At 52.8% G+C, this 65,433-nt stretch overlaps 6 protein-coding genes across 6 annotated transcripts; 4 read left to right on the plus strand and 2 right to left on the minus strand.

Moving 5' to 3' along the window:
• Positions 1 to 370: 370 nt before the first annotated feature.
• Positions 371 to 12,633, plus strand: IUM83_04704 (Cytochrome P450; the record flags this gene model as incomplete). The annotated part of the gene is made up of 6 exons (XM_067928801.1): positions 371 to 514; positions 585 to 771; positions 834 to 1,048; positions 10,276 to 10,509; positions 11,855 to 12,332; positions 12,404 to 12,633. 6 exons carry the CDS (start codon positions 371 to 373, stop codon positions 12,631 to 12,633), a joined length of 1,488 nt encoding a protein of 495 aa, XP_067796062.1.
• A 178-nt stretch (positions 12,634 to 12,811) lies between these two features.
• IUM83_04705 (cation-transporting ATPase) lies at positions 12,812 to 32,026 on the minus strand (the record flags this gene model as incomplete). Its single annotated transcript, XM_067928802.1, has 8 exons — positions 12,812 to 12,931; positions 13,015 to 13,141; positions 13,348 to 13,418; positions 13,520 to 14,790; positions 14,853 to 15,478; positions 15,549 to 16,330; positions 16,401 to 16,623; positions 31,977 to 32,026. The coding sequence occupies 8 exons, from the start codon at positions 32,024 to 32,026 to the stop codon at positions 12,812 to 12,814; spliced, it is 3,270 nt and encodes a 1,089-aa protein (XP_067795997.1).
• A 6,869-nt stretch (positions 32,027 to 38,895) lies between these two features.
• Positions 38,896 to 39,210, plus strand: IUM83_04706 (Farnesyl diphosphate synthase; the record flags this gene model as incomplete). The annotated part of the gene is made up of 1 exon (XM_067928803.1): positions 38,896 to 39,210. The coding sequence occupies one exon, from the start codon at positions 38,896 to 38,898 to the stop codon at positions 39,208 to 39,210; it is 315 nt and encodes a 104-aa protein (XP_067796304.1).
• Positions 39,211 to 43,966: 4,756 nt separating this feature from the next.
• On the minus strand, positions 43,967 to 45,357 carry IUM83_04707 (transposon protein, putative, Mariner sub-class; the record flags this gene model as incomplete). The annotated part of the gene is made up of 3 exons (XM_067928804.1): positions 43,967 to 44,397; positions 44,456 to 44,794; positions 44,910 to 45,357. 3 exons carry the CDS (start codon positions 45,355 to 45,357, stop codon positions 43,967 to 43,969), a joined length of 1,218 nt encoding a protein of 405 aa, XP_067796063.1.
• A 3,694-nt stretch (positions 45,358 to 49,051) lies between these two features.
• Positions 49,052 to 51,190, plus strand: IUM83_04708 (Threonine ammonia-lyase, biosynthetic; the record flags this gene model as incomplete). Its single annotated transcript, XM_067928805.1, has 8 exons — positions 49,052 to 49,237; positions 49,315 to 49,569; positions 49,652 to 49,762; positions 49,850 to 50,192; positions 50,279 to 50,482; positions 50,563 to 50,777; positions 50,846 to 50,922; positions 51,001 to 51,190. The coding sequence occupies 8 exons, from the start codon at positions 49,052 to 49,054 to the stop codon at positions 51,188 to 51,190; spliced, it is 1,581 nt and encodes a 526-aa protein (XP_067795998.1).
• Positions 51,191 to 51,504: 314 nt separating this feature from the next.
• IUM83_04709 (HECT E3 ubiquitin ligase) lies at positions 51,505 to 64,195 on the plus strand (the record flags this gene model as incomplete). The annotated part of the gene is made up of 3 exons (XM_067928806.1): positions 51,505 to 52,609; positions 61,841 to 64,004; positions 64,093 to 64,195. 3 exons carry the CDS (start codon positions 51,505 to 51,507, stop codon positions 64,193 to 64,195), a joined length of 3,372 nt encoding a protein of 1,123 aa, XP_067796305.1.
• Positions 64,196 to 65,433: the final 1,238 nt, after the last annotated feature.

The following is a 65,433-nucleotide window of genomic DNA, read 5'->3' on the forward strand; positions in this document are numbered from 1 at the left end:
ATGCACCACGTCTAATCATCTACTCTACTGTATGCAGGCCATCGCCGCGAGCGAAGATGCCGTTGCGAACGACAGCAGCCTCGCCGACGTGGCGGCTGAGTACAAGGTGACGCCACGCACGCTGTTGCGCTGGCGAAAAGCCGCGTCTGCGATCACGGCTGCTCCGCCCTCGCGGAAATTCGTCCGCAGCGCCGCACGACGAGGGCCGCCGATACTGTATCCTGATATGGAGAGGAGGCAAGTTCGTCACATCCTACTGTACGGCTATGAGTTGACTGACCTTTGATCTGTTTATTGTAGGTTGCTAGAATGGGTGCATCAAATGAGAAAAAATAGAGCAAGATGCGTGACGAGCCAGTGTTTGCTAGTCATGGGCGCGCGGTTTGAGCCGCGGCTGTTAGGTGAGCGCACTCACCGCGCTGCCAACGAGTACTTGCGGCGGTTTCGAGACCGCAACTGGCTGTCCATTCTCCGCATCACCCACCGCGGCGTCAAGCAGCGCGAGGAGCTACAGGTACTGTGCCAGCGTGTGCTCGATTTTATTTACAGTACTGATATTTTATATTGATATTTGTATGAACCAGTTGGTGGCCGACGCGTTCGCGTGCGCCATGCGCTACGCGTTTGAGATAAACAGTGTCGTGTCCATCACGGCTGGTGACGATAAGTACAACTATGTATACAATATGGACCAAACGTCGATTTACATAGACATGAACCCGAGCACCACGATCTCTTTTCGGGGCGAACGTCATGTTGACGTTGTCCAGTGTAAGTCTCTAACCATTTCAATGCGCAGTGTACTACTTTAAATTAATTTTTGTATTGATTAGCTATGTCAGCGAACTCGTTCCGAGCCTCCGTGTTTCTGTGTGCGTCGGCTACGGGGCGTAAGCTGCCCCCGTTAGTCGTGTTCAAGGGCGAGCCTGGCTACCACGTCCAAGCCGAGCTCGAGCGTCATCCTGCCCACCGCTCGGACAAGGTAGTGCTTACGGTTCAGGCGAACGCGTATTGCGACCAGCACGTCATGGAGGAGTGGATCCAAGAGGTTCGTGATTTTATTCAGTGTCGGTGCCTACTGTATTACTTACAATTTGTATGATAGGTGTGGAGGCCATCGGTCTGTGGCCCATCAGTGCTTCTGCTCGACAGCTTGAAGGTCCACAAGATGGCTTCAACGCGAGCATCGCTCGCAGCCTGCTGTACGGAACCTGAGTTCATCCCTCCTGGCATCACAGGCCTTTCCCAGCCGATGGATGTCGCGGTAATGCGTGTGTTCAAGCACTTTACTAGGGAAATGTATGTGAGGTACCATGTAGATAACGATTTTTGCACCAATCCCACGCAGCGACGCAGTCTTATCACAGACATCGTGGTTGCTGCGTGGGAATCTGTGCCAGTCGATGTGATTCGACGTGGTTTCGTCAAGGCTGGGCTCATTCCAGTCGGCCCACGCTCGGACACCGGTGCATTTGTCATTAACAAGACGGAATAAAAATTTGCTTTTTCGTGCAAGTTTTAGCATAAAGTTATAGTTGTACCTTTGAAAATCTATAGTATTCGACATTTTACACGTCGGACAAAAAATGTGGGTCGGACAAATATCTTGTGGTCTCCGGTACAGAGATCAAGGAGTTTTGGTCGGATAAAACATTTCAAGGCCACGCCTGTCACGAGAATATCGAAGCTGCTACGAGTCAAATCGAGACAGCTATGAGGACGAGAACTTCATGTTGAACACGACCATTTCTAGCGGATGAACACGGCAGCTGTGATCCGCTCCTGGCTGTGCGCCGCTCAAGATCAAATTGAAGTTGCAGTTCAAGTCACATGTTAGATGATAAGGAATTGAGTAATGTAGTGCAGTAGTGAGAGCTAGAAAGCGAAGCACGACTAAAACTCACTCAGATCTCAATTTACCCGTTCAAGAACAACCAAGTACTGATTGCTACGGCGACGGCATCTTGCCTGAGTGCTTCAGCTACTACTTCCTCTGCTCAAGTGCTACCATATACCAAAGCGTGACGACGCTATTGCGACATAGTAGAATTTGCAGAAACAACGACCATGGAGACGCGCCGCCAAGCTACGGAACGTCAGTTAGCGCTGGCTAATGGACCAGTAGACCCAGCCGACGAACGTATCAACAATGTTGAGGCCACTATGGCTGAGATGGACGAGCGCATTGGCCAGGTGAACCACCGCCTGGACCGGATTCTAGAAGGCATCGACGCCCTGGTACAAACAGTGGCAACGACACAAGAATCGACCCAGCAGAACACTGCTGCGATGGGGCAATTTCAAGCCGCCGTCTCCCAGACAGTTGCGGCAATTACTGAGCTCCAGACTCACGTTGCGGCTGTCGGCCATGTTCAGGAGCTGGCTCAACAAACGGCAGCCGCCGTCGCGAATCTACAGCAACAACAACAGCAGCAGCAGCAGCAACAACCTTCCCCCGCGCAGGTACCTAGCCGACCACGCCGCCAGCAGGAAGATGTCGAGATGGCAACTTCGTCCATGCGACAGCTGCGGAAGATGGAGACGAAACCCCCTATCTTTGAGGGTGACATTGATGGAGTGAAGCTTAACAGCTTCATCTTCCAATTTGAGTCGTACTTTGTCTTTAAAGGCTACGACCTCACTGTTGATGACGCGGTCGTCGGCCTTGAGCTCGGTCAGTGCGTGCGGAAGAATGCAGCCACCTGGTATGAGACTTACATGACCAACCCGATGACTGCGAATACCTGGAGTGCCATGAAGGGTTCCATGGAGAAGAATTTCAAGGAATCGAATTTTCAACAGAAGTTGAGGAACGAATTGCTGAATTTCAAACAACGTGGTTCCTACCAGGGCTATGTATCCAAGTTCCAAGAAAACCTCCGTTTGGTGCCACTCGATCCTGTTTTTGCGATGGAGATTTTCTTAAAAGGCCTAAGTAGCAGTAATTTGAGGAAACAAATTCTGCGCAAGAAACCTGCGACACTTGAGGAGGATCTCGGAAGGTTTCAGTGAGGTTGAGCTGGAGCGACTCGAGGAGAGCAAGCCAAGCCAGAATAGTGCCAAAAACATATCGGGTGGACACTCCAAGGGCAAGTTTTCTCCTAGAAGTGCTACGCTTCCATCAAAGTCGAACAGCAACACGAGTCGCGCTGGTGGGAAGAAGAAGTGTCATCATTGTGAGAAAGGTCATCACAATCCGGATGAGTGCTGGACCAAGTATCCAGAGAAGCGTCCTGGATCTCAGTCGAGTGCTCGAAAGTCTACACAGGATAAAACTGACTACCGAGCTAATTACTACGCACTCGTCGACAAGCTCGTTGTGGATGATGCCGATGAGGCTCGTGAGCATTTAAACGAGTAAAACCGCTTGATGACGGGCGATCGAGCGGGTTTAGTCCCAAGCCCATTATACGGGACAAGTGTGGGTTGGTGGAGAGGAAGTCAGCACAGGAGGTGGAGACTACAGTGGTGAGGTCGGGTGATGATAATGAAGCCGTATTCATTCACGTCGGTGAGAGTTCGAAACACCCATTTGTGAACTTGGAGTGCGAGGTTCGGCTAAACGAGCACGTAGTAGCTGCTACTGGCTTTGTCGACAGCGGGGCATCAATTAATGCAGTTACTCCTGAATTTATTAAGCAGTTGGGCTTGATGGATAGTGTTGTGGAGCATGATGTGTTACTATCACTGACCATGGCCAATGCAGAAAGTGTTGTGATTCCAAAGAAAACTGCGCAGCTTACACTCTGTTTGGGGGGAATGGAGGCATACACAGCCGAATTTATTTTACTTCCAGTACCAGAGGACAAGCAGATATTGCTTGGCATGCCATGGCTTCGCCAAGTAAACCCTCGTATCGATTGGAGAACTGGCAGCATTCGGCCTTCGATGGAGACGCTGCATGCTCGGCTGGAAGCGCTCATTCAGAAGCACGAGCGCGTTCGGATGAAAGATTACGTAACGTTAGCTGAGCAGCAGTCGTTTTACTCGATGGAAACGGGGGAGACTAAAGTCATCTCGATGAAACAATTCCGTCGACTGATGAAAAAGCCTCAGGAGGTAGAATTTGTCCTGGTGATTAAGCCAGCCGAGGTACCGCTAATTACTCGAGCAAAAGACGTTGAAGATTTCGGAGATCATCCGGTGTACCCATACTTGTGCAAATACCCAAGCTTGTTCAGGCAGAAACTCCCGGCCGAACTGCCACCTGTGGAGCATGGACTGCATAAGATGAATGTTAAATCGGAAGAACCTGTCTTCCGGCAGCAGTGGAGGCAGTCGCCTGCTCAAGAAGCTGAGATTACTCGATGGGTGCGCGAGGTGGAAGCGGTCGGGTACATTCGACGCTCGACCTCTCCTCATGGGGCACCCACCTTTTGCGTTCGCAAACCGGATGGCTGGGGAATTGTGCACGATTTTCGTGCGATGAACCTCAACACTATCCGGCGTACAATGCCAATGCCACGAAAGGACAAGATTCTGGAACACATGCAGGGTGCATACTACTACTCCTGTCTCGACCTGCTAAGTGGATATTACCAGTTTAGGATGCGGGAGTCGGACATCCCATACACCGCGTTTCAGGCTCCTGATGGCCTCTACGAGTATTTGGTTGTGCCGATGGGCTTGTCTAATGCCCCCGCGACCTTCAACGATGGTATTCGAAGAATCTTGAGTGATCTGGTAGATATATGTCAGAGCTACTTCGACGATATCTATGTATTCACGCGGAGTACTAACCTGCAAGAGCATTTGGACGCACTGGATCGAGTCTTTGCACGACTGGATAAACACAAATTCTTTGTAAACCTCAGTAAGTGTGTGTTCTGTGCGGATTCCATTCCATGTCTGGGTGATATTGTCGGCCACGATGGAGTCAGGATCAGCCCGGACAAAGTGAAGGTCATTCAGAATTGGCCACGACCAGCTACGAGGCATGACTTACAGTCGTTTCTTGGTACGGCCGCGTACGTTCAGCGGTTCTGTCGACGGTTTGCTGACGATGCTGGACCTCTGTTTAACTTGCTGAAGTCTAAGAACAAGCAATTAGAATGGACCCCTGCCCTACTGGAACATTTTGAGCGTTTGAAGGTGAAGGTTGGACAAACACCGGTACTTGCAATTCCTGATTTTGGAAAGGACTTCTTCATGAGAATGGATGCGTCTGACTTTGCAGTTGGGGGCGTCCTTTACCAGAAAGAAGTACAGGATGGTGTCGAGATCGAAAGACCTGTTGCATTTGGAGGCCGGAAGTACAAAGCTGCAGAATTGAACTACTCTATTCGTGAAAAAGAGCTTCTAGCCATTTTATTAGGGCTTCGTAGCTGGAGAGTGTATCTCTTGGATAGACCCTTTGTAGTGGAGACTGATCACAAAAGTCTGGAGACCGTGTTTAAGCAAAAATCGATTTCGCGACGTATCGCCAGGTGGTACGACGAACTTGCGGAGTACCAATTTCAAATTCGGTATATCAAAGGAGTAACAAACAGCGTCGCCGATGGCATTTCGCGAAGGCCTGATTTTATGGACAAAATTGAGCCGGTGACACTAGCTGCAATTTCAACTCGTCGACATGTACGTCAACGAGTTGATTCCTCTTTGTCAGCTACAGTGAAGGAAGCAGTCAGACGATATGGGGAAGATGACACGACCAAAGCTCTACTGCGTCTACTTGACCCGGCCTACTTACTGAAAAAAGAGGAATCGAGTCCGCTAGCTGCTCCACGGCTATTGGAACGATACTCGCTGATCGACGGACGGTTGTACTACCAGGCAGGACATCAGGCTTCACCCCGATTCGTTTTGCCGCGAGTGCGTGAACTGTTGGAGCATGTCTGCGAGGAATTTCACGACAGCCCTGTGTATGGCCACCCGGGCATTGATCGTACGTGCCGTCTGATTGAAGAACACTACTATTGGCCACGGATGCTCCGTGATATTACGAAGTACGTCAAAGGATGTGAAATTTGCGCTCGAACCAAGGCTCGTAATGAGAGACCCCCAGGACTATTGAACAGTCATGACATTCCAACTCAGCGATGGAGCCACATTGCCATGGACTTTATTACTGGACTACCAACGACGCCTCGTGCCCATGATAGTGTGATGGTCGTGGTTGATCATTTGACCAAGAGGGCTCACTTTGTAGCCGGGAAGGGTTCGGACACGGCAAATGATGTTGCAGTGCGATTTCACAAAGATATATTTCGACTACATGGCCTGCCGAATGTGGTAGTTTCCGATCGTGATGCTAAGTTCACTTCAAGCTTCTGGAAAAATCTGTGCGAGCTGTTAGGAGTGAAACAAAAGATGACAACAGCATTCAGACCACAGGGGGATGGGGTAAGTGAGCGATTGAACCAGACATTGGAGAACTACTTAAGAGCCTTTTCGAATGCAGATTCTGATGACTGGGATCACCACCTGTGTCTAGCTGAATTTGCTTACAACGCACGGTTTCAGTCGTCAATAAGTATGTCGCCTTTTGAAGCCGACATTGGATATATTCCTCGGACACCAGCAACACTGCTCCTCCCGCCTAGAGTAGGCAACACTCGTCAGATGAAGCATTCTGAATTCGTAGCAAGACAAGCGGACACCTTGGCGAAAGCACGGCGTAGCATTGCAGAGGCCCAGGACCGCATGGCGGAATGCTACAACAAGAATCGAAAACCGCAGACGTTCAACATCGGCGATGAAGTATTCCTGTCTGGACAACACATAGCCGCACGACACCTCGGAACAACGAAGAAGAAGCTCGGAGCACGATGGATAGGCCCTTTTTATATTACAGAAAATATTGGGCGGGGCTACTACAAACTGAGGCTGCCCCCAAAATTGCGAATGTACCCGGTCTTCCACACGAGTCTACTGAAGCCATACATTGCCAAGCCATATCGCCGACCTAACCAACGACTTTTCAAAGTACGACTGGCAGATGGCACCGAAGGCGAGTTAGTCGAAGCTATCATCGACTACAAACGCAGCAAAGGGAACGAGCTTTACAAGGTCAAGTGGCTGGGGCAAACCAAAACAAGTTGGGAGCCCGCAGTTAACCTAACTTCAATTGCCGGGCTCATTGATCGCTACCACGAACGACAGCGGGGGGGGGCTCGCTAAGGGGAGGGAATGTCACGAGAATATCGAAGCTGCTACGAGTCAAATCGAGACAGCTATGAGGACGAGAACTTCATGTTGAACACGACCATTTCTAGCGGATGAACACGGCAGCTGTGATCCGCTCCTGGCTGTGCGCCGCTCAAGATCAAATTGAAGTTGCAGTTCAAGTCACATGTTAGATGATAAGGAATTGAGTAATGTAGTGCAGTAGTGAGAGCTAGAAAGCGAAGCACGACTAAAACTCACTCAGATCTCAATTTACCCGTTCAAGAACAACCAAGTACTGATTGCTACGGCGACGGCATCTTGCCTGAGTGCTTCAGCTACTACTTCCTCTGCTCAAGTGCTACCATATACCAAAGCGTGACGACGCTATTGCGACAACGCCGATCTCAAAGCGACAATGAGTAGGACCCGCTTTCAAGTAATTCGGGGCTCCTTTCAGCTACACATTCCGTACGGTATCTACGAAGATATTGCGGACACAGCGGATGGCTCAGACACTGAGGAGGCAGCTGCCGCAGCAGCTAAAGCTAGTGCAGCAAGGGAGGCAGTATTGAAGGCGGCCGAGGCGGCTGCAGCAGCGGAGACAGCATCGGCGGCGGCAACGGCAGCGGTGGAAGCAGTGAAAGCAGTGAGAGCAGTGAAAGCAGCAGAGGCAGCAGCGACAGGAGCGGCAGGTGCTGCCAATGCTGCAGCAGCTATGGCGGGTCACGCACCAGGAAACGACAACGATAGAGCAAGAACTGTGGTCGTCGAAACCGAGATGGAGGAGGACTTCTCCCACTGCACAAAAGACACAGAGTCCAGAACGAATGGCTAGGCAAGACCCACTCGGTCACAGCCGACTTCTTCTCGAGCATTTTCAGCGAAAGTTTGCATCTATTGCTCTTCCGTTTGGGATCAGCAGTATCGACGAAATTGGGGTGCGAGCTAAGGCGCGAACGCTGGCGAGGTCCTTTATGCCGTTGAAGCCCGACAAATTTGTCATTCGATTCTACGCCGTGGTGGGATGGCAATCACTGTACGTACACTCGATTTGGGACAATGGATCCGGCAATACGATGCCAACGACAGCGGTTCAAAGATACACTCAGCTTTTTCCAAGTCTACATCATCCTCTACATGTTACCCTCAACCGGCCTGAAGTACCCATCGATCCCAACGCTGCCGCTGCCCTGTGGGTAGCAATGATCTCTCACCAAACCAAGCTACATCAATCCAAGTCAGGTAGACGCCTCGTGGTTAGCGACAATTCTACACTCGTCACGCTCTCGCTAGAGCTGTTTTCGAAATGGCGGATGGAGAAGTGCGCATGCTTGGGACCGTTCCACAAGATTGGGTTGGGAGATTGAATTACGGTGCAGTCGCAGATTCGGTGAAGCGTGTTGCAAAAATGCGTAAAAGTCTTGGGAGTTGATAGCAGCTGTGGACAGTGAATTGGACTCGAAACAAGCGCGCGCCGCTCATGCGAGAAAGCAAAAGAAGCTTCCCAAACACCTTCAGACGGCGTATGCGCCTCCGATCAAGTTCGCGGACCGTGGAGGATTCGTGGCTTTCCACGACAAACAGCCTGTTAACTTTTATACAAACGATTTAGCAAGAACGCCAAGCGCACGTGTCCTAGGTGGGGACAACAGCGAAGCTATTGAATGCTGTAACGGATTGTTCCCAATACGGCGTTGGACTGGAAACGAGGTAATGCATCGGATAACCTTTATGGCCCCTACTCTCGTTGCCGCCTATAACATTGGCATGAACGGCGTTGATCGCGTGGATCAGCTCCGCCCAACCAATTCTACGAGGAGAAAAGAAACGCGTCTCTCGATGAGCATTTTTACATGGCTTCTGGATGTATCCATCATCATGATGAGGCATATCGAGAAAAACGCGAAGGCTCCGAAAACACTACGAGAGTTCAAACGACGGGTTTGTGAGTCTCTTACTACAGGTCAACGCTGAACAACGGCTCAAAGGGAAGAACAGGCGAAGAATCGAGGCCAAGGGGATATTTCTCCTGACCGCACGGTTGAAGCGATTCATATCCTCACACCGAACAGCAAGGAGCAATCGAGCGGAAAGGTGGTCTGCCATTTGTGCAGCCTGCAAGGGCTAAAACCACCAAAATCTCCCCTTGGATGTACCCAATGTCGCGTCGGGTACCATGCTGCCTGTTTTGCCGTAGCGCATTACAAGGAAGCATTTAAGAATCCAACCCCAAGCGTTGCTAAAGCTCTAGAAGCCATACGGAACGCTGAAGATGGCAACGCTCCGTCCACAACGCGTCGCAGTTTGGACAATTCTACGACATCGTTAGATAAACTAACGCTATCAAACTAACTTTTCTCTGTTCACCCTGAAATTTCGTTTCATTTGAGAACATCGTTGCTAAATAGCTGGTCCTTATTTTTCATGTTATGGTAATGTTATAGCTACTGCATCGCCCAGTCAACGCCTCCTTCGCCCTGAACGAGTTGCCACAGCTCCGAGTGTCGTGTCAAATCAAAGGAATTTCCAGAGAAAATGACCCACGGGACCGACAAGGAGCCATCATTTAATATAATTAACTTCGGTGTGCCAGCAACGGAGATGTACGACCGCTTCCAGATTTATTTTGAAAGAGGACGCAGCGACATTAATTTTGCTAGAATTGATAGTATGCTTTCGAGTGACGTCCCGTGGTGGTGGCACGAGCATGAGCAAGAAAAGCACAGATTTCAGCAACGAGGTCAGCTCCAGCGCGCCGGGCATGTTTCAACGTAGACGTTAGACGCGCAATGCAACTACGCCTCGTTGCTGATAAGTGAATCGCGCCGCCACGGTCCGACGATGCGGGCGATCACGATCGTAGTCTCGACGAACACAATGTTCTGCACCACAGATACGCGGACCAGCACTGAAAGCGCAGCCGGTCATGGGATGATCTCGCCAAACCCGATGCCGATGAAGCCCTCGGGATTGTACGCGAGGGCGTCCTTGCCATAGCCTCTCGTAAAGGAAAAATAGGGCGATGCTGAAGTCAGCGTTCGCCGGCACAAACGCGTCGTCTGGGAGCTCAAACTCACGGGCTACCGCTCACCTGTATCCCTCTTAAATCCTATCGGTAACCCGGTGGAGATTCGTCTGTACGAGGGTGTGCTTGTTGCAAGATTTTAGATGATCTATGTACGCGACCAGCGCGCGCAGCAGGAAAGACTCGCCGGAGCCGCATTCCCAAAGACCACGCCGGTGGGGGCGCTGCTGGCGAAACTGGCGAAGCAGCTCGTGGCGGCCGCGCCGGTAGTGGCGTTGCAGGTGAATGTAACGACGAAGTTCGTGTTGGCGGTGGTGACCGCGGGCGTTGGGGTTGGAGCCGCAGCCGCCGATGTTCTCGTCGTCACAGCGTTCCTCGTACGTGCCGTGGATCTCGCCCTCGCGACGCTCGTCGTCGGGGCAGGAGTCAGAACCAAGATCTCAGTTCCCGTGGAAAGCAGCCCGTCCCACTGAAGAAGGCAACCGTTTATCGCAGGACCAAGCACTAATGTGTCTAGCTCGGAACCGATGGGCGAAGCCCAGTTCCTGGTCTGCAAGCGCTTCAAGCAGACCGTGTGGTACTGGAAACTGGGCGACGAGAGGAAGCTCAGAGAATCTTTGCTGGGTCAACGGACCCCTGGTGGACATCATCGCGGACGCCATTAAACGTTGTCGCGACCACGTGGAGGAAATCAAGACCGGTCGACTCGCTGCAATGGATCGTGCTGGACGCCACGGACTATATGAATGAGATCAGCGATCGACTTGATCAGGGTAATCTAAGAACGAGGTGCCACTACGAGGGGGGGGGTCGTTTTATGTCACTATTTGGAATAAGTGTATCCATATCATAGCGGTTTTGAAGTGGTTGCAAATGAAGCTAAGGCCGGTTCTCAACCGAAGCGTTTTTCTCGACGCGTGCGTTACATGCGTGCCCTACCCCGTATGCTCGGTTGAGAATGAAACTGACCAAATTTGATTGGCCCAGTGTTTGATCAATATTATCCAATCATTGTACTGTTACTCTGTGTCATCTGCGTGTGGTTCACGACTCAACAATATCTGAAGCGCTGACCAAGACTCCCCCGTCCGGCAATGGAGCTGGTCCAACCTACCAAGCCCCCTGTAGTATCTCTTGAAAGCTGAATCTCTAAGTAGCGTAGAAGCATGCACTCGCCACGAAATCCGCTCTCGAACTGTTGATTTTTTTTTTCGTGCTGCTTGGTGTCGCTTGATGGCTACCAAACAAACCAGAAGGCCGCACAGCTCATCTTCAGCTTTCCAACGACGCCGTTACCTTGCGGTGGGGCGGACCGACGCCATGTCAGAGGAGGAGTGCTGTGGGGAATGCAATGCAGTGCACTGATTGGCCAAAAGTAGTTAACGCTTCCCAACGCATGAGTTGTGCAGTATCATTTTTGTAACGTCCTGTTAACCAATCAGATCACAAAGTGTCCGAAAACGCATGCGTCCGCCTCGGTTGAGAACCGGCCTAAGGGACATACTGCGCAGCGGCTACTAGCCCCCCCCCCCCATCACAATAATAACCACAATGCCGCTGGCAAGAGAAGTTTTCTCGCGGAGGGAATTTCAAGACTTTTGCAGGGCTGTCGTGCATCATATTACCCACCCGAGTCGGAACGTAACTATTAACTCTAAAGCAATTCAGTACATGTACAAGGTTTTAGATGTTGCTGACGCTGACGCAGGAGCGATACTACAGACCATCCTGGAGAAGAACACCGATATCACTGACGTCAAAGAAGACCACACCCGGATGTTTCAGCACGCTGCACGCGAAGCTGCCAGGTCGGGGACGCCAGTCAACGCCGACGACCACAAGTTGGTAACAGACACAACCGCGACCATCGCAAAGACATCGGAAGACTCCGGCGGCCCCCAGGAAGAACAAGCCGTCATCATCGGGTCCAAGCTGGTCGATGCACTGGGCGCCGTGGCGATGCAGACCGCCAAAGACGAGCAGCATCAGCGGCGCGCGTGGACGGATCTTGCCGAAGCCTTGTACAAGGAGGGTGGCACGCTGCAGACGCCTGCCGACGCTGGAAAGGGCCTTGGCGAGGCTTTGGCACGAGCTACCATGGATGGAACCGAAGCTGCCCAGGCTGCACTTGGCGTCTGTCAAGCGGCCTTGATCTTCGCCGCTTCGGTGATCCGCAGTCGTGGACCGATGATGCTGCCAGGTCCGTGAAGACGACGCTCGACAAAGATCTGACCTGGCAAATAAGATGCATACTGGGGAAAATGAGAGCAGAAGACGGAACTACACTATACCTGGTGGACTGGGAGCCCACGTGGGAGCCGCCTAAGCACTTGAACCCCGAGCTGATTGTCCGCTTCGAGGGGCGTCGATTCGTGTGCAAGTTCGTCGATCTCGAGGCGAAAGAAGTTCCAGCTCGAAAACCTAAGCCATCGTATAACGGCAAACAGGCACGCATAGAGGTGGAACAGAAACAGGCTCGACAGAAGCGTAGGCGTCGGTAAGAAGAAGACGGTTTATTAATCTGCATCATACACCACACAGTACATGTTAGCAACTGCTCGAGATAATCAGTCAACTTCAAAGAGAACCGTACCTTATCAATTTGTAGACGGGATGCCGGTTCATAATGCGCACTACTCATGTAGTAGCTTCAACTCCAGCTCTGACTGAGGCATACGCTCACCGCGAGACTGCATCTGCTGCTGCTCGGAGTTCTCCTACTCCTGCCGCTAGTGCTTTGAATCTGATGCAGCAGCCGGTATCAACAGAGGCGACCACTTGCAGGAGGAGGCCCGTCACCTGGAGTATCAATGAACGTGCCCTTCAACTGAGTTCCAAACTTCTTGCCCAGCTTTAGCGACAATCCACCAATGCGCTCTCGCCTCATTGCGCTGCTGCCTCTGGAAGCAGCGCTCGCGGTCCTCCGAGTCGCTGCGCTCTTCCCTGTCGATGTCGCCGAACAAGTCTACACCTCTCTTGCGCTTGGTGTTGGCCTTGATGGTCTTGCGGCTGCAGATCGCAGAATGAGCTGTGCTACGCAGTGTGTAGGGAGGAGGGCGCACGGAGCTTGCTGCTGGGGGAGCGTGCGCAGATGTCTGCGGCAGTGTTGCAGGATGGCGCGTGCCGAGGGCCGTGTAAGTGACCGCCAATCCTCAGAAATAGAGGACGGACAGTTGTCGAGGAGCTATACACGGTTGCAGCTAGCGTTGCGGCACCTGGAGCCACTGCGAATATCTACCAGCCATATGAACACCTTCTTGCCGAGCGCCTCGAACATGAGCGGCAGCTGCTTTCAGATCGTGTCTACAGCACACCGCCGGAGGGAATTGACGCAGGATCGCGATGTCTGCAGCCTAGGTTAGAAGCCACGTCGCAGCGCTCGCGTACCAGGCCATGGCACCATCGGTGTGCCCCCATGGCTCCTTGTAGCAGTGTTCGTGAAATGATGAACCACAGCGCCGAGTCCAGGTGGCCGTCCTGCAGCAGCCACCACTGCACCAGGTTGACGTCGCTCGGCTGGAACGGGCAATACCAGGGCTGTGTGGTCAGGTCGTGGATGGCGCCGTACAGGAACAGCCAGTGGATCACGGAGGCACCGACGAGTGAGCATACGGTCGTGGGACCCACGAGACTCGACGTCGGACGCTGCGAACCCATGGTCTTGAGCGGCCGAGCGCGCGTGAGGCCGTATGAGATGCCGACCAGGATGGCGCCGTCCAGGTACATGAAGCCGAACTGCGAGATGAAGACGCCGTTGCAGTACATGACGGTACGGCAGCCGATACGGATGAGGCCGGTCGAGGCCGTGGTGGATCCGGTGCTAGAGGGACGTGGAGCGCAGGTCACGTCGTTCGAGAGTGTTAAGCACCTCATCATGTACGATCGGGCCTTGCTCGTGAACGGAGACACCACTGAAGCTTCAGCGTCACTGAGCGCCACGCCGACGTGCGCAATACGCAGATCGCCGCAGCCGTTGCCGCTGCCACCGCACATTCCGGTCACGGAACCCGTTCCCATGTGAAGCATGACGCAGTCCACCTTACCTTGAGGCGTCATGCGACTGAAGATGCAGGTTTTGAGCAGGATCTTCTGGATGTCGCCCATCTTGACCAGGAAGTCGAAGGCCTTGCCGGTCACAGCCAGCTCCACGTTGGTGTCCACAGACTCAACCATGTCGCGGATGTCATCGAACGAGAACACCTGCTGCGAGTCCACGTCCTTCCACACGAACATGCTGCCAACCTTCTCGTCGGCCACCATGTCGCCCAGCACCATTTTCGAGTCCTCCACCATTCCACTGGCCCGGGCAATGAAGCAACCGGTCATGGCGTTGTCGCCCGTGATCATCACCGGGCGGATATCGCCTTGCTTGAGACTGCGAATCGCGTCGCGCGAGTCCTCCTTGATCTCGTTGCGGAACATGATCTGGCCCAGCAGGGCCAGAGACTCCTCGACAGCGTCACTGTCGACCAGGAAGGCGGCGAGGGCGGCTTCGCTCATGGCCGGCATCTCCTTGAACGCGATACCGAGCACGTAGAAGCCGTTTTTGGCCAGTTTCTCGGCCGTCTCAAAGTAGTTGGCCGGGATCGAGTCGCTGCTGGACACGGACGCCAGTCTTCTCGTACGAGCCCTTGCGGAAGACGATGAACTTGACGGTGCTGCGCTGCTTCATCACAACGCTCTAGGACATGTGGTGGTGGTCGAACGCAAAGCGCTTGACGAACTCGCTCCTCGAATCCGTCGGCCGACTGCACAACGGGCAGCTGGCCTTCCAGCTCGATGAGCTTCCACTGCGTCCTCTTGAACATCTTTACCTCGACCTTGTTGCCCACCAGCTCGCCGTTGAGCGAGCCCACAGCGTGGCACGGCGCTAGCGAAAACGTCATCATCTGGTTCAGGGAAGCGTCCGTCATGTCGTTGAACTCCGGCAGGAACCCACTCGACTCGCCAATGGGAACGCAGCCACGGTAGTCTAGGTCCTCCTTGGTGATCGTGCCGGTCTTGTCGAAGCTGAAGACGCGGACCTTACCGCAGAACGTGAGACGCTGTGGGTTCAGAAAGAAGACGTCCTGCTTTTGGAGGCGCTTCGCAGCGTTCATATGGTCAATGGTCATCACAACGGGTAGCAGCGGGTTCACGACGGCGCTGAACATGAACATGTCGTACACGAAGGCGAACAGCGTGTTGATCAGACCGGCGTTCTCGATCAGGAACTTCATGGCGAAGTAGGCGGCGATGAGGCCGATGACGAACAGCACGAAGAAGACAGCCTTGAGGTGCTCGTCGTACTTGAATCGGATCGGGGCCGGGTACGAGCTGGTCGCGGCTGGTGTGAGCGCCGGTGGCCTGCACGATGGTTAGGATCTCCTCGTCGCGACCCGACGCCAGTGTCTTGGTGCCGGAGAAGACCATGTACTTCTTGCCCTGGCCCTCGGCGTCGTAGTCGTCGCTGCTGCCGTTGGGCAGCGGAAACTTCTGCACGGGCATGGACTCGCCCGTGATCATGGACTCATCGCACACCGTCGAACCCTTGACGATGACCATGTCGCACGGCAGCTCCCAGTTCTCGGCCACGTGCACGAGGTCACCGGGGGCCAAGTCCAACGACTTGATGGTGGACCACTCGCCGTCGCGCTTGACCGTCACGTCGGCCACGTATTGCGACATCTGCACGACGGACACCAGCATGCTGCGCTTGGCGTAGATGTTGAAGGCCGCGGCCAGCGCGATGACCACCGTGTTGAGCACGGACACCCAGACGTAGTCGGTGAAGTACCAGACGTAGTAGCACATGAGTTGGTATATGTAGAAGAAGGAGAAGAACTCGTTCACGATGGACGTGACCCACGAAGGCATCTCCACTTCAATAGCGATGCGACCCACGATGTCCTGGCGACGCGCTTGCTCGTCGTTGGTCAGGCCCTGCGAGTCCGAGAGGATTTTGTCGTCCGTGTCCTGCAGAACTACGGAGCTTGGGATGAACTTGCCCTCCACGTCGTCGTACGTGTAGCGCAGGCGCTGGAACTCCAAGTAGCGCGCGCCCTCCGCGGTCGTGTGCCCCCTCACGGTCTCTTCGACGCCCTGGCGCGAGTGCGGGAAGAGGAAGCTCTCGACCTTGAGCACCATCTGCGCCACGCTCGAGCGGTCCGAGAGCATGGTCTCCGTCACCTTAGACTTGTACATGAGCACGCGCGTGCACTTGTCCAGCGCCGCCGGGTAGCGTAAGAAGTTAAGGATCTTGAAGCGGTACACTACAACGGTCACGAACCAAACGGTGACGATGACCCAGAGCGAGATGAAGAGTTCGGTTCCAGCGAGCAGCAAGAAAGGCCTGCTTGCTCAGGCGGTGGATCAGCAGGTGGCGCATCACCACGAGGTAGACGGCCACCTGCTCCCAGCGCTCGTAGCCGTAGAGCAGCAGCGTCTGCAACTCCTGCTGTGGCAGCTCGCGGCGAGTCTCTTCCTCGGCGGTGCTGGATGCGTGGTCGAGGCTGAAGATTTTGTATGACACACATCAGGTTATGGGGGGATGGCATAACGGTACGCAAATACTACGTGTTAGTCGGTACAGCACATCGCTTTAGACAGAAACGGATTGGACACATCATTCCACTGTTTGGTTGAAAACTCCTTCAAATGTAATTCGATTGGTAATTCTAACAGGTAGATGAAGACCTGTAACGGATTAGCAGTACTGAAAGAGTTAACTTTAGGCATTCTCAAATATTAGATTGGGCACCTACTAAAATGCAAATCACCATGCAAAGTGAGAATTCGCGCGCGCGGGAAAAGGTTGGTCACCGTGCTCCACACGCAGCGCACGCCCTTCGTTCTCTCTCCTTATTCCTCTTGCGCGCTTCAGCGCAATGCCTGAGGTGACCCAGGATCCGTCCCCGCAGTCGTCATAGGCAAAGTAAAGACCTTAGCACGTATGTGTCGGGCAAAGTACCACGACAGGACCGGTGGACTCTGGCGCTGGAAGCTCTCTCTCTCTCTCTCTCTCTCTCTCTCTCTCTCTCTCTCTCTCTCTCTCTCTCTCTCTCTCTCTCTCTCTCTCTCTCTCTCTCTCTCTCTCTCTCTCTCTCTCTCTCTCTCGTGCAGAGCTCGCTGAGCTGCAGAAGCTGAAGTGTGAGAGAGCTGCTCACGTTCAGAGCACACTGTTCCGCAAGGTTGTTATTTGCAGTAGACTTACCATGCATACAATTCGCAGTATGGGCGGCAGTCTGGAGATTCGGTAGCCGCGTGGCTACGACACTATGCGGCAGCGCCGTGAAGATGATCGTCAGTGAGATCTGCCGCAATTGAAGCACCTTGTGTAGCACCGAAACGCTCTCACAATCCCATGTGATCCCAGCGCCGAGGGCCAAGGCGTTGTGATCACTTCCGCATGCGATTGTTCCCACGCAGTATGTCTCACCTCACCGCAGCCCCATCGCCATGATCCATACGGATGCGCAGCACCACACGCAGCCGTTTGAAAGGTATGGCACGTGTAGTGGCGCAGCCACACAAGTCTAGCGCAGCTAGCTTGGCCCGCAGGGCAGACGTCCGCATCACGCACTCGTTGTTGTCGTGTAGACACGGTGTGAAGCCGTGGTAGTTGAGGCTTGTGCCTCGTCCGCCGCCTGTGATGGTCCATCCTCGCTGTCCCCGCTCACAATAGGAAGCACCTTCGTTTCCTTTCGGAAGCGCGTGAACTTCGCCACTCCAAGTGCCTTCGTCATGATGTCTACCACCATCTCCACAGTGCTAATGTACTGGGTAGTCAGGAGCTCCAGTTCCACTTTGCGACGCACCATGTGCCTCTTGTTGTCGATGTGTTTCGACTTGGAGTGCTAGCCGGGTTCGCAGACAGAGCAATGGCACCCTGATTGTCCCCCAAGTAACAAAGGCACATTGTACTTCCATGACAGTTCTTCCCAGAGGCCAGCAAGCCACAGTAGAAGAAAAGCTGTCTTCATAGCGTGTTGAAGCACCTCCCAGCCTCGTTGCACTGCAAAGTAGATCGCGCACGGATAGTCTCAAACCGGATAACCGGAGCGTAGGTCTCAGAGTAGTTGATTCCCAGCTCTTGCTTGAAGCCATGGATTGCCAGTCTGGCCTTGAACCGTTTGATGTGACCTCGCTCGTCACGCTTGACAGCATGAATCCACCTGCAAGTGATCACCTTCAGGTTCTTGGCCATCTTGCGGGGTACCAGTTTCCATGTCTTGTGATCTGAGAGCGACACTAACTCCGCCAGCATGACAGGTCGCCAATGGAACCAATGCTTGCTCGCGCGAGCTTACTTTACGTCGTCGGGATCGTCACATCCGCGGTAGACATCACGTTGCCCACCACGTAGTCCGACAACCAAACATTGACCTCCGCATCCGTCTCGGTCGCTTGAGGCAGGGATCCATCGGCGAAGGTTATATCACGAAACCGCTTGTCTCCTTTTCCGCCTTTGCTTTCTTACACGCACGGCGCTTCCGGCGCTTCTTCGCCGCCTTAGACACCGCGGGTGGCATCTCTGTTGGCAATCCAGCAGGCGTAGCAACTCCAAGCTGATCCGCAGCACCCTCTGTAGGTGAGTGCGAGTTAGGTTCCGGAAGGCTGGCACAGTCACAGTAGATTCGTCTGCACTTGGGGCTTCTTCGATGATTTGACCCCAGCTAGCTGACCCCGTGTTACTCTGTACCGTCAAGAATGACTCCATGACCGTCTTGGTGCGAGCAACTGGTACTGTTTCGGGAAGCTCATGGTCTCCATCGAGAAGAGCATTTTCTAGTAGGTGCTGTACGTAAGCACCATGTGCAGCGAATTCTTCATGGAAGCGCGCGTTGAAACCTTGAGCAGTCGCTATCTGAGCTGTCTTCAGATCGAGAAATTTGTAGCCGGGCGTAGTTAGACTGTAACCCAGCAACAATGACCATCTAGCCCTTGGATCCAATTTGTCTTTGCGCTGTCTTGACTCTGGGGGAATACGCACATGTGTAATACACCCCCAAACTCGCAGGTCGTCAAGCATGGGCTCATCTCGAAACAGACGTCGACGCGGCGACGTCAAGCCCAGCGGCTTGGTCGGCATGCTGTTCAACGTTTGACAATGGGCAGCAATGCCTCGCCCCACAGGATGTTTGGCCATCCCGTCACTCCCAGCATGGCGCGAATGCGGAGTAGAACAACTCCGTTCGGACGTTCTACAATGCCATTCTCCTGTGGTGAGTACGAGTTCGTGGTCTTCAGCTCGATACCGTAGGTATTGCAGTAGTCCTCAAGCTCAGTATTCATGAATCCACCACCTTGATCGCTCCATAGTCGTACAACTTTGTACTTAGGAAACTTCGTACGCAGTTGATTGATCAGGACGTTGATGTGAAATGTAGCTTGTCCTTTGCTCTCTATGAGAAGCGCTCATTTATAGCGTGTAGCTTCGTCTACAACATAGAGACATATGCCAGTACCTTCAACAGTGGCAGGCTTGATGGAGAAGATACCCATCATTAGGCCTTCAAGCGGTTTGGACTTGCGCACAGGAATTCGGGCGTGAGTCATTCGCTCGGCTTTGCCTTCTGCACATGCAACGCATTCGTAGGAAGTCAGCCCGTTTGCATTTAGCTTAACCCCAACATTTAACTTGTGCGCAAGGCGCCTCACGGTGTCCACTGCGACATGGCCGAAGCGTTGATGCGGCAGCTCCATCTGCTTCTTATTATCCATGTCTTGCTGAGTGCCGCCATCTCTGTAGTGGGTCTAACTTGACTCACTACTTTAGCTTACACGTTGCGCAACGTGTATGAGGAAGCGTAAGTACATAGTAATTACTTGAGTTAATTATATTTGAATACACAAATATAATTCAAATCAGATAAGACTCCAAGTGACTTAGATTAGGTGAAATGAGAACTGTGTTGTTTGTAAATTGATCTTCCTCTAAAATCTGCTAAAAACTGTTTATCATCTATGAAAGGGGTTGGCAGCGGCTGGCTGTCAGAGCCCCGCTAATATGCATGTCTCTGATTGGTAGAAAGATGCTGCTTTCTACCAATAGGATCTTTGCGTATGTGTGGACCACTCACTGTGGTGGTCCACTTCAATGTATCCATCGGTGTGTCTTACACCAATGTGAGGAAGTATCCAAAACTTTTAACAGATAACCTATCTGTTAAATTCACAAGTGGCTTGCAGCCACTTGTACGTGTAACCCCGTTACACCATCCCCCCCTTAAGGTTAGACGCGCGGGGTCTCCGCACGTCAATCTTCGGAATTGACCATACGTCAATTCTCCGCGTTTGGAGAAGAAATCCGCGCTCATTCAACAATGAGCGCGCCTCAGAAGAAGTCTTCTAAGTCGGTGGGGAGTCATCTCTCCATCGACGACTACTTCGAACGCCAGAAGGCGAAGTACGGCGACGTCGTCGACTTCGACGACGACGATGAAGATATGGAGGGCGAGGAGAACTCGCCCTCAAAGCGCAAAGACTCAGTGTCGAGCGAATCGCTCGACCCTCATGCCAAGAACATTCGCCCGCGCGAAGGGGACGAATCGGACGCTTCGAGTTCGGAGCGTTCGCGTACTGAGAGCGATACCCCACTCGCTTCCGCTGGGGCTCTCAGTACTCCGCGCGCTGCGCCTGCAGCGCGCGATCCATGGATGCCGTCCGCGTCCGAAATCGCGGACCGGTATGGGAACTCGGTACCTCCGAATGAGGTACCGCTGTACGTATGCAGCGCCATCAAAGATGACGCTGTGGCTGCCGAGCTGCGCTTTGATGCGGAGACGCATCAAAGGCGCGATTACTACATCGGACTCTTTCATGAGCTCCGATGGTTTCAAAGCAAGAAGACATCTTCTCGCAGCAAGGTGCCCGAATGGCAGGCACTTTGTCAAAGTTGGAACGCCTTTGTTGATAACTTCAACAAGAGGCCGAGTGCTTACCGTGATCGGATTAAGCAAGCGCGTGATCGCTTCGAGACGTACTCGAAGAGTGGAAAGCTGGAGCAACTTCATGTTGCTGCTGAGGAGGCAAATGTGCCGTGCGCTGTACCCGAGGACTTTCAGTGCACGAAGTGCTTCCCTGGCGCGGTCCGGTTGAGCGACCGCGACCTAAACGGGTACACGTCGTTCCGTGTGCCCGAGAGTCTCAAAGAGCTCCGTGCTAAGTTCTTAGCACGTGAGGGTTCGGGCGCTAGCGATGATCGCAGCGCTCGCTCTAATTCCGCTGCACCAGCGCGTACTGCTCCTCGTACGCCCTCACCATTGCCGGAACGTCCTCCAGCAAGACGTTCCGCGGCTCCCATGTATCTCGATGGGGAGGAAATCCTCTCCAACGAATACGAAAACGAGCCCCTTGAGGGTTCGTTTTCGGGATACTATGGTCAACAATCCGCTCAACAATCCAGCGGGTTGAGCCGCGGGCGTCACGGATCGGCGGTGGCGGGGGTGGGAACACGCCCCGGGTATGATCAGCCCCGGGCGGATCAGTATGCGCCTCTCCACGACCGGTTGACCGCCGTGGAGCGTCTGCAGGGCGCTGAGTTCGCCGCCCTGAAACAGGAGCTGGCGAACCAGAAGGCCCAAGTCGCGGCGGTCTCGCAGACCGCCTCGAACATCCAGGTCGAGCTGGGGACCCAGATGAAGGGGTTGCTCCAGCGCGTCCGCGCGCTGGAGGAGAGGCTGCTCGTCGCCGAGGCCAAGTCCTCCGCTTCTGCCTCGGCTCCTGCCAAGGCTTCGGGTCAGCCGAGCTAGACGGCTCGTGCTGCAGGTATGGCTTCAGCCGTCCGACGTAAAAGGTCGGATGGAGGCGCATGCTAGACGGTATGTCTAGCGTGTATGCGTTGCCGTGCCGTGCCAACACAGTGAACGGCCCGATGAAGCGCGGAGCAAGCTTGCTTGCTCCGAAATCCGAAACTGCATGTCTAGGCAGGTTTTGTGTAGCTAACAAAACTAATGAACCAACTTTAAATTCATTTGTGTTGCCTCTGCCATCATTGTCTGCGTTCAGCTTCTGTTGATCAACAGAAGCTGCTATTGTGTCTTGGACAAACCGAATTGCGGCTTGTCTTTTGGTGATGAAACTGATTGCATCCGAGCTGAAGTCATTCAGCTCGCTCTCCGCTAGAGGCCCGGCCTCTGCGTGGTTCTTTGCGGTGTCTGCGCCCTGCGCAGACCCGTGGTCGTTAACCTTGTTGTTGGGGAGTCTGCGCCCTGCGCAGACTCATGTGGTTTGTCCATTGTTGCAGCTGACACTGTGCAAGTGTCAGCGGTTTTCTGCGGCTGCAGTATTGCAGTCGTAGATCCTCCCCCACTTAAAGTGGGAGCCATCACTCCGAGTAAACTCGGTAGACGTGGATGCCGCATGGCATTCACGTAGAACGGTGTATGCCCTGTCGTGGCATGCACTGAGTTGTTGATGGCAAACTCTGCCATCGATAAACACTCGCTCCAGTATTGGAACGAGTGAGCGTAGCTCTTCAACATATCGACGAGCACGTGATTCACGCGCTCGGTTTGACCGTCCGTCTGCGGATGATCCGCAGTCGACATGGAAAGCTGGCTCCCAAGAAGTGTAAACACTTCTTGCCACAGGTGCGCTGTGAAGCGCGGGTCTCTGTCCGACACGATGTCGGACGGCATGCCATGGTGTTTGAACACCATGTCAACGAACAGACGGGCCGTCTGCTTCGCGGTCACCTCTGCCGGCACCGCAGCAAGATGTACCATCTTGCTGAAGCGGTCTACGAAGACCACAACACCGGTGTTCCCTCCGCTATCCGGGGGAAGACCAAAGATGAAGTCCAAAGACATGGACTTCCAACACTCCGACGGAGTCGGTAGTGATTGCAGTGGAGCCTGCGCGAATGGCCCAGGCTTTGCGCGTTGGCATACCTCGCAAGCACGGATGTACTTGCGCACCCACTTATACTGGTGGTGCCAGTAGAAGTCGCGCGTGAGAATGACGTAAGTCTTCTCACGTCCGAGATGTCCCGCAGTCGGGGCATCATGATACTCGTACATGATCCTGAGTCGCAGGTCATGGCCATTTGGTACGACAACGCGATCCGCGTTGTCGTCGACTGCATTGTAAAGAAGCAGTCCGTCGTGCACCCGATATCGGTGTGCACGCGCTCGAAGGTGCTTGGGCAGCTTCTGACGGGACTTGTCAGAAGGCGCTGTGCCATAGGCCAGCAAGAGCTTCGCGTCCCGCGTCGTGCGCGTACGCGGCCTTCACATCGTCCAACAGGGATGATGTGGGTTTGCTCGATCGCATGGCGTCAATGGCATTGACGTCAGCAGCTTCTGCGTAGTCCGGCCGACGTGATAACGCGTCGGCCACTACATTCAATCTTCCGGGTTTGTATTCGACCCGGAAGTTATACTCTGCAAAGAATGAGAGCCATCTCGCCATTCTTTGTGAAATGTGTGGTGACTTCACTGCGGTACGCAGTGAAGCATGGTCGGTGTAGACCACAAATGGTCTACTTCCAAGCAAATACACTCGGAACTTTGCGAGTGCGTACTTCATGGCAAGGAGTTCCTTGTCATGCACCGGATAGTTGCGCTCAGCTGGCTTCAGCTGACGCGATTGGTAGTAGACGACACGATCACGGCCCTCGTGATCGTGCTGTATCAACGCGCATCCGATTGCAAAGTCGGATGCGTCACATACGACGTGAAATGGACGATCTTGGTCAGCTACTGCCAAGATCGGTGCCTCAGTCAAGCCCCGCTTGACTGCATCGAATGACTTTTGGCAATCGGTTGTCCAATTCCACACAGCTTCCTTCTTGAGAAGCTGTGACAGCGGGCGGATCTTGCCCGCATAGTCCTCCACGTACTTGCACAAGTACGTGGCCAAGCCAAGGAACTGCCTCAGTTCCTTGACACTTGAAGGCGTTGGCCATTCATTGATCACTCTGACCTTTTCCGGGTCAGGGCGAACACCATTCTTCCCTACGAGACACCCGAGGACGGGTATCTCGCTCGCCCCGAAGATACACTTCTTCAGGTTCGCGTAGAGCTTATGCTTTCGCATAAGCTCAAGTAGCTTCCGGAGATGCACCCTGTGCATCTCTACGTCGGTCTTCCCATCCACAGCCCGGCTGTGGATGAACACATCGTCGAAGTAGCTCGGTGCGAAGTCGCGCACCGAGCGCAACAAGTGCGTCACGCACCTGTTGAAAGTCGCAGGGGCATTCTTAAGCCCCTGTGGCATTACTAGCCACTCCCAGAGCATGCCGCTTGGCGTGCTCACTGCCGTGAGAGGGATATCGCTCTCACGCATTAGGATTTGATAAAATCCATCTCGCAAGTCGAGAGCACTGTAAACGGTGCTCCCGGCCATTGAATCGATGATAACATCTTTTCGCGGTATCGGCGTCTGCGCCGGTACCGTCGCATCGTTCAGCTTGTTGTAGGCATGAACGATGCGCCATCCGCCCTGTGGCTTTTTGACACAGAACGTCGGAGCACTGTGCGGGGACTTTGATTCCCGCACTTGTCCTGCTTTGCGACGACTTTCAAAGAAGTCGTCGATTGCTTTTACTTGTTCTCGCGACAGTGGCCACTGCCGCGTGACACAGTACTTCGTGCCCGGCACGAGATCAATCTCGTGCTGAATGCCCTTATTCTGCGGAAGCTCCGCAGGAATCTCTTCCGGGAGTACGTCTTTGTACTCCCTCAACAATTCGTAATAGGGACTCGACTTCAGCGAGTCCCAACCTTGTTCCTCGAAGCGCTCTCGCTTCGTCTTCGCACTGAGAGTGTCTTCACTCTCAGTGGTACTTCCCATGAAGAGCTGCCTCAGCTCTTCGCTCTCGCTCTCCGTTCTTTCGCTGTCCGAAAGAACGCAGACTTGCTCGATGCGTCCATCGTCCACGTCGCGTGTGAAGCGCTTCCTGCTCATGGCTGGAAGCGAAGTCAGCTCCGACGCCATTGTCGGAGGACTAGCGAGTCCCATCTCATGATACTGGAATCCAATATCGGTGCGCGTCAAGACGCTTAGCGTCTTGACATTCGGCGTCACCGCCGCAGTCTGCCCAGCAGACTGCTCTTGTTGCGTCTCGGTCCCGGACCAAGACTTGCGCAGCGTTTTCCGCTTGCGCCGTCTTGTTGTTGTGCGGAGCCCGGCTCCGCACAGTTGTTCTTCTGGTCCAGGCCCGGCCGTGGACAGTCGTTCGCCGGCGGGCCCTGTCTGCGGGCGTGCGATATCAAGCCCGGCTTGATCGCATGGCGCTTCGTCGTGCAGCCCGGCTGCACGACAGCATGCAAATTGCGTCAGTGCGGTACGTTTGCAACCGTCCGCACTGTTTGCAGCGTCAACTCCCGGAGTTGACACGCCTTCGTCACCTCGACGCCATTCATTGGCGGAGTCCCTCATGACCGAGGGTGCGTCGGCTCTCGGAGCCGACGCGTCGTTGTCGACCTGACCGCTTCGGGTCAGGGACTGTCCCTTACACGCTTGAACGTGGGTGTTGGTTCCCGGAACCAACACATCTTTTTCTTCCGACGTCGGCAGCATTGCCGACGTGGGTCTCACTTGTGCGCGCCCTCGCGCACTTCCTGGGCACTCCGGGACAGCAGCATGAAGCGCTGTCTCGACTGGTGAGCCGCGCGCACCTGCTGGTGCGCGCGCTGCGGTAACAGGGCCATCGCTCTCTGTTCCGCTGTCGCGTCCGAAGCGCACGAGCGTGCGCTTCTTCCAGTCTATCACCGGATCATGCCGTGCAAGCCACGGCATGCCCATTACTACGTCGAACTTATCGTCCAGGTCCAGGACGATAAAGTGTTCGACAAACACTCGTTGTTTGTACGAGAAGCGCACGTTCACGACGCGCTTCTCGGTCTTTACGATGGCACCTGTTGCCAGTCGTACCTCCAGAAGACTTCGAGGTACATTTACCTCCTCGAAGTCAAGTCTCGACAGGCTTCGTAGTCGAACAAAGTTGTTCGACGCGCCTGAATCTACCAAAGCTCGAAGAGAGTCACTCGCTCTCTTCGAGTAAACCTTCAAGATGACTAGGTTTGGCCTGTCATCTTGTTTCTTGCAGTGAGAGCTGGTCTCACTGGGGGCTGCAGTCCTCAGTGTCGCGTGCCCGATATCGGCACGCGCGACTGCACCACCAGTAGGGCGCCCCGCGCCTACTGGATGTTCGCGTTTTTTGTTGGTCCGCGGCGATGCCTAGCATCGCCACGACGGCCACCTCCAGGGGGCATGGGAGCTGTGCACCCCCGTGCAAAGTGACCGATCCTTCCACAACGGAAGCATCGCACGTTACCTCCCTGCTGCTGGTAACCAGCAGTTGTTGCGTTCGAGAGGTCCATTGGCTCCGGACCTCCCGTCCTCGCTACCGGGCGCGGTTGCGGCCTCGGTACGTTTACATGGCGTTTAGCTTGCCGCAGGCTAAACTCTTCTTGCATGACAAGGGTGATTGCAGCTTCGAGAGTATTCGGGTACTCTCGGAAGAGATAGGTCTTCACAGGCCCATCTCTAAGCCCCTTCATGAACGTGACGACCTTGGTCGCCTCGTCAATCGGGTTAGTCACGATATTTGATACCAAATATCGTGCGCGCTGCGCGTAAGCATGGACGTCATGCTTACCCTGCTGCAGGTCGAGGAATTCCGCCCTCGACCGGAACTCATTTTGCGGGGGCTCAAACGCTTGTCTGAGCTCCTCTTTGAATACTTCGTACGTGCTGAAGCACGTAGGATCGGAGAGTCGGCGTCCATACGCCCAACTCCTTGCGCGTCCGCCAAGGCAGGACATGGCGAACGTGATCTTCGACAGCGGGTCGACGATGCGTCGAGCCGCTATGGCTGTGTCGAGCTCGACAAGCCATCGGAGGAGAGGCTCGCCCTCTCTTCCCACGTAATTGCTTACGCTCAACTTTAATGGTTGAGCACGCGGTGTTGTCCCTGACGACGCCGTAACTGAGGAAGCAGCATCGCGCTGCTCCTTCATGATGAACCCCAGAGCAACACCATGTTGCTCTGTCGGCGATAGCGTACGCAGCATCGTAGCTATCGCCGCCTCCCCCATGACTGTTGACAGTGGCTGGAGGACCTCTCACTCTGGATCTGACAGGTGGGGGCAGTCCGCGCGTGCAACATGCGTTGCAGGCGTATTGGAGCTCTCCATGGGCACCTCCGTGCTCATGTGGTTCTCGGCTCCGCGTTCGTACTCCGCGTACGAACGTCACGTAGTCGGTCGTTGGACGGACTACTAAGTGCTACCAGGTGTAGTGGGCCTACTTTGGCTCACTACTTTAGCTTACACGTCGCGCTACGTGTATGAGGAAGCGTAGGAGTTTATTAATAATTTGAATTAATTATACTTGAGTCCACAAGTATAATATAAATCAAATAAAACACCAAGTAGCTAGTTTAAGGTAAAATGAGAACTGTATTGTTTTGTGAATTGATCTTCCTTCTAAATCTGCTAAAACTGTTTATCATCTATGAAAGGGGTTGACAGCGGCTGGCTGTCAGAGCCCCGCTAATATGCATGTCTCTGATTGGTAGAAAGATGCTGCTTTCTACCAATAGGATCTTTTGCGTATGTGTGGACCACTCACTGTGGTGGTCCACTTCAATGTATCCATCGGTGTGTCTTACACCAATGTGAGGAAGTATCCAAAACTTTTAACAGATAACCTATCTGTTAAATTCACAAGTGGCTTGCAGCCACTTGTACGTGTAACCCCGTTACAATCTCCATCGCGTCCGCTACCCGCTCGGTGCGAAGACGATAGACGTTTCATGCATGTCACATATCAAGACCGTATCTGGCTTGGACAACCAGGCTGTGCGCCGGTCAGGTGAGCATGACAACTGGTAGCGACCAGTCATCTGCGTGCAGCCGAGACTAATGATGTTGATCTTGGTGTTCGGGGTGTAGACCACGTCGTCCAGCAGCCGATCCTCTAGCATTCCAGTTGGCTGCGTTGATGTTTTCAATTATATTTACCTGCCAGAATCCATTGCCCTGTCGATTATCAAACCGACGCGATGAGTACCCGTGGCCGTACGAACCATCACGTGGCCCACGGTACCCATCGTGGCGAAGTGGCTGATACCAGTTGCAATCATCTCGGTGTGGCTGCAAGCCACGTTCATGCTGCGGGTTACCGTGCCTCTGCTGTGGTGGCGGTGGCGGTCCATAGTGACTTTGTGGTCCTTCACGCCAGTGCAGTGGCGGAGGTCCAGGGCGATCCATCGGTAGGCCACGAGTCGGCGAGTCACACCGACGTCCGAGACCCGGAGGTGACTGACTTCGCCTCGGTGGACCACGCGGTGGTGAATTGAAGTGGCCATGTAGTTGCGATCTGCTGCACCCACTTGACACTTCATCACGTATTTGGTCACGTGGGTGTGAGCTGTTTCGCTCGCACCCCCGTGCATCACTCTGACCACCTCCACGATCACGCTGACCGTGAGGCACATCCACTTGGCGGCCGTGGTGAGTCTCCCCTGATGCAGGTGACCCCCCCCCCCCCCGTGGTTCACCTTCATTGCACATTGGCTAGAGCACTGGCCCACTAATCGAGACACCCTTTGTTCCTTGCCCCAAATGATACAGTATTTGCTTCCAAGTAGGTGGCGGTTCGCGCTGCTGAATACCCTCCCACCGGCTCTTTATAGCCGTCGCCATCAACATCTGCAACGCATGCTGCGCCTGTGTCTATGTTGACGCAAGTGCCGGTGCGGCTGGAGCAACATGTGCTGCAGAATGAGATTCATGCTCTTTTGTTTCTTCATCACTCGAAGTTGTAGTCGCTACATTAGCCTGAGATGTCGTCGCTGCCTGCGACTCACCTCCTGTGAGATCCACAAGCTCAGCAAATCTTAGAGGTGTAAACCAAGTTAGCTCGGCGACAGGTCCTAGCCGTTCGCCAGCATCTGGGGCATCTTGCACATTTCACGAAGGAAGTGGGCGGCTGTCCGCCCTGTAGCTTCTCCTTCTTCTTCTTCTCCAATTCGGGCTACAGCGGCTTGCCAGTGGTCTCCGTGCGTTCGAGCCACCAGTGACCGTCGCCATCGCAGTTGCTACAGTTCGTGTGTGCCTTCTTGTCGCTTCCACCCTTGCCGCGTTTGCGGCTCTTGCTGTCCGCTGTGACAAGCGCCACCTGGGCGGCAGAACGCACCACAGGCTGCGACTGCGACTCCAACTGCTGGCGCAGGTGCTAGGCCGCTCGCAAACGTCGAAGTTCGCGTACCCGCGCGTCAAGTCGGAGAAGACAAGCATAGCGTTGGCCACCAGCAGGCTGACTTGCTGCCGCTCCGTGACCTCGCGCTAGGCTTGGCGCAACTTGGTTACCTTCATTCGATGTCCTCGGCGTAGGTGTCCACCTACTCGTTCGGCTGCAGCATCCTCATCATGAGGTCACGCAGCAAGTAGTCCGGGTTGATGCCGTCTCCGGCCTCGAAGTGCTTCGTGATGAACGTCCAGAGCAGCGAAGCGGCCTCCATGTCGTCCCGCAAATCGCCAATCTTGAACGTAGACCGCATGTCAACCGACAGCGACAAAGCGAGCGCCGAAAAGGTCTTGCTCTTGCGCGCAGTGTACCACTCCGCGTACTTCACTCGGCGCAGGACGAACTCAGCGTCGTAGCGCTCGCTTCCGTAGGTGATGTCTCCGAGCGTGCGCGGCTCGAAGCGCAGCGGCACCTCGCTCTTCCAGATCTTGTAGTCAGTCAGCCTTGGTGTAGAGTCTCGGCAGCTGGATCGGTGCCGTGTTCCGCAGTGCCTTGGTGCACTCGACGAGTTCTCGATCGTCGAAGCGGCCACCAGGGAAGTTGTTGTCCAGTAGCGTGCCTCTGTGCTCTGGTTCACTGGGGTTCGATCACCGCGTTCGCCGTGGAAGTTGCTGTCGCTTCCTGGGTTGCTTGGCGGACGCGGCGGATGATATAATTCTGCCGCAGCTGGCTGCGAGCGCCGCAATTCCTTGAGTAACACGCGCACAAGCGGGCGGTCACCGGGGATTCCAACCATGAGCGAAACGGATGTTCCGCTTCACCGTGGGACAGCACTCCATTAGCTAGATCGGTAGCTTGACTGCTTTCAGCAAAACCTCACGCAAACTGGACATTTTCGGACAACCTCTGAGTCTCTTGTTCGAGATCAGCAGCAGCATCGTCTTGTCCAGTGGAGTCACCAGTATCGGTCGGTGGCGGCGCTCTCGTTGGGCTCATAACCTACGGATGCGTCCCCGCACTCGTCATAGGCAACGAAAAGACCTTAGCACGTATGTGTCGGGCAAAGTACCACGACAGGACCGGTGGACTCTGGCGCTGGAAGCTCTCTCTCTCTCTCTCTCTCTCTCTCTCTCTCTCTCTCTCTCTCTCTCTCTCTCTCTCTCTCGTGCAGAGCTCGCTGAGCTGCAGAAGCTGAAGTGTGAGAGAGCTGCTCACGTTCAGAGCACACTGTTCCGCAAGGTTGTTATTTGCAGTAGACTTACCATGCATACAATTCGCAGTATGGGCGGCAGTCTGGAGATTCGGTAGCCGCGTGGCTACGACACTATGCGGCAGCGCCGTGAAGATGATCGTCAGTGAGATCTGCCGCAATTGAAGCACCTTGTGTAGCACCGAAACGCTCTCACAATACCCAGTTCGCTCCCAAGAAGCACGTGTCCGCGGGGCGACAGTGCGTCCTCGCCGTCTTCCATCCCAGCACAGCGACTGGCTTACTGTAGCTGCACACAACGGTGTGCCACGCCCTACTGCGTGCCGCAGGACCAATGAGAATCGCGATCAGGAGGTGACGCGATGAGGCGCCCAGGCAGCGTCAACCAAGGTGACACCTGAGATCAAGGCCGCGCTGGAGCAGTACTTCAACGAGAACTGCCAGTACACTCTCAGCTACATGAAGAGCATGATCTTTGCGGACTTCCACGTAACGCTGTATTAGACATATCACATGGAGCTACTGGAGAGTGTCGCGCGTGACTGCATGGGCTGCATTGCACCGCAACTAGTGGTAACTATGGAACTCCACTGCTGTGGCGCTATTAACGCTGCTAAGGAAGGAGAAAACAAGCAGTACTGAAAGTAATTGATTCTCACTTTGGTTGGGGATTTATCACTTTGCATGGTGATTTGCATTTTAGTAGGTGCCCAATCTCATACTTGAGAATGCCTAAAGCTACTTTGTCTCACTTTGCTTGGCCGTTAGTCTCAACTTGCCCGAGTAATGGTGTAGATGATTCGCACGAGTATTCACGCGTCCTCACCTTCAGACTGTTGCCTGGACTTGTCTTTCTCTAACCTACAATATATTGTGCATTGCCCTTCTCTTGGCTAATCGGAGCAAAAGTGATACTGGTATCTGTAAATTGAAGGGTTAGGTGACTGCTGCTAAGGATTAGTTGCGTGTAGACAGGATAAGAGTAAAACTCGCCACGCAAATCGCGAGCGAAAAAAAAGATTTTGTTTTGAAAACGAGAACATACTTGGGCTGATAACCTATGTTTTTGTTTTTCGTAGCTACAGTACAGATTGGCGGGAATTTCTCTGCCATTCATGATTTCATTTCGAGATCGAAAGAGAGGCCTGTCTAAAATCGGACTCACGCACAAGACCCCATGCATTCAGCCAACATCAAGTGGAGAGGAGAGGTCCTTATGCAATGTTGTGACGGAAGAGACTAGAAACTGGTCCTCCCGTTGGCCAGAGCATGTCTGCGAGTTTGTGCGTGCCTACGTGAGTCATCACCCATGCTTTTCCTTGAAGAGCTGCGAAAGGAGCTGCTAACACGGTACGGCGATGCTATTATATATAGTTTTGCCTTGCTTCGTCACCTTCTGCGCGTACGCAGGGGAGCAGCGTGCGCTTGAGGTTCGTCGGCAGCACGTGCACGCACAGGTCCTCGCGAAGCCGCAACTTGGGCTTGTCTGCCAGGTCCTTGAACATGGGGCGCGGTCCAGCGTCTGAGCCTGATCGGTTCGACTCGCAGCTCCGTCAGCGCTTGTTGCGCTGCGCATGCGTCACTTTCTCCAGTAGTTTACTGTCCTTCGTGGTTACATTTTTTTTCGGTTCGTATGCGGCTCGGGTCGGGCTTCTGGGTCTGGGGTTTTAGAGAAGTTACGTGCAGCTGATTTGAAAATTACGACCCAGACCCCTGAACCCGACCATAACAAAACACTAAAAAAAATACCGGGAGGGAGGTTAATAGTTATCGCATCTATAGTAACGATTACCATTAAACTGCGGGGTGCTATCTATTTTGTAGTTACCTACATAGCATAGGAGAAACATCAAAAGGATCTGTTTGTAGCCATTACAAATTGAAACGAGCTGGTGGCAGGGTGTGTCACCAGCCTTCGGCACAAGTGATTGTGGGTTCGATACCCACTGCGTCCTGCTCTTCACGTAAGGTTCGTCGCTCATTCGTCCGCCAATATCCGTTTCGTGCACTCATACGGCAAGACGGCTCTAATCACAGCCGCGGCCAGCGGTGACAGGATAAAGGTTAGGTACATGGGAACGATGTGAGATAGAGCGACGCAGACAAGTTTTTTTTATTGTTACAGCACGTTATTGTTTTACGATAGGTGACACTTTTCATCTAACGGGGATCTAACTTCGACGTTAAACTAAAGTTCAGAAGATTCAACTTGGATTTCCCCAAAAATCGTTGTAATCCTTACCATTTTAAATACTTAACGTAGATTTTAATTAGTGTGTTCACGTACTGCCTACTTGTAGACGAAATGTTGCAACATTGCTATAAAATTTAAATTGGAAAACATGGAAGTAGGGTTTTCAACTTGATTTTTTATTGTTAGACCCGAGCGTTCTCTGCAAACCTACAAACTCGCGCTGTCTAACTGGAATTTCTGGAAATTCATGCTAAATCGAAACAAATGAACTATACAAACTTTGAGTTGAGATCGTGACCAGGATTCAAAACTTCGGAAATGCAATGAATCTGATCCAAAAACACACCACGTCTCACAGACTGAACTCTGGAGTGTAGTACGCACCATGCGGAGGTGGATGAGCACGGCCACGAGCGATATCCTCCAGCAGTGTCACATAATGATGCGCGTGAAGTTTAATAACACTCACAAACGTCTGCACATTAGGGCTCCTCGTTGCAAACTCGTTGTTAAGTTCGCGATTGTAACGTTCCAACGGGTTGTTGGTTCTGTTAATGATCTGGCGGTAATGTCACGCACGTTCCAAAGCGTGGGCGGGTAGAGTTCGATCCATGTTCTGCGGAAATACTGCCAGAACACGTCCCACTTGTCTGCACTGTAGTCGGAGTTCCGGTTCTGGAGCTCCGACTTGATCCGGTTCGTAACATACTCGATGCCTTGTGGATCAATCTGCTCTCGAGGGAGAATTGTCACTACATCCAGCATTCCACGAGCCATTGCCACCGATATTTCTGCAGTCGGAATGTGGAGCTTCACCATTCTTTTGCGGACGGCTTGCTTGAAGTGGAAGAGACAGCCCACAACAGTGCTGTTCGGAAACTGGTCACCGACTGCATTAATGAGCCCTTGCTCAAAGTCGCAGGTAATTGTTCCAGGCTCCATGCTCATCCCAGCAGACACTTGCACGCAATGGAGAATATGCCAATAGCTCCACTCAGTTTTGCACGTGTTGAGAACCCATATACACGGTACGTAGCACCTGGATCCGCGGTCGTAAGCCATGATGATGACGCACTGGTAAAACGAAGATGGAACACAATAGAATGTTCCATCTACGAACAGCGAAACGTTGTTGTACGTCAGAAGCCGAATCAAAGCTGGGTGACCCAACCAATCACACGCTCGGCTTTCGTCTCGCCGGCGTAGGTGAAGTTGAACTGGAAGAAATTGCTGCCATCGCGAGCTTGAGAGAGCGGGGGTACTTCAACATGTCCATGAACTGACCCACCGAAATGGAGACGTCTCGTGCGATAACCCGGCTAATGACTTGCTCACGCGTCAATCCCCGTGTCACCGAATCAATCGCGAATTGCTCACGAACCTGCTCCCAAATTCGTGAAGGCAGGACACTGACTTGATGCACGGCAAGGGCATCGGTCTCCTCGGCCATCTGCTGAGTCACATCTCGAACTTCCTGGCCTTCGCCGGAGTCGTCAGATAGGAGATCGATGATTTCACCACCACAGGTATGCGGAAAGCGAACCTCAACAACGCGCCGGTCGGTCATCATGTCGATCTTCGCTTTGCAGCCCCGACGGTAATAACTCCAACGATACGTTGTCTTTAGGCTCGAAGCGTACCCCTTGGTCAGCTGGAAACCTTTCCATTGAATCGTGGTGCGGAACGGAGTGAGATTGGCCAAATCGTCCATAGTGGGGAGCGAGGAATACGAAAAATGAAAATGAAAATGGCACTCGGCTACTACCGACAGTTCTTCATGAATGGATTTTAATGCGTTTTGGGGTATAATTGGTTTGTTTTCTAGGAAACCTTCTGAATCCACCTGTAATTACCGTTTCTAATGCTAGTAATTAGTGACATTCGGTAGTAATTAGCGACAATCGCTAGTAATTAAATCTAACTCTAATATACGGATCGGGTTGCCGATCCGAATTTACTGGTAATTTACCGCAATAAAACCCCAGACCCAGAAGCCCGACCCGAACCGCACACGAACCGAATAAATTCTACCTCCTTCGGCTTCGTCCTTCGATTCGCTCGAGTTGTCCTCCGAGTCGAACGCGTCCTGTTTGATATACTGCAGCGTATCCTCCGAGATGCCGTTAGACACGGGCACTGCAGGTCGGCCTTCTTCTCGCACCGCTTGATAACGGCCTTGGTTATGACGTCCTGGTGCGTGTCGATGTCCGGGTGATATGGCTGGCCTGCCGCCGCTACCTCCACTGTGGGCACTTGGTAATTAGTGGAGACCACGACTTTGCGCCGTCCTTCTTGGTCATCACGGGCGCCACCGGCTGGCTCTGCTCGTCGTCCTCAGTGACGCCGTCCTGGCCCCAGAGTGAGTTTTTCTTGGGCTTCGTGGCGTGCGACCACGTCTGAGTCTCAACGTGTTGCTGCTGTTGCTGCTAGATGGCCAGGGCCTCACTTGGAAGCGTCGAATCTGCGGTTTTCTGGAGCTTCCCGAGCTTCTGCTTTCTCCACTACACCGGGCACTCAACACCGAGCCCCTAACCAGGGGAGCTTTAACTGACAGATAGCGAGATTTTACAAATCGAAAATCAGAGTACCGTAGCTCGATTTTGTATCAAAATCGAATGGCAAATTAAATGAAAAGCACAATACATCATTTCGGAACTTTCATCCTTCCAGGGCCCTCTCCGGTTCTCCCCTCTTTCATCTGCGCAAACTGCCTCGCCTCATGGCTCGACATATGCAGCATACTTGGGATACAGTAGCCATATACCGCGTGAAAGGTCAAGTTTGTGCCACAATCAGAACAATTCTATGCCAAAGTGAAGATAAGCGTTGACGATGTTTGTATTGCGATTTACCCAATTGAGTAAGTTTTAATAGTAATTAGTATTGATGTATTAATACTACTACTAACTTCCACACCCTTCATATTTAAAAACAGTATTCCACTAATAAGTATGACCAATTATCTAAAGTGATTAGGCCTAGTAATGAGCTCTCCTTAATTAGGAATCCGTTCTAAAGTCTTCCGAAACAATTATCTTTATTTAATCCCTTCGCGATGAGGGGGCGCATTTCCCCCCTTTTACCATTCTCCAACTGCAAATCCACCATCTTTTAAAACAAATCAGAGAAGGTGCTTGGCGTAATCATCATGTAATCATGTTCAATACAAATACCATGATGTAGTTTCCCACACTAGGTAATCCACAAATCACATTAGAAGTCATGTCCCACGAGACATGCGAACCACAGTACCGTAATTTCGTTAAAGGGCGAATGTTGCGACCTTTTGCAATTAAATGACTTGGCTTTGAATTATATAGTTAATAGAGGTGGCTCGCGAAAGGGTTAACATGTTATATGCCGATATCAGCTTTTGTACAGTATACTACGACCGCGCCAAACGAAATGATGCTTACGAACCTAAGTGCGAATCGCGGTTCAACCGCATGCATCAATATAGCCGTGCCTTGGGCTTCTTCTAAGCTATTGATCACTGACAGCTGTAAACCTATTTTCAAGAACTCGCGGCTTAATCTCTTCTACCCAGGTTGAAATCATTCCAGTAGTGTGGCTACAATCAAACTAGTAGGCGCGTATTGATTAGTTTTATATGGGTGTTTGTATGGAGCAACATATGTTCGTTAAGAGAAGGTTCAGGCAGAAGATGACGCAAGCTTTTCATTGAAGCAAGCACGCTGTTCTTTTGGTCCACAAACCCCGTAAAACGTCTGCATATGGACATCAGAGCAGCCTACATGGTAGCAGGAGCAGTTCTTGTGGTACACGCGGCACTGACGCTGCACACGCTAACCTGCCTTACGCGCTTCGATGTATTGTGGGAGATCTCCAAAGACTTTCAAGGTATGAATTGGCTGGGAATCACAAAACGGCACAATGTCAGCGAATACTTTGTAGCAAAGACTATCCAATAAACTATCACTTCATCCGTACTGACCAGCCCGCTATCAGTAAGAAGAGATCGTTTCATCGTGAGCCCGTTGATAATGAGCTGGTGAATCAACTGTAATACGAACTCACTGAAATTCAACACAGTACCTTCGACAACGTGGCGCTCCGTTGATTCTAAGCAATAAGGCAGGTAGGCATCCACAACTGCCATCCCCAGAATAACGGCAAAATGTTGATGTATCTAGCTCTATGTAATCCATTCACGCACAATAGCAAGCGACCTCTGGCGAAGATGGTCATGAGCATCAATAGTAGAGAAGTTACTAAAGATAAGATGAGCCATTTGAGGAGGTACGACACGGTTTTCGTATCGCTGTGTCTCAAGTTTTCCATTGCGATTAACAGTGCGACGACGAGTACGAACACTATCTGAACAGACAAGGATAGTTCCCCGAATCGATATCAGCGTTTTGTGTTTTCGATCTAATCAACACAAAGCATAGTTGTTTTGCTGTTGTCCATAAAACTTGACATGACCTTGAAGGAAACCCATGTAGGCTGCGAGTCAATCCAATTTAATTGTCGCTTCGTGTATTCCACGCTCGTAGTCATTACAATGCTCATAAAATGCAAGTCAAGTTTTTTTTTCCAAGTTGTACTAGTGTTTTTTTACCGAGGCAAAAGCACTATCCACCACAACCGCTCTCCTCGTCCCTTCGCATCTTTCCGTCACTCGAAAATGTTGGTCTATCGATTAGGCCGTCAGTTTCGAAGTGAGGGGGACTGCAGTGGCGGCGCCACGTTTCCTCCTCCTCCTCCTACATCACTCGGCAGGTTGTGTAGTGCACGCAAGTAGATGAGCTGTATTCTTCCTATTGGCTAAATTAATAATCTATTTAGGCCCAATTAGCGTGCATCGCATCGTCATAGCATAACGATATCATAGCACTCCCAGTAAAAGTTCAGGCACATCCGATCTCAGATCGCATCATGTGTTCATGACACGGATATCAATCCTTTCTTACGACGGCTGTTAACCGATCCTCCGTATGCCTGAGATTACTTTATTCACTTGATTTCTTAGGCCAAATGACATTGCAGCGTCCTCTTTTACACTTTATTTACAGATTCCCTAAATTTATTAGGACGGCTGGGATCTGCATCGTGACTTACCGTTAGAAATAAGTTTGTAATACTTTTCTCACAAAGCCAGAAAAACATGTTTTTGGCTCATATGACCGTTCGCTCTATGACAATATTTTGACATATCTCAAGATGTCATTACAGCCAAAACATGCGCCAATTGTTAAAATTATAATTCTGAAACCCCACTTTTCGTATGACTTCCTGGCTTTCTTATGACATATTCCTCTTACTTAATTACTTCTGGAGCTGGAAGGGCTAGGATAAACACAACAAATAAATCCCTACAGAGTTTGGGGAGCGGCGGTACAAAGCTACATACGTCATGGCTGGGGCCTGGTCCCTCCCTTCCTGGTGTCCCTTGTTATGCTTGGACCAAATTTAGTTGGTTCGTCCTAGTCTAGTCTTTAACCAAAAGGTTAAGCATCTGATAGTCTTAATAATACGATAGCGTTGAGTCTTACTTTTGTCTTATCCCAAAAGTATTTGTTCTTTACTCGTCGTTGGCTCAAAAAGTGTCTTTGCACTTCAGCTTGAAGCCAGCTGGTTTGAACTTGATCACATGGTGGATCTTATACATACTAGCGAAAGATCACAGACCAGGTGTTTTCTCACAATCAAGTGATATCAAAAAGATTGCAAGTCACGAGTTACCTATATTATGTTGCCGTGGTAAGGGTCGGCTTAGGTCCTTAACCTCCATCAAGTTCCTCAGCTTCTCAAATTGAGTTTGAGGCAGTGCCTTGGTGAGGCATCTGCAACCATACCATTAGTATAGCAGTATGTTACTACTATTCGTCCCTCGCCATGTACCTCTGTCGTGCTACGTTGCAAGCTGTGCTCCTCGTTGATTGCTCGCCCGTGCGGCATCTGTATAGCCAGACCTCCCCTCACCCATTGCTGCGAGGACCAGATAGGATTCGAGATCAAAGCAGACAATCAAATTCACCGGCTTTCCATCACCAGCCCTCCCTCTCCCCTGTGCAACCTACAGGTTAACAGCCGCAGTATCTACAAGCTATTATGCCACGCCGTTCCCCGAGAATACTCAACGTATCCCAGTCAGACGACCAGGACAACGCGGCTCAAGGAGCAACACAAACTGTAACCCCGGCCCCAGCCACTGGAATGCAAGTGTTCGTCGCCGACGGCGCCGATGGGGCTCGCGCAAGCGCAGCAGCGCGCGAGGTGGGAAGGCTGCGCACCGGCGGCAAGCCCAGCCGCAAGAGTATTACGCTGGAAGAGTTCAGCGGTCTCATCAGACCTGGAGCGTTCGATGCTGGCGTGCGACGCTGGTGGAGAAAGTTCCAAGATCAATTGGCGGACGCCCAGATCCTGGATGGCCACCGCTGGAACGACCCCCAACGTCGCAGCATTTTTGCGGCTTCGCTATCCGGAAATGCGGCTGGTACTCGGAAGTCCGTGCCTCCGTGCCCAACCTGACGCTCGAGACGGCCGGCAGAATGCTGGTGGACAGGTTCAAGTCGAAGCTGCCCGAACAAGAGCTTCTCCGCTGCATCATGGACGAGCTCAAAATTCGCCAGGAAACATATCAGCAATACTCGCAGCGTCTGCTAAACATGGCAGATTCGCTTCCCGGAGGTGCCGCAGTAGAATCAGATGTTCGCTGTGCTATGCATACTTTTATCCGGCTGGCATACTACAAGTACTCAGACGAGCTCAAGTCGTTCTTAGGTCGGCTGCCCCCCGAAACTCCTGCGGCCATTAAGTTGCAGCGCCTGGTAGACCATCTCGCATACATGGCGGAGAGCGACGGCCAATTACCCGGCAAAATAGATTCCCAAGCTGCAGAACATCGTGGGTTAGATGCCAAACGTCGCAAATGGTCGGGCGACTACAAGCCTCAGAAGACGGGCAAGGCGATGGCAGTAATCGTAGAGCACAAGCGCAAGCCACCTCATCGTCCCCAAGTTGGCGGGAAACAAGTTCAACGAGGTGAATCGATCGGCAGCTCGTCAGCCGTGGCGGGGCCGTCTACCCAGTGCAATAACTGCCATGAGCTCGGCCACTATGCAGCAAACTGTCCCCAGTGGTAAGGGCGAAACACGACGGAGGCAAGATTGAGGGGGAGCGCGGCAACGGCCCTGGAAGATGCCAGCGCGTGAACCCACGGCGTCAAGCGAAATCGGGTCATATTGGACTCTGGAGCGTCGTTTCACTTGACGGGCCAAGCGCTGAACATGATGAACCTCCACACCCCGTCCTCGTCACAGTCGCCGACGGCGGGGCGATATCCATATCCCAGCAAGGGACCCTGACGATTTCAGTAATTGTCGGCGAAGGAAAGGATACACACGTCGATCAAATCCGTCTTCCAAATGTCTACATTGTACCAACACTGTCCATAACACTTGTATCCGTGTCGCAATCAGTGAGGGCAGGCGACATTGTGCGCTTCGAGAAAAATAACTGGTCGGTAATTCGCGGGCGGAGACGTAAAGAGCTGCTTCATGCAAGAGAAGTCGATGGAGTATACGAGGTGGACACTCCGGACCTGCTCAAGGATGTTACACCGGCCCCGCAAGCGTTCATGTCCGTACGACCGCGAGCTTCTCTCTCCGAATGGCACCGAAGGCTTGGCCACTTAAATTACAATGACTGCAGAAGACTGGCCAGTAGTGGTGCTGTGGATGGAGTAAGCATTACGGAGGAACAAGACGTGCCAGTTTGCCAGTCCTGTGCCCTTGCAAAAGTAACCCGGGCCTCCGCTCCGCAGTCAAGAACTAGCAGTGACGAAATCGCAGATCGTGTATGTCACATGGACTTGAGCGGCCCTGTTGCCCGCTCTTATCAAGGAAATGAGTATTTCATGGTCGTAGTGTGGCGAGACTATATTACCGTGTTTGGGATGAAGCACAAGAAAGAAGCAAGTCTGTATGCGAAGCAGTTCCTCCGGTTCACCCATCGGCAAGCCGGCGTTCCCGAGACAGACATTCGGGTGGTTCGCACGGATGGTGGCACAGAGTTTCTCGGATCCGACTTTCGGAAGATAGCTGCTGCCGAAGGCCTTCGGCACCAACACGCTACCGCAGCAGCCAAAACGGCGTCGCGGAACGAACCATCCGCACCTTGACGGAGATGGCGGCAGCCATGCTTATTGACAGCAAATTGCCCCATTACTTGTGGGAATTCGCATTAACGTACATCAGGAATCGAGTACCCAAGCGTGCGGCCGCTGTAACACCGCACGAGAGACTCTTTGGAACAACACCTAAGCTGAACCGCATACAAATCTTCGGCCAGACTATAGTGATCAGGACCCCCGATCCACTGGGCCGCAAGAATGTGCGCTTCGATGGGCGAGGAAATCTCGGAGCCTTCGTAGGCTTCAGTGAAGAAATTCGCGGTTTTCGAGTTTACGTTCCCGGGCACGGTCGTCCCGTCAAAGAAACCACTGATGTAGTCGTTCTGGACACCATGCTAGCGGACGAAGTGGTGCTGGACGACGACCAGCCCCCACCCGACAACGGTGATGGAACTACATTAGGCGAAGGCGCCGAACTTCCTGAAAGAGGGCGCGCGGAAGCCCGACAAATTTTGCGAGACACAAGTCTGTCCAGGGAACAAGCTGAGGAAGTCAATGGTACTTCAGAGCTGACTCGTGCCCGCCGCTCGGAACGTCTCTCTGCAAGGCAGATTAACAGTGCTTTCATCCTGCTCACCGAAATTATCCGCGAGCCCTTGAATATGGCCAACAGTCCCGTCGGGTTGTGCTTTACATAAAAAAACAGTGACACCCGATAATCTGCGCCCTTTCGGAAATGTTACAAGTTCCCACGTACTACTAGCAATTAATGCTCGGTATTCAACCTGAAGTGCTGCCCCCCTTGTTTTGTGTGTGGTTCTCGCAGAGCCTCTTTGAGTGCCCTCGGATTCGGTATGACTTTAATAATTCGTGTAACAGTATCGATAGCTACTATGTAGTCTTTGTGTCGAGAATTTGGCATGCGTTTGCGGCGGGGCCTCGGAATCGAGGAACTTACCTCATGATCAGCCTGATCTCCCACTGCTACTGTACTCATAAGAGCCGCGGGTGAGGATCTCGTTGTTCTTCTCTGTTTTTCCGGAGCGTGTGTCCCTGCTACTCGCACCCTTTTACCTAACCCACATAACTCATTGAGAGAGTCATCGCTGATTTCAATTTTTGCTGGTGGAAAGGACCTCGTGATCAAACTGACCGTGGACATTACATCAAACCTCACATGTCGGGCAGTGAGGTATTGATACCCAGCAGAATATATCCTTTGTAGTCTTTGTAGTTATCTGACAGTCCCAGGAGTTTGCACTCAGTGGCCTATCACTTAATTTTATATTAGCTCTTTTTGACTTCGGTACATGAGTATAGTACTTGCTATCCCAAATTCGCAATGCTAGCCCCTTCGGTATCTTCCCATAGATGGTCTCATAGGGCGTTTTGCCTTTGAGTCGGGCTGCTGGTACTCTATTAGCCACTGCAGTCATATGCATTAAGGCCTCAGGACATCACATGCCTGCCGGCAAGCGCACATCGGACATTGTCCATAACGGTAGGTACGCCTGTTCAGCGGACCCATTCTCTTCTTGGGAGTCCACATTCGACCTCTGAAATAGCAGTCCGTTCTTAGAGCAGTATTTCTCTATTACATTGTTTACAAATTCAGTACATCCGTCAGTTCTAATCTTTTGTTCATTGTATGGAATTGCCTTTCCGATTGGATAATGAAGGCTGTTAACTTTGCTCCCACCTCCTTGAGTGATTTCATCACAGTGGCATCATCCACTATCGCCAATGCATACTTAAACACTATTCAGCCCTTCAGGCTTAATTTTCCCCACAAAGTCCGTGTGTAGAGTATGGAGCGGTTTGGTCGCCAACTCTCCTATCATATTCCTGTATGACGTTCGCCGAGATTTAGCCAGTGCATATGTGTGACAAAAGAAGGCTATCCTGTCACGTCTTTTCGTACCAGGCGTGGCGCCCCGTCAATTACCTCATTTGACATTATGAACTGGGCGAATAGGGCCCCAAGTATCTCCAGTTCGAGCAGATAATCCGATCCCACTTTCGGCGTAGCTCGATTACTGCTCCGGCGTCCCCGACCCCATACGTCTTCTCCAGTAGCTTCCAGACGTCGCAGGGCCTCATGCTTGACACCGGGTTTGGCAGTTCCGAGGGGAACATGTTGGTCGTCGATTGGTTCAGCAGGTTCAGCATAGCTGAATTAGCCCAAGTCCAGTGCTGGCGGTGCCAACCCAACTCCTTCGCCTTTTCCCGAGTGGTGGCTTCACCGATCGTAATGACCGGTTCTTCCGGATGTCCATCCAGGAAGTCGATCATCAATACAGAGGCAGGACTATTGTCCTTTTCCAAAAGCCCGCGCTCGTAAATTTGGTCCTGCTCCGTAATGTAGAAAAGGAACTTGTCCTTCCATATACCTCCTTATTGTTCCCCATGAGCTTCTCCAGCCCAAGAGTTGGGGCACCCCCATTGCGACCAGAGCTCATGGTGTGTAGAGTTCTTGAGTACGTATCTGAAGTGTTGGTCTAATAAACAGTCCATCAGTTTCGAAGTGAGGGGGGGCTGCAGTGGCGGCGCCACGCGTCCATCGCCTCCTCTTACACTCCATCGGCAGGTTTTGTGGTTCACGCAAGTAGATGAGCTGTATTTTTCCTATTGGCTAAATTAATTATCTATTTAGGCCCAATTAAGAGTGCATCACATCGTCACATCATAACGATATCATAATAGCAAAACCACCGAGGTACCCTCCTCAAGTCCACCACTGTACTCGTTTTGACGTTAGTGGGCAGTGCCTTCCACGAGCTCAAGACCCACTGTATCCATCAGCGAGAGACTTCAACTCCGTCCCCTTTCCTTCGGGCTAGTGATCAATTTTGTGCACAAGCGGCAGTACATCGTGAGTATTCGTGGGGTCCCGGGTTTTCCAAGCGCTCATGCACCCATCGACTACGATAATGTTTCCAGGTGAAACATGTTTGTTTCTCTGATCGCTGAATCCCTGAACCAATGGGCATTGGGTCATTTGTCGAGTTATTGTAGGAAAATGAAAGTACGTACTACCTCCGGTCCGAAAAACAATATGCAGTCACAAAATTGAACTATTTGCGAATGACCCATCAGAATGAAGGTAATATTTATGCTTAATATTACCGTTACCAAACCGAAGTTTTATTAAGCTTAAGCATCAACAGCTGCAATCGCCTCAGCCGAGCACGGGAGACAGTGAGGCAATCTGTCGACTCTCATTAGTGCGTCCTTTTTCAAGTGGGGGATGTTGTAGCTGTTGCCACCACCAACAAGCATCGACGCCTCTAGTACGCTTTGCAGCGTAAGAAAGCACTTGTTGTTGGTGGTACTTACCATCTCCTCAAACGCGGCCTTCACGGCTGCGATGAGCCCGTCGACGTCTCGCATATGCTTCTTGTACTGCAGCGACTGCAGCGAGTTGAACCAGCCCAGGTCAAGCACGTTGAAGTCGGGGCTGAGCGGTGGCTGGTTGGCGAACTTGATCGACCAACCCCCCGCTGCAGCAGCTGCCTTCACCGCGGTCCGGCCCGAGGCACGGTGGGGTGGCGCATTGTCCTGCTGTATTGTAACCTCCTCCTTACCTACACACAAATAAATAGCCAGCTCAAACCAGAGTAAAATTACATGCAAAAAAATTACCTGGCCAGACTCGCTTGATCGCGGGGATGACGTGCTGCGTCAGCATGCGCTCGTAGACGTCCTTGGTCATCTCGACTGGAGTCGTGACCGGAGTGCCCTTCGGCAGGTTCTTGCTACTGCGAACAGCCAGCTTGGTTTTCACCACAGGCCACAGTCCCACCTTTCCGTCAAAGGTCATGCACTGATGCTCATCGTACCGTGGGCGGGCAACCGCCACCAAAAACATGACCTTTGTGCGGTGGGTTTTGTTCTTGGTGACGGCGCGTGATGCAGGCTCGCCTCCGGTGAGATAGTAGGTGTTGCGGTTCCGGTGCACGTAAAACCATTTTTCACCACAATCTGCATGTCATCGAATTGGTATCTGATCTCACCTAAATACCAAACATTACGTTACATAACGTCAGACATTATATCAATTACTCATAACAGATAACGAGGCAGTCAAAATTCTTACCAGGAAGCTTCGTCACAAAAGACCGCGCGAACTGGCGGCGCTGCGCCATGTGTTCAGGGGGGAGCAGCGGCTTCGGCACGACGGTGACTCGCCTGACCACGCTGCGCTCCTGCAAGCGGTGAAAGAGCTGGATCCGCGGAATACCGGTGGCGACGGCGAGACCACGCAGCGTGGTCCGGCTCCCCACCGGGGCCGACTCGATCTTGGTCTTGATGGCCCCATCAGTGAAGGCCCTGGGCCGGCCGCGGTTGCTTGGCCGCTGCACGGCAATAGTGGCGCGACCACTCCACAGCTTGTGCACTGTATTGCGATGGCAACGGAATCGTGCTGTAACCTCAGAGATAGCCCCACGTGGAAGCTTTCCACAGGTGGCCATGTCCGAGAGAAACAGCACGATCTCCAGCTTCGTATAAAGTGGCAAATCTTTGGCGTTGGGGGTGCGCGGCATCTTGGGAGGGTCTGGATGCCTCTTTGGCAGATTTGATACTGTGTTTTGGCGCGGGTTTCGGGCGAACTTTGGCGCCGCCAGGGCTGCAAAAATATTAATGACTCTGAGCCAACAAATGAAATTGTCTAATTTTGTCCAATGGAAAGGCAAAAAATATTATATGGACACACCATGGTTGAAGTGACCATTGTTTTTCGGACCGGAGGTAGTACATTGTTTGCTCAAAGCAGTGCCTTGTAATCTGAAACCTCTCCCCATAGTTGTTCCGTGTATTCACGCAGCCATCTTTATATTGTAGACCCGCAAGGATTCTCGTCGTGGCTCCACATCCATCGCTAAACGGATTCCTATCCAGTGAAAGAAGTCACCTGACCCAATAGAGCGAAACGAACTTGCCGCTAAAACGTCGTTGGTAAGTTGAATAGATTCATTGAGAGCACCCATGAGATAGCTGAGATAGAAAGATTTAATTAAGGAATTTTCCCCAAGCTGAAGGTATGTGCTGGCCACAGAAACGTTGTTTCTCCATAGAGGCTTTCAATGCGAGTTGCTCAAATCGTGTTTGAAGTCGGATTGGCTAGGAAAGCTAAGGCTCGATAGTTTTTAAAAGCTTACGATGGAGGGACAAAAAAAAATGTAGGTTCACGAGGGAAATCCAACACTCGATTTTTTTACTTACGTTATTCCATGAGGTCTAAACATATTACCTAAGTCAACTATTCCAAATGATGGTGGTCTCGCCTTTTATTTCCTCGCATATCTTGCGCTATCGGTGCTCTAAGTTAGGCTTAAAGCTTTTGGGCGTAAGTATAAATCGCGATTGAACCGCATCAACCCGTCACGCGCTTTGCTTGGTTCGGTTAAAGTATGGTGATTAGAAGACGTTCGAGTCCCAGGACCAAGGGTCGGTAAAAAAATAGTTACGTAAAAAAATAAATTCGAATGTTTTAACTTCGTTATTAATTTGAGATGTCCAATCCATTTTGCAACGTTTTCTATTCGATTTTGAATTGTAACTTGACCGAGTTGCCTTTGGTTGTCGTTCCACCACAACCAACTATTCCACGACACCATCTCACTGTACCAAGCTTATCCTAGCCATACAACTTCACTCAGCAATTTGCAATGTACTCAAGCTCCTACAAGCAGCACACCAGCCCAACCCGCCCGCCAACTTGCTCCTCACCAACCGTGTCGTCTGCTCGCTCATGCTCCGGTCCACCGGGCAGGACGAAAACGAGTGCAACTCGTGCAGCAGCTCGTATCGCAGCATGCACGGATTCACGAACCTGAAGAACCACCTCCGACGCTTCCACCCGACCGGACGAGATCAAGGCCGAGGATGAGCTCCACTCCAGCATTGTTCTGCGGCTCCACGTGGTGGACCCACGAACCACCGAAAATTTTCGGCGGTTGGAGTGGACGGTAGAGGAGCGCCTCCCGTGCACCTTCGTCGAGCGCCGTTTCGTCCGGCAGAACAGCAAGAAGGGCAGCATCACCGCTAAGGCGCTGGCGGCGTACGTGACAAAGCTGCACGCGCACGTCCAGCGCTCGACCAGGGCACGGTCGCCGAGTACGACCTTGACGCGCATTTGGTGTCGCGGAGGGAGAACCAGCGGGTGGTCACCCTCCTCGATACTACGGAAAAGATGGAGGGCACTTAATCGATCGACGTTGACGCTCTCTGGTGCCAAACGGCTGTTCGTCCACTACGTAGCAGTGTTTTCCCCAACTTCACAACCGTCTGGCACCGACGACCGCTATCGTCAACAATGTGCCGCTGGAGTCGGGGCTCATCAAGACCCAGCGCCAAGAGCAGCTCACTGCGTCCGAGCGTTCTGTGTGTGCTTCGTTTCGCTTGCCCGACCCAAGCGGCGGTGACGAAAAGAATGCGGCGCCTCAACCGTCGTTCGTGCGCGACGCGTTTAAGCGTCGGAAAGTTAGTCGCCGGACTCGCTACATGAACGTGGCGTCCAACGTCAAACGAGTGTAAGCGACTATTTTCGTCTACCAAGCTCGTTTTCAGTGAACTACGCAAGCGCCTCGAACCTGAGACGCTAGAGGCTCTGATGTGTCTCTCGGTCAACGTGACCTTTGGGACGTGCATACTGTAGAATCCATCAGAGCTGAATTGGCGCCGAATGGACGCGATTAATCGAATAATACATTTAGGTGGTTTCTGGTTTATGTTAATCGTAGAGTGACGTAGCGCGGACCTCTGCCCAGGATGTTATCGCTGTGCACTGTTTGAAGGGCCACCTGGGCTTCAACATCATCGGGGGCAAGAACACCGCGGACATCATGTTGCACGTCGTGAAGGTTCACCTGGAGAACAATACGGGAGCGGTCACGCCCAACACTACGAAGAAGCGGTTAAGCTCACCGAGCCTCACCGCTCGAGACTCTGGGACTAATCCCGCAGCTCAAGACAGTCTGGCTCCCGCTCAGGCCGTCGCCGTTCATGAACGAGCAACTGGGTTGACCCGTGGTGGAGCCAACTCCACGTGACCCAATCCTTCCTCATGACGGTGACGGTAATCAGTTGGCTGCTGTGAGTGCTTTCGCCGTGCTCGGGAAAATATGTTCTTGAGCTGCACTGGTATTACCGGTACAGCGATGTCGCTCCTGAGGGCCTACGGCACGGCAACTGTGAAGCTCTCTGGCATCTCCTGCTGGGTGTCAAGGCTCAACTCAACACCGTACAATCTGGCGCAAGCACGGACGTGCTCTGCACGACGTTTACCCCCCCTCCCCCCACGGTGACCATGCAGTCGGAGATCTGCTCTATCCCCTCGACATGATCATAGAGTGCTTTTGTTCGATGAGGTGGCAAGGGTGGGGCAAGCGGGGTGATCGGGCCTGGGCGCTGTTTACATACCTTATTTCTGAAGACCGTGTCGAATAAAAGAGCCAATCGATATATTTTATATAGGATAAACTAATAGGGAACTTCGGATTTGTAGGAACCATTTGGAGTATTCAAAATAAACGTTTGATATTGACCAATCAAATTTCGTACATAAGAGGAATTAAAAATGAAAAGTTAAACTCACTCGTAGAAAACGAAAAACTCTCATTTAGTTGCATTTAGCTCGAATTTTACGGCAATTTATAATACGTAAAGATTGAGAAAGTACCGTATTGAGATCACGCGCCCCAAAACTAATCCGGGATTTTGGGGGGATGGGAATGACGATAAGCCTCGACTTTAAAAATAAAGTTTGGCTTCCTCTGCAACGGATGCGCATAACAAAATAATATATATATATTGTTATACCACCAAGAATCTGCAAGGTGCGGACCTGAGTTCTCGGAAGGGCAAAATGGATGCAAAGCACAAATATGCCAGTGTTTTTATGCTTTTTAATAAACTAACACGAGTTTTGGCAAGACGGATCGAGAAACGCGTTCACAATACAACGCGAGTGTTCCGATAATAAAAATGAGCTAGGTTTCGCTTGTGTTTTTTTTACCTTTTAAACCCTTAAAAAAAGGTTTAACATATGGCTTCACTACCATTATGCAGCATACGGCGAGTGTAGCCATATGGGTTACAGTAACCCATGTACGCCACACCACGTTTACGTTTGTGCAATGCCAGAAGTGTGAAGCAACGTTCCTCTTGGCTCTGAGCGGAGCTGCTCAACGTCACAGACGCAGTGCTGCCCCACTCGCAATTAATTACCCGCGCAGCATGTTCCGCCGCGGTCTGTCGTCGCTGTCCGCCAAGCCGTCCTGGGTGCGCCCGGGCTCGCACGATTACCTGCGCGAGGTGCTCGAGAGCCGCGTGTACGACGTGGCGGCCCAGACGCCGCTGCAGCTCGCGCCGGGGCTGTCCAAGTCGCTGCCCGGCAACTGCCGCCTCTTCCTCAAGCGCGAGGTGCGTCCAGCCTGCACCGCTTGACTGCTGCGCACGTGCTGACTGTCGTTGCCTTTGCTGCCTTTGCTGCTGTGCAGGACATGCAACCCACCTTCTCCTTCAACCTGCGCGGCGCCTACAACAAGATCGCCAACCTGACGCAGGCCCAGCGCGCAAAGGGCATCGTGGCCTGCGCGGCCGGCAACCACCTGGAGGGCGTCGCCTACGCTGCCGCCAAGCTGGACGTGGACGCCATCGTCATCGCCCCCGTCGGCACGGCGCAGAACATCTCGCACTCCACCAAGAGCAAGATCACGATCGTGGAGCACGGCGCGGACTTCGAGGCGTCGCTGGTGCGTGGGCAAACCGTGAAGAGATGTTGCTGCTGCTGCTGAGTTGGTGCAAGTCCTCACAGATGGTTGTGTGCCATTGCAGATAGAAGCTTTCCGCGTCGCGCAGACGGAGGGCCGATCGCTCGTGCACCCGTTCGACGACCCGCACGTTATCGCTGGCAACGGCACGATCGCCATGGAGATCCTGAAGGAGGTAAGGACCAAGGGCTCTGCATTGGTGCGATGTTATAGCGCGCGGGTTGCTTATCGGTGTGTGTGAATTGGTTTGCATTTGGCGTAGACGGCTGGAGACCGCCCGGCAGCGATTTTTGCGCCCGTGGGTGGCGGAGGCCTGATCGCCGGTCTTGCTGCCTACGTGAAGGAGGTGGCCCCTCAGGTTAAAATTATTGGCGTGGAGGCCGAAGGCGCCAACCTGCTGGGGGAATCGCTCAAGGAGGGCACGCCTGTGACGATCCCCAGCGTGAACCGCTTCACAGAGGAAGTAGGCATCAAGACTATCGGTACGGAGAACTTCCGGCTATGCAAGGATTTGGTGGACGAGGTGGTTACCGTGTCGACCGACGAAATCTGCTCTGCCATCAAGGACGTGTTTGGCGACACTCGTTCGCTCATGGAGCCTACCGGTACGAGAGCGTTGTCCGCACCTGTGCCAATTATTTCGCTAATGTCGCTGGTCTGTACCATTGCTGACGCTTGTCTGGCGGAGCAGGCGCCATCAGTGTGGCTGGTGCCAAGAAGTACGCTCGCGTGAAGAACGCGCAGGACGAGAAGTATGTTGCTGTGCTGGCTGCCGCCAACATGGACTTTGACCGGTTGCGCTTCGTCTCGGAGCGCTCAGATGACCGCGAGCGCTTCATGGCCGTGAAGATCCCCGAGAAGATCGGCAGTTTCCAGGAGCTCTACGACGTCATCTGTGCGTTGCCATGCGGATTCGAGCGCGTGTTTACTTGTGTTAAACTGACACGATCTGTTTCTGTCCTGTGCTTCACTCAGTCCCCCACAACGTGACGGAGTTCACGTACCGCATGGATTCCGAAGCCGACGACGAGGCGCACATCTGCATGAGCATCCAGACCAAGACGGAGGACGAGTTCCTCGGTGTCGTGAACGCTATCAACAAGCGCAACGACATGCACGCGATTGATCTGGCCTCGAACGAGCTGGCCAAGTCGCACCTTCGCCACCTCGCGGGCGGTCGTCCCGATCACGTACGTCACGAAACTGAGCTGTGTCAGAAGGCCAAGCTCACTCACTTGCCGCCTTTTGTCTTGTCCAGGTCACGAACGAGCGGCTGTTCCGCTTGGAGTTCCCGGAGCGCCCCGGCGCCCTCAAGGACTTCCTCGGCACCCTCGGGTACGTCCGTAAACCTGGCTGAGCAGCTGAGCAAGAGGCTAATCGGTCTTGTCGGCGCCTTGTCTGTCGTCTCTTCAGACAATCGGCGCGCCAGTGGAACGTGAGTCTGTTCCACTACCGCAACCACGGCGCGGACATCGGCCGCGTGCTCGTCGGCTTCCAGGTGCCGCACAAGGACAACGCCGCGTTCGACGCGTTCCTGGCGCAGGTGGGCTTCCGCTGCGAGGAGGAGACGGGCAACCAGGCGTACCAGCACTTCCTGCAGTAGGCAACGTCAGCTAACGCGCACTTCAAGAATGTATCTTCCCTCTCATTGGTCAAAACTCTCATTCTTATCAGCCAATCCCCGCCCTCCATCCGTAAGATTCCTCCCCCAGGAAACCAGAAGGAAAACCCGCGAGTGCGCAGGAAGACCGCGTCCCCGGCCGCTCGCTTCCCTCGGCTCGCTAGGCCCCCCGCGCGCCCAGACAGGCGAGACAGCAGGCTCAGCGCGTGGCCCGTCGTCCGGCGCGTGTGACGAGCCCTCGGCCGCGCCCGCAGAGGCGCTAGAGCCCGAGGAAGAACCGCGAGAAGGGAGAGAAGATGCAGGCGGCCAGCGTCGGCGCCCACGCGCCGCGCGCGCCGCCCAGCGACAAGGAGAAGAGGCTGATGGACGTGCTGCTGCAGGCGGCGGACGCGCGCGTGGCGCCGCTGCTGGCGTGCGTGCAGGGCTGGCCGCTGGAGGCGCAGGCGGACCTGGCCAACTGGCGCGCCGTGCTGCTGAAGCTGCACCGGCTGCTGCTGGCGGCGCTGCAGCAGTGCCCGCGCCTGCTGCTGGTGGAGGCGCCGCTGGAGCCGCCGCAGGAGCCCGTGGCGGCGCAGACGGAGCAGGAGCTGGCCGAGCTGGTGTTCGAGATCTTGAAGTTCTCGGCCTTCCTGCTGGAGAACGCGGCCAACAAGGCCGTGTACCCCTCTGCAGAGCCCGTGCTGGCGCTGCTGGCCGCGCGCAACGAGCGCGTCGTGGCCGAGGCCACCAAGGTCGTCGCCATGCTGGCGCTGCCCCCGCAGGTGCATCGCTACGCCGCCGACCCCACGAGCTTCGTGGACCCTGCGGCGGGCAGGAACAACCTGCTCAGACGACGGCTGCTGACGGTCGCGCAAGGACACGGAGCGCCCAAGAACAGCCTGGAGGTGGTGGACTACCTGAACGCGACGAGCGCCGACGCGGCGAGGAGTGTGGAGTTTCAGTTTTACAGCTCAGAGGAGCAGGAAGGAGACGAGGAGACGACGGCCAGAGTGGTGAGTGTGGCCATCCCGCCCTATGAAGAGGTGGTGGGGGCCAGCACGTCGCCTGCGGACGCGGCCTGCGCGGCCGCGACCGCCTGCGAGCGGTTGATCGAGCAGGGCAACATCCCCAAGAGACTGCACTTCAAGCTGTTCACACAGGTGCGCGCGTGCTACGCTGCGCGCAGCGCGCTGGCACGCGAGAATTTGGTGGTGGAGCGCCTGCACGCGCTGCTCGCGCTGTTTTCGCTGTTCAGTGACGCGTGGGATGTGACGAACTACGTGGAACAGCACCCGGAACTGACGCGAGGGATTGTGGAGCTTATTCGCGTCGAGAGCATCGAGCGCGTGCCGGTGCGTGTGCGAATCACGGCGCTACTTGTACTCACCGCGTTAGTGAATGATCGAGTTGGGCGAGCGGGTGGTATGGGCGTACTAGGACGCCAATCGAATGTGCTGCAGGCTTTGGGTGTTGTAAAGGGGACGCCGCACGGTGTCTTCCCGTCTCTTGTGCGATTTTGCATGGCTGAGCTTGGCGACGTGTCGGCTCTGAGCTCTACAGCTACATCAGGGTCTCCATCACCCACCGCGGTATCGTCGGAAGCAGCGGATTCAGATATGGATATGAGCTTGGCAGTCGCGTTTGTACAGGCTACAACAGATTTGTTATCCCCGCAAGAGGCAGAGGTGGTTGGTGTGCCTCCATTTCGAAGTGTTAGCAGCGGAAACGTTTTTGAGGCAAAGCTGTGCTGGGTGGAAGCTGTATTGGGATTGCTGACCACCGTGGTAGCTGTCCAATCCGGTGCTGCGGTCCTTACGGAAAACGGCATTGTACCCGCTCTTCTGCATGTGCTTACGCTACCCTCAGTAAGCACTTTTCACATGGCCGTGACAACGCAGTGTGTGCAAGCACTCGAAATCACAGTGAGCAGTCATTCAGCCGCAGCTGCGCTCTACCGCGACTTGAATGGAGTCGGTATACTTGTGGATAGGCTCAAGCTTGAATCCACCAGTATTGTTGCCCCCAAAGCAAGCCCCACAAGTTCAATAGTTCCCGAAACGAAGACGGTGCTGCTGCTAGCTATCTTGGCTTCATTATCTATGTCATTTCATTCACAAGGCGTAATGAGCGCAGGGGCGACAAGCCGCGCCATTCGCGAGGGCAGTGCACTCAACAAGGTGCTACTACAGCTACTGTCCAATGTGGACGTGTTTGGGCCCGTCGTATTCGCCCAGGCAGCTGTTGTGGTTTCTGACATTATCAACAATGACCCGAGCAGTGTGAATCATGTGCATGCTGCGGGTTTGGCAGACGCGTTCTTGAAAACATTAACGCGGTGGGATATTGCCGAATTGTATCCATCCCGAATCCTGTTGCCTCCATCGAGCGAGCTGCTCACAGCTGTTCCAACCGTGCTTAATGCGTTGTGTCTTACTACAACGCATGCGGAGAAGGTGGCAAAGTACGAGCCACTCATGCACCTACTAGACGTTTTCGCGCTTCCTCAATACACAGAAGATGAAGCCAAAGATTACTGCTTCCAAGGAGATACAGCTGCTGCCGTTGGTGCTGGCATTTTCGAGCTTATGCGGCATGTGCCGAGCTTCCAAAACGCAGCGATTCAAGCTGCAGTACATGCGCTGAAGAAGGTTATTCGGTTTGGCGAAGAATCGAAACAGAGCTCTACCCAGCATGTCATTGGAGACAAGACCCACAGGATTTTGATACGGATGACAACGCACGTGGCGGATTTACTGGAACCGTTGCTCTCCAAATCTGAGCATGCAGCGTATTTTGCCGACCTTGGAGGCATTCGTCTGCTGCTAGCGTTATATCAGTTGATCCTCCCAAGTACTTCCACCTTTCTGGATGGTGCTCTACCAAGCACAAAGGCCACGAGGAATGGGTCACCGGAGAGTACCTTGGCTCACAATCCAGCTGTACAGTCGATAACACTGGCGCTTCGTTCGTACGCATCACAGCAGCCGACGAATCTTCTAGCAGCCATGGTGAAAGAATTGAGCTCTCAAATGGATAACCTTCAACGTGCCCGTGCGAAGGTTGGATTGCCGTGGTATCTAAGCGAGAGCGGTGAGGGTGCAGAAGGAGTGTTGAGTTCGCTTCCTGACATTGATTTGGCAAAGCTGATTACTGCCCACAAGCAAAGCAGCGTTGCCAATACGTCTAGTGATAAAGTTATGGTTGTAGGCGAGTATCTTCGGGTGTTGGCTGTGCTAGAATGGCTGGCTTCGGTGTTGATTTGGACCCTGGAAACGGCACACACTCACATGCAGAGTCGGCGGTGGTTCACGGATTTCACAACTATTTCCACGCAGCAGGCCATGGCGCGATTGTTTCGTGTAGACCGCTCGGTGCAGTTCGAACGCGCAAGTTTGGCAGCCCTTCATCAGAAGAAGCGTAAGGAAAGGTGTAAAGAGTCTCAAGAAGTCAAGATTGCAGGCGATGAAGCAGATACCAGCATGGAAATGACTTCTGGGACTGAAGACGGGAACCTGCATTCTACTGAACCTGAGTTTAGCAAGAAGCCTCGGGGAACTGGCCTGTGGAAGATGGGATCACTGCTACTCCTACGCTTTTCATTAAGCATGCGCGGACTTTTAGCTGCATACAGCAAAGTTTTCTTGTCGGCTCCTATGCAACACCGGCGAGGAGATGATATCGTGGTTCCTTTAGCACCGCACGCACGGAAACTTGCACGGACAGTCACGCAAATTTTGGAAGGTCATTTGCTGTATGTCGTGTCGGTGACTCGTGCAACACAGATCGACACGTTTGTGCAGCAGTATTACCTCACGTTTCTGTTGGAAACAATTTCCGTTGTGCTTTTCGAAGGAAAGAAAAAACAGGCCAATACGTTACTACTTGTGGAGCTCATGAAACCACTGTGCGATGTTCCGGAGATGCAAACGCCATCTGAAAGACCTGAGTCTTTACGAATTCCCCCTGCATCGATTGAGGATGTGCCTATGATTCAAGACAGGGCCTCCGAAGGTGAAAGCGATGCTGCTAAGTCGGGTAAAACGATTGCTACGTGCGCCGGTGCCCAAATCACGGCCTCAAATCTTATGGACGTGGTCATGAATATCATCGAGCGTTTCTTTGCGGTGTGCCTTGAAGGAGAGCGGGACAAACCCGCTGATAGTGGGACAAACGACGGAGTTCGACCCTCTCAAATGGCATTAACGTCATTTCACATTGCCGCGAGCGTATTGCGTAAATTGTCCAACCTGGAAGGTTTATCTGCATCCCCATTAACGGCAGCATTGCTGACAAGTGACGAAGCGGGAGAAGGAGATGAACCTTTTGAACCTCGCAAATTAACTGCGCAATTGCATGGCATGTGCGTGCGTGCACTGCTATCTATTTGGAAACACCCGAAGTTCGCATCTTCTCCTGTAGATTCGTGTCTTGCTGAGGTAATGCCTATTGCCGTTACGATCCTAAAAAACCGTATGGATAATGATGACGAAGCGGCAGGCTCGGATGGCGAAGGTGAATTGGGTGGCGCTGGTCGCCGCCAAGGGCTGGGATTTAGTCGAGGCAATCGTGAACGAAATTCTAGCACTGAGCTTTACAACGAAGCCCTGTCGCTTCGACGAGCACTCTTTGGTAGTACACGTGGGTCAAGTTCGTCAGGCCCTGCAGGAAGTAGCCGGCGTCAATCTTTTGTGCCTGATACTGAAATTGTCGATAGCCTCGTATCGATGGGGTTTCAGCAGTCGCGGGTGGAGCGCGCACTCCGGCAGATCCAAGTAAACAACGTAGAACTGGCCATGGAGTGGATACTAGGCCATCCTGAGGACGAGGGTGAGGGTGAAGAAGAGCAACATGGTGAGGCAAATGACGAGGACGGTGCCGCTGTCGAAGCTGATCGAGAAAAAGAAGTTGCGGAGGAGAAAAAATTTGAAGAACACTTGCAAGCGCTTTACATTTCACTGCGCGATAGTTTCGAATCGGTGTGCTTCCAAATCTTATGCGTGCAAGCTGGCAAAGAAAGACGGGAGGCTGCGAAACAGCAGGCAACGGACACTACACACGCTGGTGCCTCGAACAACTTCTATCCGAGTCAAAATTTGGTAAAGGCGATCGCAGAATACTTTAGCTTCCTATGCTCCCGCTCAGACGAAGACCGTGATTTGGTGGTTCAGCGCCTGAATGCTGCTGTTTTGGATTATTTCAACGGAGACGAAGAAGGCGGGGATGAGTATTTAACCATGATGGCGCATTTGCTGGCACTTGTGCTTCAATTGAATTCTGACGCATGGGCTGTGATGCAGCTTCAGTCACCATCATGCATCGACAAACTCGTTGCATTTGTGTCAAGCGCTGGAACAAACAAAGACGGCAGTCTAAAGCCCTCATGTACGCCTATCCTTTTGGTTCTCGACGCAGCAGTAGCAGGAACGGCGTCGAAACAGTCGTCAACGTCACCCACATTATCTGTTGACGACACCCATTTGGGTAGTGAGGCAAAAAATAGTGGCGAACCAGAGGAAGGTAGACACACAGAAGAGGGTGGTGTTTTGAACTTAGCGATGGACAGTGCGTTCGAACAGCAACTTGTTAGTACCTGCCTGCAACTACTCAAGCAAGCATCAATGGCGGTACCATCTCCAGCGTCGATGCTCACTGATAACAAGACGTTAGCACACGCGATTTGGCAACTATTGTCGCGCTTGACGCTCAAGTACGACCTGGCGTCTTTTTTTTCTGCGCATGGTGGCCTCGATGCTGTACTGGATGTCCCGGAGGGCCTTTTCTTTGTTGGATATCAAGAACTGACTAGCACGTTACTCTCGCAGTCGCTCGAGTCGCCCGAGGTTTTGGAGCATATAATGGAAGACAAAATTCGACGCGCGATAAGCAAATTATCGACTCGATTTGGTGCCCCAAGCCAGATGCGCATCACACCGCGTGCATTGCTTACGGAGGTTGCTCCATTCGCAGCACGTAACGAAGCAGTGTTTCTCAAGGCCCTACAGAACTCTGTACGGGTTAAGAAGACTGAATCGGGTCGAACGTACATCATGCCCATTCCGAAAAAAACTGACGGCGCCGATGTCTCGTCATCAGGGCAACCCCTTGATCAGTCAAGTTCAGCTCAAGAAAGCGGGACGAATGTCTCGAAGGCCCCGCATAAACTACCAAAAGATCACAAGCACCATGCTCATGTGATCGTACACAAGATTATCGGTCGCATTAACAAATTGTGGGAAGAGGAAAAATGTGCGAAGAAGCAGGAGGAGGTACTCCATACACCTGGAAACGAGAGTGGGTCGATTGCTGCGGGATTGTGTGTAGGGGTGTACCTGCAGTTGCTGGTTCATCTGATCACCTACTTCCCCGCTTGTGCAACCGTTCTTGCCAAGGCGAAGGATGAGCCTGGTGCACATGGTGAGCGTGGAAGCTTCATTCGTTTGGTGCTGTGCGACTTTTTGCCTTCACGAGAACTTTGCCAGTTTGCCTCATCCCGCAAGTCATTGAAGGAAGACGGATTTTATGGAAACAGCAGACTTGGTGGCGGCGACTCGGATCAATTGCTGTCGGATGTGAAAACATTCGTTGACAGCCGTACACGGCTGCGAGTTCATAACGCACACAGACTACTGGTGAGCATCGGCAGTCATTCTGGAGAAGGCTCGAAATGTATCATTTTGGAGCTTGTGCGCTTGCTGCAGCAGTGGCCCCAAGGCGGCAACCTTGTGAGTGCGCGCGATGATTTGAGTGTGCGGGATGAACATGCGTTGAGTTCGCTGCACGCTTGGTCAGGCCTGATCATGAGTATCTTATGGCCGAAGGGTTCCTCTAAGGGATTTGCGTGGGACAAGGTGGTATTGGGAGGAGGTCTAAAAGGCAAGCACTCTTTCGTGACACTACTTGCTGAAGCTCTTCGCAAAATTGATTTGACGCATCCATTGGCGCATGTTACATGCACGATGTTGCTTCGCCCGCTCTCCACACTTACACGGTCGTTCGTAACACATCGAGTTCGACGTTTGCTGAAGAAACGAAATCACTCGGGAAGCGTAGAGTCTTCCGAGGCCAGTCCAAGCAATCCAGATGCGGAGGCGCCGCCTACCACTCCGATAACATCAGCAGGTGCATCGACTTCTTTTGAAAGCAATCGCGAAACGAGATCATCTAGAGCCTCAGCTGACCAGGGTGATGTGATGGAGGTGGATACTGAGACTCGAGACTCGCCTAACAGCGCCGGGCCTGGGTTTTATCCACTGCGTGAAGAAGATGACGACGACGTCTCGATGCGATCCCCTCTTTCTGGAATGGATGACCACGACATGCATGAAGACGATGACGATGATGATCACAGTGATGACCATAGCGATCGTAGCAGTGTATCAGAGCACTCGACCGATGAAGGTGAAGGTGAAGAGGACGAAGAGGATGAAGATGACGACGATGAGGATGAGGATGACGACGACGACGACGACGATGATGATGATGATGACGAGGAAGAGGATGAATTTGAGGAGCACCAACACCTTCACATGTCTCGGCGTTCGGGTGGTCATGGAACTAGTCGTCGCACTACTTCAAACCGTCTTTGGGGATCTTTGGACTCGGAGCTTTCGATCCTGGATGCCTTAGATGAGGTCGATGAAGAGGAATTCTCCTACTTAAACATGCTCGATGACGAGGCCTTTTTCTCTGAAGAACAACGCCGCCGTGCGCGCCTGGCTGCTGCTCGAAATGTCAGGTCTGGTAACGGGGCCAGCGATGTGGGTCATCAAGCTAGAACCTCAGAAGATAGACTTGTCGAATCTATGCGTGATGCCCTTGGTTTGTATAATGGCGGTGGCAGCGGATCTAGTTCCTCCTCAACTGGTCAAACTCTCGTGCTGACGTTTGGCGACATAGAAGATGATGAGGTGGAGGGTGAAAATCAAGCGGAGCTTACGATGCGGAGAGGTCGCGTTGAGAGTGGAAGTAGCTTTGGGCACTCGCTGAGTTCGCAAAGCCGATACGGAGCAGGTGCTGGCGGCGTGTTTTCAAATTCACTTCTGCAGTACATCGAGGAACTACCAGATATGCTGGATGACGATTTCCTTTTTGAATCATTTGATGGAGGTGCTCGAGGTGATCGCTCACGACGTGACCGCCAACTGGGCCGCTCTGGTGGCAATACCGCGGATCAATTTACTGCAAATGCCACAACGCATCCGTTGCTACGCACAAGTGGACGTGGCGACGCGATTTTACTAGATTCTAACGGAGTGTTGCGCAACCAGGGCCGCTTCTCACTACCTCGCCATTCCTCACTCTTAAGAGAGTTGCAAGAGCTAACTGATCAAGTTCAGACACAGCTACCACTAGGGGGGAGTCGATCACGCTTGGCCATTGGGCGTGATTTGCTGCAGCGTGGAGGCGGAGGCACCCGTGGGCGACCTCCAAGCCGTATCAATCGTTTGTCTGCTGTGTCCAACCTTCTCAGTGAGTTTTCCTTGGACATTCCAAGCTCTTTGCCTTCTCGACACCAGCGCCTCAGTTTACGTCGGGGAGATAGGGACATTTTCGGTGACGTGTTTGTTGGCGTTGATTTATCTCGTGGACTCGGCAGTCGAGCCGGTGACGTGATTGGTGGTTCCGCGTCTAACTCAGCAATGTGGGGCTCTAGTGGAGTAGGTCGTGACGTGGATGTTCGGTCAGTGGCCTCAAGATTGGAGCAACAGATTACTCGTATATGTGCAGATGATGATGAGCCACCTGTATCCTCTGGAACGCGTGATAGAGAGGCATCGTCTCAGCAACGAGACGATGTTGACGATATTATGGAAGAACATAGTGCCGTGGGAACTCCTCGAAGTGGAGAGCACACTGCTAGTGAGTCTAGGGCCGTTGACGTTGCTAGGGAGAACGATGTTCAGACGAATACTTCGGAGAGCAACGATCGGATGGAGAGGCACGATGCAGCTACGGATGCCGCTTCTGTTTCGGAGCTTACCAGTACCCTTGGAGAGTCGTCTTTACTGCGATCACCGCCTGAGTCGGATGTAGATGTTGATATTGTCGACGCTGAAACGGAAACTCCACCCGAGAGACAAGAGGTGACAAGTGTTTCTCCGCGTGCAGCAAGTAGTCCTGCAACTATCAGTAGCTTGGATCCCACGCCACCACCTCCTGCACCGATTTCTTTACCTGCTGAGGCATCCTCAACATCTACATCTGCTACGTCAAATTCCATGATGAACTTCACTCTTGATTTATCTGGTTTCGGGACGACGTCTGCGCAGTCAACTTCAGCCAGTGACACTGCAAATCAGTCTAGGATAGTCGAGGAAGAATCGAAATCCGAGGATTTACCGCCAACACAGACGCAATCAGCGTCGGTTGAGGTTGCTACTGCGCAAGAGTTATCGGACGACTTACTTGATCAGCATGAGGGACAACAAGTGTATCAGTGTCCTGAAGGTATGGATGCTGAAGTATTCGCGTCGTTACCTCCGGACATGCAAGCAGAGATCATCGCACAGAACGCACCTACTGTCGCTGAGTCGACGAGTGCCCGCAGCGATACCGCTACGGCAGGTGGTGGTGGGGATGGTGGATCGGAAAGTATGTCACAGATGGACCTTGACATGGCAAATTCGAGTTTTGATCGTGAGACGCTAGAAGCGTTGCCTCCAGATATCCGCGCCGAAGTATTAGAAAATGAACGGCGTGAGCGCGAGGCTGCTGCCCGCGCGGAGACGGCGGACACATCACGAGCGCAAGAAATGGATAATGCATCCTTTGTGGCATCATTAGCACCGGAGCTGCGCGAAGAAATTTTGGTGACGTGCGATGACGCATTCTTACAAACTTTGCCGTCTCAAGTTCGAGCGGAGGCAATGGTGCTGCGTGAGCGAGCAGCTTTTCGCTCCACTTACCGCGAGCGTGATCGTGGCACACAAGAACGTGGAGGTGGGGGTGGTGAGGGTGACATGGATGAATTATTCAACCGACCAACTCTCCGACGAATGTTGACTTCTCACAGCCCTGAGAGAGGTAGTGGCCGTCGGCGTTCTCGTATGTACGATGAAGTCGGTGGAGGGCGCCGCAGCAGTCGTCGTGAGTATCGGCAAGGAGCCGGCAGTTCAAGAGCGCACAAGGGTCTTCTGCGTGTGGAAAAAGACGAAGAAGAAGATGCCCGCGAGCGTATATTTGACGATCGATGCGTGCGCGGTTTGCTGCGGCTACTTTTCACGACACAGTCTGTCATCCAAAATCGTGTGTTCCAGCGGTTGCTTGCCAATATTTGTCTATATCCATTGACACGCTGCAGCGTTCGGCGCAACTTACTACGCGTCATTTCACTGCCGCTTGCCGAACCTTTGGTTCCTGGTGACGAAAGGGACGATGATGATGACGGTAGCGGTAAAATTCAGTTTCCACCGACCTCGATGTACGGATGTGGTATCGATGGAAATCGATCCATCATGGGATCAGCTGTACCCGCTGAAGTGGTGAACCGTATGCTCCATGTTCTTGTGTCGCTAGCAAAGTATAACCCTCGTTTTACCGTGGAAATGCTGCAACCACATGGTATGCGCCATCAAGGTAGTGGCAAGAGTGGCTCTGTAAAGATGGAGCCAGCCTCCAGTGAATGTGGCGTTGCTGTACTCATTGATTTACTAGCACTTCCGGTGGTGTATCGCAACGGGACGAACTTGGATGCGCTGCTCGAGCTGCTTGAACTGATATTATCACCGCTGGAGCGGCTTCACAAGCCTAGTAACGATGAGGAGAAGAAGGAGGGTGAAAGTGAAGCATCAACTCCTGAACCGAGTGATGAATGGGTGGCTGTTCCGGCGGTGGAGTTAGATGAGGCACGCATGGGTGAGATCGTGGCGGTGCTTGCGATGGACCTGTGCACGGCTCAAATGCAGGAGCGTACGCTTGCAGTACTGAAGCTCCTAAACCATGTGCGTGGCAACCGTGAGCTTGTGATCCGCGCGGTTGTTCGGTATGCAAGTATGCTGGCCCGTGTTGAGCAATATAAGGGAGACAGTGTGCCAGCTGAGATTACTGCATACGAGTCATCGGCGGTCTTGCCGTCAGCTCAGGATGAGCTAAAACTACTCCGGTTACTACACTCGCTGTCGGATGTATGTGAAAACACGGCAGAATTTACAGAATGCTGTCAAACCATCGGCCTTGACCCACTATGGGATGCTTTGAGCGTGTCCCTTACTGAAGCGCGCGCTAAGGGTGGTCTCGATGATCAAGATAGCGGTGCATCAGCCGCTTCAGCTGCCGCAGCTTCGCAAGCGTCTCCGGCTACCAGCTCTGAATCCCAGGGAGCTGCAGTATCCGACGATGCAGAAGGCACAGTGATCGAAGGTAAAAGTGCAGGTGCATCGTGTGCAATGGCGGCGCTTTTGGCGCGATTCCTCCCCATGGTCGAAGCTTTCTTCGTTGTCAATGCTCGCGATGCAGCGTCGATGTCCCTACGAGTACCGGACTCAAGCGAGCGCGAGGAAGCGGTTGTCGCTGCATTACGCGTGGGCGGATTTGATGGTGCTGATGCTACGGCACTAATGGGAACTGAGGAGCAAAAGGCATCGCCGAAGAGTGCATTAAAACGTAGCTCATCGGCGTTGTCGTCAATGTCTGAGGCCAGTGAGACCATGAGACTGGCGAACTTTGTGGAGTCCAACCGCGTGCTTCTCAACCTACTTGTCCGCGAAAAACCGTCGCTGTTGGATACGTCTTTGGCTGCCTTGATCAAGATTCCTCGTTGCCGGGCTTACCTGGCTTTCGACAACAAGCGCACGTACTTCCACAGCGCGATGAAGAGGCTCCGACAATCAGCGTTGCGGAATCATGGAGGAGGAAGTTCTTCGGTGCGTATCCCGGTACGCCGTGAGCATATATTTGAGGATTCCTATTACGCGCTGCGCATGCGTAGCGGGGCCGAATTGCGGAGAAAACTACACATATCCTTCACGGGCGAAGAGGGCATTGATGCTGGTGGAGTGACGAGAGAGTGGTATATGATTCTGGCACGTGAAATGTTCAACCCTAACTACGTGTTATTCACATCGGCCGCTGATTCTCCGACTTTCCAACCGAACCCATTGTCGTACGTGAACAAAGACCACTTGAGCTACTTCGAGTTCGTTGGGAAGGTACTGGGCAAGGCGGTGGCGGACGGTCAACTTCTAGACGCCCATTTCACGAGGTCATTCTATAAGCATATTTTGCAGTTGCCGATTTCGTACCATGACATGGAAGCTATCGACCCAGAGTATTACCGCAACCTCCATTCAATCCTAGACAACTCGATTGTGGATCTTGGGCTGGATCTAACCTTTTCGGCTGAGCAGTCGAACTTTGGCAAGGTGGAGGTTGTGGATTTGATCCCTAACGGCAGGAATGTCACCGTGACGGACGAGAACAAGATGGAATATGTGAAGCTCGTGACTCATCATCGAATGGCGACTGGCATTCGACAACAAATTGATGCTTTCCTCAAGGGTTTCCACCAGTTGGTGCCACCTGAACTGATCGCTATCTTTAACGAGAATGAGCTGGAGTTGCTCATCTCAGGCATGCCCGAAATCGACATTGACGACCTGAAGGCTAACACGGAGTACGCCAACTACAAGCCCACGGACTCGGTTATCCGCTGGTTCTGGAACGTGCTTTACTCTTTTACACACGAGGAGCGGGCGCTCTTCTTGCAGTTTGTAACTGGTACCTCGAAGGTTCCTCTTGAGGGCTTCAAGGCGCTGGAAGGCATGCGTGGCACACAGAAGTTCAACATTCACAAGGCATTCGGCAACAACAGTGCGCTTCCGTCCGCACATACATGGTAAGTCATATCTTTCTTGTATTGCCTTATGGTGAGGAACTGGAATGGCTAATAGGGCGTGTTCTGTGTACAGTTTCAACCAGCTGGATCTTCCTGAGTACGAGAGTGAGGAGAAGTTGAAGCAATGTCTGCTGCTTGCGATCCGCGAGGGCTCGGAAGGCTTCGGGTTCGGTTAAGTAAGTCACCCACAACAGTAGCATTGCTTCAAACACCTCAATGCATTAATACATGGGTACGCTTCCACATCTATCCTTCATACGAAGGATTGCCTGCACAAACAACTTTGATTGTGCTTCAACATGTCCCAATCGAGATGCAGGATAGCAAGACCAGCTAGATATACAGAAGAGTGGGAAGGGATACTGTCGTTTTTTTAAACGACAGTTTCCCGTTCAGGGAAATTGCGCACTCGGTCGTTCGGGACAAGGTGCCGAATCCCGAAACGTCCATCACGTGCCAACACCGAATGCACGTGTCCTTCAAACAAATGCCCACGGAGGACAGCACAGCCACTGCTTTCAGGCAGATTAGAAGCTTCATTTTGTCCAGCTGATAAAGACGTTCATGAATCTTGTCCCGGACATATTCCGGCGCGAAAACGAAGTCCACGCTGGTGTAGCCTTCGCTAACATACACATAGTGCAGCAAACGGTCAGTGATTCCAGTTGTAGGAGAGTCAATTTCGATTAGTGTCTTGAGCTGCACACTGTCGAATGAGCACCAACGTTCTCTTCCATCGGAGAGTGGCTGGGGAGGGGACGGCACTACCACAACGAGTGCTGTCGTGACGATTCTGCCAAGCAAGCCAATTTACTCGGCTTTCTTCATGTGCTCCTTCGTGTCACTACGCGCGTAGTGACATCCATTACAGCAATTCCTGTCATGCGACCGGCCTCGTGTTTCTTCTTCGCTTCGTCCAGGAAGTCGGAAAGATTCGCCTTACTCGACATTTTCACGCGACCTGTAGAACCCAGCTTGTTTATTTGTCGGTCTGTCATTTGGAACCACACGGGTCGCTCCGACGTCTCCTTCGGATTGCTGGGCGTGGCAGTGTTTTCACAGGCAGCGGTCACAAATCTGTCGTCTGGCCTCGCAAACGGCAAAGCGAACTGGAGCTCTTAGACTCAACAGGTGCGTCACGTTGCTGGTGCTGGCTCGTGTTGATGCCGAACCCAGTCAGGAAGTTGCCGCTGGTGCCTCCTCATCACTTTTGAACTTCTAAGGAGTTCTTGAGTCCTGGAGCTGCTTATCGGAGCCGTATCCTACTTTCGACTTTTTCTTGCAGGTCTTTAACCTCCTTTCTCATCGCCGCGTACTGTTCATTAACCTTTTGTCTCCAGGGGTAGGATAGTGAGTCTCCCGTAGGCTCAACTTTGAAAACAAAGTTTGAACGCTGCAGAGCTCGAATAGGCAA

Source organism: Phytophthora cinnamomi (genome assembly GCF_018691715.1).
Source record: "Phytophthora cinnamomi strain GKB4 chromosome Unknown Contig17, whole genome shotgun sequence".
NCBI lineage: Eukaryota > Oomycota > Peronosporomycetes > Peronosporales > Peronosporaceae > Phytophthora > Phytophthora cinnamomi.